Raw genomic sequence first — 72,089 nt, forward strand, 5'->3', positions numbered from 1 at the left:
TGTGTTTTATCAAGAATAAAAAAGATTAGCGTGGCACCACTTTAGATGTTTCATTAAATGACTTCCCGCAAATAGAGTCCGACTTTGAGTCTGCTGCAGCCACAGTCATCTTCAACCAGTATCAGGAGATACGTTCTACTATTTTGCGCGGATTTTTTCTCGTCTGTTGTTCTTGCGGTGGTGTTTGCGAATATGTATCAAAATGCGCTTAATTTTGGGTTAAAATGCATTGTAACGCGCCGTTACTGAAGTTTGTACCGAGTAAATATTACCCAATTTTTTTTTTTAATGCCTTACATTACCGCGTTACCGCAAACAGCAATATATTACAGTAATTACATTACTTTTGTAACGCATTACTCCCAACACTGGTCATAGTTGTCTAAGCCTCTATAGCGTAGCCTGTTAAAAACGTCGCAGAAGCCTACCCAAGGCTACAGATTAATTCTGAACAGTTATTTCTCTACTGGCTCAATTATCACACCACTGTTTTGATTTGCGTAGTTGCGTTAACCCAACACTGACAATAATGTAGACAGCAAATTTCGATTTCGATTTCCGTTACCACCGTGTAGTCAAGCCTTAAGCCATACCCAAGTAGCATAAATCGAGGTAAATCGAGCTTTTTCAGAAAGGGCGGCAGGCAGAGCGATGTACAGTGGCAGAGCGACGCACAGTGGCTGAAAGTGGTACTAAAGCTTCACGCAGCTTCACGCCTCGTAATGCGCGAATGAAGTGGTCATTTGAAAGCGATGCCCACTAGGGCTGTAACGATATACGATTCGAAACCGAAATCGCGACATTCATATCCACGATACTGTGTCGTGGTGTGAAAAGGCAGAATCGCGACACACCCTTTCTAGTGTTTCACGTAGTGCTTTGCAGCTTACACGGCCGCAAAAGCAACCCACATCTCCAGCTTTACTTATCGGTAGCCTACGTTGTCCAAAAACGTAGCATATACGTCATACCTCTCCTTGCTTGTCCGTTGTCCAAAAACGTCATACCTCTCCTTGCTTTCATTGTAGACTATGTGTGCAACTTTACCAAACGGTATAGAAGTAAACCCCCTCTCCTTGCCCCGCTCTCTCTCGCGCTCCCTCCCTCTCACTCTCCCTCCCTCTCCTGCTCAATGAACACACGCGACTTAAATAAAACATTCACAATCGTGACAGCAAGGACGCATAGGACTAGCTAAATTACTATTAAATCCGCTTAGCATCATTAGCATGCTGCACATATTTGTTTAAAACTCTTGCATTGAAGTTGACTGATCATCTCAATACCAACGTTTTCCAAAAGGGCCTGTCCCAAGGAGAACAAGTATTACCTTGAAACTTAAACACACATGGGGAAACTGAACCAGTTCAGTCCAATCAGTAGACTATGATAGGCTAAGCTAGCCAAGTATGCTACTTTATTTACAATATTTCCAGGCTTCAACCAGACAGCTGAATTAAAAAGGTAGAGTTGTAATAAAAAAAATAGTAGGCCTAGGCTATAGGCTAATCTGCATAAAGTGTGCTGTCATAAATATCAGTCATTCAGAAAAATATTTTTATATCAGGATATAAAATAATAGATATATTATATTTGTGATCCTCTGGTGTTCTAAGGGAGGCTATTAATATGTTATTTAATAAAATGTCTAGCCCCCAGAAAAATCGAGATTCGTATCGAACCGTGGGTCAAAAATTGTGATACAAACCGAATCGTGAGGTTGGTCGTTACAGCCCTAATGCCCACTGTATGTCTACGTGCGCACCTGCCAGGCTAAGAGCCAAAGAAATCCCCCTTTATATTCACTCCAAGTTGGCCTACCATAACTTACCAACTCTACACTGTAGACCATAAACTGGCTATTTATATGACCAATGTATTTGTTCAACTTTATGAAGCAGAATTACGCACTGCTACTTGGAACGTAACACATTTTTGTTGGCAGGAGAGAGAATGACAGCGATTAACAAATTGCACTTGTTGCTGGTTACCAATAAATAGGGCCTACTATATATTTTTTTGCAAACAACAAAAACAGAAAGGATGGAGACAGCAAAGCTAGAGATGGGCAGGAACAAGGTCAATTGGTAGAAATGCTTGTCAAAACGTTAGGAGCTGGATGTGTGGATGAATGAAGCACAAGTATGCTTAATGTTAAGCATGCACAATGTTTAAAGTTAGGCTATACGGTAAACTACAAGTAAACCAAAGTTAAATTTAGCTTTTTTGGGGCTGGATAAAGTTGACCAAATGGATATAGGCTGTTATAGGCGTGAATAAAGTAGGCTACTTTTTTGCTCCAACCCTTCCAACGTTAATGGGGACGAATGTTGACATTTTCCATATTTTGCGTGAGAAACCCGGGAAATCTCCCTTATTTTCACTGTTCAATGTTGACAGAGCTATGGAACGAAAGAGAACGTTATATGGCGACAGAAATCAACAATCAAACAAGCCACTTTGATTTTTTGCTGTTTTCATTAATACAAAAGATGGGTGACCCCCCCTCCTAGACAAAAAAAAGTTAGGTGACCCTCCCCTCAACAAAGAATAAAAAGACATGACCCTCCCCTATTTTCCTCCGGTGGCCCCGTTTATAAATAACGAACAGTCCCTAACTTCCTGTGACCAGTGACCTGAAATAACAAGATCAAAAATTCAATTGCGGCTTTCACATTATATGTTTACTGTTATTGGAACTTTTCTTTAAATAGCTTAGTAGATGCCTATACCGGTAGTTGCAATGTCAATATCAATATCTACTGTAAGGGGAAGGAATTCCTACAACTGTGGTGCATTGAGTTCTGAAAGAAACCATTCAGATTGCATGAAAATTCCTCTTTTACATACGGCAGTCTTTGCATCAGTTAAATCAGATCTAACTTGAACATTATGCTACTCCATTTAATTGGGAACGCTTTTGAGCACGCACAAGAGGTAGATAGAGAGTTGCAGGTTCCAGCTGGCTTGTCATTGTTGATAATTGATATCTCCTTTTTATAAGAATTTTTTAAAAGGCAACAGTAGTCCCCAATACTGACCATTTATAAACTGTAAGAGGGCACAGCCTTAGGCACAGCACTAGCCATAGAGCTGGCAAAAGATAATTGAGAACTAAACGTGTACACACAATGTTCTTAAAGTGACAGTGCACGATTTATAAATTAGTTAAACAGCATCAAATTAGCAGTATTTCTTAAGAAATTAATATTCTACAACAAAATGACTTTGTCATTATTACCATTATTACAAATTACTTTGTCATTATCATGACCGGACTACTTGCGGAGTGATATGAAAAACTTAAATCAGCAGCACAAAACCCGTTGCCATTGACAGCGGTAATTATATGTTTGCAGTGGTAATTACATGAAAATATTTTACCATAGAACGTTGGGAAATACCATTCAAGTAAATGGAGCATTCTACTAGCATTGTGAAGAGCCGTATAATAAATTGATTGATATTGATATATATATAACTTCACCGTGGTCTCATAGAAAACATAGCCTGAAAAAAAAGCAACACTTACCCCAATAATGTTAATAATAAATATAGCTGCAAGCAGCAATGCGGGGGCCTAGCAGAGCGCTATAGCAGAAATGGCATTGCCACGGCATGAGCAAGCACTTACAGCAAGAGGCCAAATTACACCAATGTCTTTGTGCGGTCTCACAATCAGCTACCATGTCCCTCTACCAAGTTTGGACTTCATACACCAAAGTGTTGCTGAGATGTGAACTCACTTTCATTATTACAGCACCCCTAGAGGCCAAATGAGAACACTTTCCTTCATGTCTTCACAATCAGCTAATATGTCCCTGTACCAAGTTTGGACTTCATACACCGAAGTGTTGCTGAGATACGAGCTCACTTCCTGTATTACAGCGCCCCCTATAGAGGCCAAATGATTCCAATTTCCTAGTGCATCATCATAAACAGGTAACAGGTCCTTATACTAAGTTTGGAGTTTGTACACCAAAGCGTTGCTGAGATACAAGCTCACTTCCTGTATTACAGCGCCCCCTATAGAGGCCAAATGATGCCAATTTCTTACCGTGTCCTCACAATCAGATACAAAGTCCCTGTACCAAGTTTGGACTTCATACATTAAAGCATAGCCGAGATGTTAGCCCACTTCCTGTTTGGTGGCTTCATCGCCATATTTGATTGTCTGTCACGGGCAAACAAAAATGAAATTAAAAAATCTGACAAGTATCGTTTGTGCGGCTCGGTCTGAAGATCATCTCTGCCAAGTTCTGTGAAAATCAAATGAAATTTGGGACCGCTGAAACTTTTCGTAGAGTTTAGACCAATTCCAATATGGCGGAGGTCCAATATGGCGGAAAGTGATGGGATAGGAGTCGATGAACTCGGGATGGTCCAAGGATTCAGATGCTACCTCAATTGTGAAAATCAGACAAAAGATTCAAGGATCACGCGCATGAACGCATGTGCAGCATTAAACTGGTGGTGGCGCTAGTGTGTTCAATGTATATGCATGAAAATTGGTGTGAGTGATTGGGACAGTGTCCTGACTAATGGTCTCGAGTTTTGTTATGTTAACTCAAAGCGTCACCTAGATGTTTGTCCACTTCCTGTTTGGTGTCCTCGTCACCATATTTGATTGGCTGTCACGGGCAAACAAAAATGAAATTGAAAAATCTGACCAGTATCGTTTGTGCGGCTCGGGCAGAAGATCATCTCCAACAAGTTTCGTGAAAATCTGAGGAAATTTGTAACCGCTGAAACTTTTCGTAGAGTTTGGACTAAATCCAATATGGCGGAGGTCCAGTATGGCCAAAAGTGACATAATAGGGGTCAATCAACTCACGTCAGTCCAGGGATTCCAACGGTGCTTAATTTGTGAAAATCGAACACACCGTTCAATTGTTACATGCGTAAATGTGAGTCCAGATTCGACCTATTGGTGGCGCTAGAGTGTTCGGCATAGAGCTTTGTAAATTCGTGAGAGTGATCATGGGACGGTCCTGAATCAGGGCGCTAAATTTCATAATAATAATGACTTGCAAATACCTTTCAACCCAGCTTTTCAACTTTCAGCCAAACTTTGACCTGTTGGTGGCGCTAGACGGCTGGGTTTAGAGGTCCGTAAATGAGTGTGAGTGGTCAGTGGAGTGTCCCGAAACTTTCGACGAAAAAATCTGAACTTTTTAGCCAGGCGTTCTATGGGCTGCCATAGACTCCAATGGCAGAAGTGTAATAATAATAATAATAATAATAATAGGAAAAACTACTAACTCAATGGGTGCCTTCGCAGCTTCGCTGCTAGGCCCCCAATAATAAATAAAATCCTAAGGATATTTATTCTGCAGACACGTTGCTAAGGGCTGCTTACATCTCGTGAGATCTTCAGCTGTGCTTTATATGCGCCTTTCGCTTCAGACCAGATTTTTCTTGGTCAGTGGCTTAATGATTTTTAGAAGGTGTGAGATATCGATTTTTGGATCATGTGCCTGACCACACCTATTTTTTTAATTGACATGCCCAGGGCTTTGAACCGGTTCAAGGAATGAAAACGAAAACCGGGAACTTTTTGTATTTTATAGGGAACAGAAACGAAACCGGAAACGTTATTATTTTTTATGTTCTGGAACAGGAACACTTATTTAAAAATAATGGTAACCGGTTAATACCGGTTTTATTTCGTTCCTCAAAGTTTTCGTTGCCTAATTAACTAAAAAAAAAAAAAAAGTAATTATTTTCCTGCACACGTTACCATGACGGCTGAGGTTCACTTCCTGTGTGACATCACATCAGACATTCGCTGACTGAAATGGAGAGAGAGCGGTGGATTACAAAGTCTCCACTCCACATCTTAAATAAGAGGTAAATTACGATCCATCGTTAATTAAAACGCTCATTCCAAACACAATATCAATAGCTATATTTGTCGACTCCACGTTAATGATGGACTAGCGAACATTAGGCCTACTGGATGGCCTTTCCCCCGACAGTTGGAATTTGTTGTTGCCCGAGTGGCATAACCACGTGTCTTTATAATGTCGTTACGTTTGTGTGGAAATTTTCTCTTTTAACAATAAACTACACATTTGAAATAATTGTAGGCCTATTTAATTATTATTATTATTATATATATATTATTATTATGTAACAATGGTTGTAATATTATTACATTTGGTTTAAGCTGGATGAGAAAGATGTGACATAATTCTATAGCATTAAACAGCTGACAGGAACGAAATTAACCTTTCCGGGAACAGTATTTTTTTGTTCTAACCGGTTCGGGAACGTCAATTTATTAATGGAACTCATAACCGGAAACGTTATAATTCCGTTTCTGTTCGGAACGAACCGATTGGAAAAAAAAATCGGTTCAAAGCCCTGGACATGCCTGTGAGTGCAATGTTCAATTGAAGTGGAGCGCATGATGAAAAATATACCTGGAAGTTAGAAAGTTATTATCTTTATATCCTCAACAGTGTTGAAGGTGTGGACTTTCAGTGTCCAGTCATTATTGTAATCTTGACAAAAACATATTTATTATGTAAGGGATAATGCCTGACGAGGTGTCCATTATCAGAAATAAATGGACGACGCAGAGTTTGCGTCGGACGGTTGCTTCCGCGAAGTCCATTTATTTCTGATAATGGACGCATCGAAGGGCATTATCCCGTTTATACCATGGTCACTTACGAAATAAATAAATATGAAATCAATTATTAATACTAAATGAGTTTTAGAGCTAAAATCGTTCAGCTGTTTATCGCAACGCTGTGGAATGTTAATAAGTCACATCTGAACAGACTAACTCAGGCGTTGTCAAGCAACGTCATAATAATTTTATAGGTGTAGTATATCACTTTTTAAACGACACCCTTTTCAACCTAGACCATGGTATTACAATCATTTATTATACGTCTCTTCACAATGCAAGTAGAACTCTCCATTGATTTGAATGGGATTTCCCAAAGTTCTACCGGTCATTATTTTCGTCTAAGGACCTCCAAATAATGACTGCTGTCAATGGCAACGGATTTTCATTCAAAAGTGAAGGCAGACGGTTGATCAGCTGTGTTCTAAAGAACATTTGGTTGAAGTTCAGCGTGTGTTGCGAACTATTTGTTTCTCAGCAAAAGCCACAATGAAACGTTAACAAATAAATGTAAAAGAGACATATTGTGGAGTGTAGTTTTTCCTTTTGGCAAGTAGCCATATAATAAGCGGGATAATGTATAGAACGCCGGTCATTATTGGGAAAATAAGTCCCTTCAGGGTGAAGCAAGTCCGGTTCGCCCTGTCGGGACTTATTTTCCCAATATTGACCGGTGTTCTATACATTATCCCTTACATAAGATTTACTATCAAACATATAAGATTGTTACTTGGTTTGTGGATAAATGACCACTTATAAAACAATGGGTTACACTTTACGATAGTATCGACATAAGAGTGACCTGACACTGTCATGAACGTGTCATAAACAAGTCATAAACGTTTATGACATAACGCTTCTGTTATTAAGTGACATTCGTTTTTTGTCATAACAAGTTAGGGTTAGGTTTAGGGTTAAAAATTAGGGTTAGGGTTCATGTGTCATGACAGTGTCATGTCACACTTATGTCGATACTGTCAAGTAAAGTGTAACTGTATAATGTTACAGTAGTAGTACAGTAATAATAAGTAAGTTCATGTTATGGTACATATATATTATATTTGTATACAACTGATGATTTGTGATATAAAGACAATAAATGCTTAAGATATATTGTTAATTTGTTAATATGCCTGCTTATCTCTGATTCAGTTCTTCTGGTCTGTTACCCTTTCTTTTTTCCCTCTCAATTTTCCTCTTCCTTTTCTTACCCTCTCAACTTTCTAAGTTGTCAAAACACAGTGGAATGTATGGATGCCACGGGATATCTCAGCCATGACCAACTCATGTGTAGTTATCCCCTGTTCATTTATGTACCCTTCGGGAGTCAGGCCTTATCGTGGGGTCCATGGAATATGGTATTTTGGTCAGCCATATCCACAGTTATTCCCTCCTGTGGTATTCAAATCTCGGACAGACATTGTGCACGAGAGTTACAAAGGCCGCACTAAACTACTTGGTGACCTGCACCAGAAGAACTGTACACTGAGGATCAGCAACATCGGTCCTGAGCACTCTGGAAGATACTACTTTCGTGCAGACCTTGGTGGAGCCAATATTTATACATACCCAGATTTTTCAGAAGTAAAGGTCCTGGGTGAGTCATTTGTGGTGGCTAATGATGATGCTCATGAATGAAAGCTTATGCCCTAATTACTAGGCTTGTGTCTTGTTAAATGTATAATTGTATTGCCTCTACTTAATTACATTTGATATGCTTCACTTACAAAATATATCTGTTTCCAGGGCAAGATGGTCAACGCTAGCCTGACGAGCCAGACCACATTAAAATGTAGGGTCTGGGCACTCACCGTTCGCAGTGCTCAGTCCGAGGGGCGGGATAATCAGTTGTCTTTCAAATTCCCTCTGCATGCAATAGGACAGCGGCAGTGCTATGAGTCCCATGCGTTTCCCACCAGCGGAGCTAGTTGGCTAGTTCAAACGTTTGCGAACTTACCAACAGCAACATCCATCTTATTTGTTTTCAAGTAGCAAGGAATTCAAGCCAAACCGTTGCAACTCTGCCATCAATCATTATGTTAAGCCCACCTAACGACTCTATACATGATTTCATTTGCCTGATTGAGTTTAAATTTCTGGAGCTCACAAGTCAACGGAGAGTTGCTAGACTAGCCCTGGCAGCAAATATAATTGACCTAGCTTTCTAGGCTAGGTCAATGCTTTCTAGGCTAGGTCAATGCTTTCATACCTAAATACATGAATGGTCTGACTAACAGAGACAGTCATTTCCAAAATAAAGGGTGTAGCTGCTCCCAAACTTATTCTTCTGGTCAGACTAAAATGTACGCTTCAACTGATGTTTGTCAATGTTTGTCAATTCGACACAACTTCAAGCACATTCAATTACCGTCAATACTATTTTGTAATTGAAACACTTGAAGCGAAAACTTGTCATTAACAAGTTGAATTATTTTCATTAACAAGTTAAATTAAATCATTAACTTGTTCAGAAAATTGAAATAGTCTGGCAAGGTGGGGCCACAGGTTGGCACATTCCCGGGATGGACCTGCTGCGTCTTCATCCATTATTTCGTCCATGGTTTTGTCTCTTATCTAAATCTGACCATGGAGTTGACTTTGGCGGAAAGCTGAAGGTGATTGCTGATAGGCTGTCCCAATCAGTGGCGCCTGCACAATCCAATCACGTTTGAGAGGGAAACAACAAATTGAGGGTTTCCGAGATTTTTCTTTTTTCCTTTTTTTTAGAAGAAGTAACAGGTACTCACGGTTATGGATAGAAATGTAGTGGAGTAAAGAATACAATATTTGCCTCTCAAATGTACTTGAGTATAGTCATGAGTACTCCCCAAAAATGATACTCGAGTAAAGTACAGATCCCTCAAAATTACTCAAGTACTGTACTCAAGTAAATGTACTCCGTTACTGTCCGGCTCTGCAAACCAACATACCGTGTGCGCCTTCCGACCAGAGTTGCTGTAACACTTAACTGTATTCCTTTCTTTAGCACACCCAACTCTGTGTACAGTGTAGCACCAATTTTGCACTGCTAGTTAGGCTGATCACACATTTTTAAATCAATCTCACATAGAAATAGAAAATGAAAATATCTGCAAGAAGCAAAGACTCGCTCTCAAGCTCATTCGCTTGCTGCCCCCTTCGAGCTTAGGCTGAAGCCTAGGCTACTACAATTGTTGCCGCGACTCAAGGCATTCCAGCCTACAAATTTAATAAAACGTAGGCCTAAATCATGCATAATTAAACAATAACTCAATGTAGGCTACTTGGCTACGCAAAAAGGTTTCCATTACAGCACAGCCCCTGTTCAATGAACGGCTGCCTTGTCTCGCAATAAACAGCGGTGTAAATCCTGGCATTTTTCCAACTGCATGAAACCCACATGCCCCATTACCCCCCTAACCCCATCACGCAACCCAGATGGATGGTCCAGCCAAACAAGGGGGTGTCTAAACCCTTTGCTTATTGCCTCCCTCGTCATGAGTATGAATTTAGACATACTGTATATAAACCACTAAATCAAAGTGTGAACAAAACAACGATCTGAACAATTTGTTGTAGGCCTACTACTAGTTTATCTCCCTCTGTGTTGGAAATGCACACACCCTCTGCTGTTTGCCATTCCCCCGTCCTTGTGGGAATGTAGCCAGAGCAGGGTCCAGAATATAATGCAGCAGCAAACAAGAAAACATTTTGAAAAATTGATCTTAGAGCACTGACACAGCCGTTCTCTCATCTCCTATGTGTCTCCCTCTCTGATGAATGTGTCTCCCTCTCTGATGAACTTCCTGTCCTCTTAAGAATCCTCCACTAATTGCAACAAGCTCCTCCCCCTGACAGGTGTTATAATTAATCATCAACCTGAAGGCCAATAGACCTCTGAAGTTCTCAGAAGCTACCATCTTTGCCCATATAAGGAGATCTGGTGTCTTGTGATTTTTCCTATGGGAAAATAACATGGGGATTTTGCCCCCCACACCTGTTCACTCTCAGAGGAATGGAGAAAACTGAAATGCAGACCCTTTGCACTACACACTTTTGTCCTCTGCCTGAGTGGGTATTGTGATTTACGGTGATTCTGTGATTTTTGCTACCCCAGAGCTAACTTGCAATGTAGTTAGCTTCAGTTAACACCCGGATCTCCTTATATGGGCAAAGATGGCAGCTTTGGTTCCTTTTGTAGGCAAACTTCAGATGTCTTATACCAGCCCAACCATCTAGCTATTCTGAACAAGCTTGAGGACGGACAAACAAGCAACCATAAAAAAATGTAAAGCCAAAATCTATTATTACATGGTTTAGATTAGATTAGATTCAACTTTAATGTCATATTGTGCAGAGTACAAGTACAAAGACAACGAAATGCAGTTTGCGTCTGCAAAAAAAGCAGTGCAAAAAAAGCAGAAAGTGCAATGTGATAATATATCACATTACACATATGTGACCAGGCATGGCAAAACCAGGCACATGTCTCCCCAGAGACTTTTTGAGTTATTCACATACATTCAAAGCTATCCAATGATGTCTCACTCATGGAGATCTGATAATATTTGAATAAGTTGTAGCCATTTTAAAGTAGGCTATACACATCTCAAAGCTACAAGCTGACAAGTCAGGGTTTTCAATTTGACTACTTTCTCCCTCAATCCATGGGAGGGGAACACAATGGTCCTCATTTACATGACATTAAGATCAACCCTCCTCCCTGTCACGGTCACTGATTTGTCAGCCTGCAGTGCTAATGACCCATCGAAACTATCTAATGGGTTACAGAACCAAGTAGTCTAAAACAAACATGAGATCACGTTTGCATACCATGTTATTTTGAATGAACACCCAGTGCCAGGCACCAAGTTGGCAATGGATTTAGCAGGTTTAGCAATGGATAAAATAGTCTAAAACGTGAACTAAACAAACATGAGATCACGTTTGCAAACCCTGTTAATTTGAATGCACACAAGATAAGGCACCCTGCCATCAGTCAAAACAAGACATTCTCGCATTATTCAAATTAATTGCCCACCGAAACTATCTGTAATAGAGTGTGCAAGTGACGGCACTTCCACTTGCCTCCATGGGACCTATCTTTCAAAAAAATTTGAACGCCAGTCTATGGCGAAAAATAAATTATTTTCTTGTCCCGGTTGACTTGTGCCTTGAATTACCCATATGATGTTTGTCAATTTTAAAGACAATTTTTCATGTAAAGACATTTGCAGTTTGTTTCGTAACTATTGAATTACAACATTGTGAAAGATCGTAATTCCAATGACTACAAACCCATCAGTCGCGCTAGTGACGTTAGCTCATTCACAGCCACACTAGATTGTACAAGCATACCAGCAACAGGTCTTAATTGGGCTTTCCTTGCCGATGAAAATACCATGAGTCAGAGGATTAAACACATCAGGTAAGTTGTATTCGTCCATAGACTGTACATTAGATACTGTTAAGTGACATAGCAGGCAGCAAGATGCAACCGTTAACTAGCATTTCCCAGAATTGGGGCCTATTTCTGTCCACAGGGTGTAATTCCATTAAAAACACATTATATCTAATAATGTTTAGCATCACTAATTAGTATAAAGAAAAACAAGCCTAGACTTTTTTAATGGTTGCTCCTACTCATGATTTAGACACATTTTATTGGTGTTTTATGGTACAATATCAGTGTTTTGGTGTCCGCAACCAGAGTTTTCACATATTGTGCCATATCTCAAACATTATTTATCAAAAAATAATTAAAAGAATCATGCATATGAATTAGATGTTATCTGAACTAATGAACTGCATGCACACATTATGCATATATATGCATTTCCTGCTTTATTTTGCTTAATGTATACCTGTCCCATGGTTTAGCCGTCATTACCAGCACACTTTGCTACTGTTTTTTCATCAAAAAAATATTTGGTAACCATGGTCACCTAATATCACAGTGGAATACATGGGTGTCAAGCAGAAAGATTGATGCCTTGATGTCCAGAAACATAAGAAAATCTACTCTTTATCCCTCGTTTTGGGCATGTACACTTATTATGTGTCATTACCATACGCATTGTATTTCTGTATTTTTGAATATTCCTGAAATGTTAAAATTATTTTAATAGTTTAAATGATGTACATTACATGTAGAAAGCTAGCTACACTTGCATGGTGATAATTTTTGCTTCTCAGGGTAGTTTTTCGGTATAAATGTCATCACCAGCACAGTCATTACCAGCACATTATTGCTTGAAATGTAGTGGTAATGACGACTGTGTTGGTGATGACATTTTTGCAGATACATTTAAAGTACTCTTTTTAAAATAAATAAGTTTTTTTTTTCACAAAGTCAGTTCAACTTGGGTTTCTAAATTATAAACATTTAATTGCAATAGATTACGATCAGTGATTTGTCATCACCGCAACAAATGTCATTACCAGAACTGCAATGTCATCACCATCACCATGCATATTTTTGCCAATAGATTATGTATAAATTACAATAAATTACATTAATTAGATATTTTTGACAATGTTGGACAGTCTAAATTGCCACTGGATGAAAACAGATATGATATATGGCATTTATTTCAAATAAATGAAATTCCAAGCCAGGGTCGAGTGAAAAAATCAAAAAATAAGATACTTAAACGACTATAATTCATGTTGTAAGTAAAATTCAACAATTCTAATAAGTTCAAGATAAAATAGACTTCATGTGAAACCATAATTGATCATTGATTGATCGATCATTGATTGACCATTTCATCTTTAAAATGTACATATTAGATGATGTGATGGTAATGACATTTACCTGAAAAATGACAAAAAATAATAAATTCCCTTATACTCTGGTCTCAACCAAGCTAACAAGGTTACTCCTATCAAAATGACTGATAACTTGATGCATACCAATTAGTAAAATTTTGAATTTTATTTTTCAAAATTTCAGTTACCCAAATAGGCCCGAAATCTGAGAAATGCCCAGTTACGAAACAAACTGCAAATGTCTTTACATGAAAAATTTTCTTTAAAATTGACAAACATCATATGGGTAATTCAAGGCACAAGTCAACCGGGACCAGAAAATAATTTCTTTTTCGCCATAGACTGCCGTTCAATTTTTTTTGAAAGATAGGTCCCATGGAGGCAAACGGAAGGGGCGGGACTTCGCCACTCTATTCAAACGCTGGTTTACTTCCTGAAACTTAACCATTTTCAAAGACAAAATATACACTTTTAAAGCAACCAATGCTGTTATCTGAAACATGGAATTGCTTCTTTAGGACTTCAACTTATTCTGCACAAAAATGAAAATAACTAATTTAAAAAAAAAAAAAAAAAAACCTTCAAAGTCGTTTTTCGCGACTGAGCCTGGTTTTGCCATGTCTGGTCACATATATGCAGTGTATTAGCAGTAACCATATACTATTTTGATCCTGTGAGGGAAATTTGGTCTCTGCATTTATCCCAATCTGTGATTTAGTGAAACACACTCAGCACACAGTGAGGTGAACCACACACTAACCCCGGTGCAGTGAGCTGCCTGCATCAACAGCGGTGCTCGGGGAGCAGTCGGGTTCGAATCAGCAACCCTCCGGTTACAAGTCCGAAGCGCTAACCAGTAGGCCACGGCTGCCCTATTAGAGCAAAATAAATATGGCTATGTAGTTTGAACAATGTATTAACAACATGTACAGATATATTCAGTGTAGTAGCAGTACAATTATAAGAGTCCATACTAAATTGGTCCATACTAAATTCCCTATTCCATATCTAAGAGAAATTATTACTCCATTAAATCACTATAGTGTGATGTGGGGGTTCCATAAACCCACATTGTTACACTTTTCATTTTACAATTCTGTTGTCTAATTTCTCGTTTCCTTTTTCCCTCAGACCAACCAAACATTGATGTACCTGAGGAAATTGTTAGTGATGACAGCCTTGATTTGACATGTTATGCTCCAGACAACTGTCCTGATATGAGCCCTGAAATACACTGGATGTACACAGATTATCTACCAGACCCACTCTTCACTGCAGACTACTTGGAAGACAGTAACACAGCTGTGATATCCAGCACTTTAACTTTTACCCCCAGACCAATGCACAATGGCCAACTGCTTGGCTGTCGAGTTCACTATCCAAACACCACCTTTGTGTATGAACATCTCATTTCATTGGATGTAAAGTGTAAGTTGTGCAAAATGGCTTCCGCTTCATTTAACATCAAGTCAAGTCAAGTTTATTTATATAGCACATTTCATACACAGGGGTAATTCAGTATGTTCCAGTCTGGTGCGCCCTGATGAGCACAAACTCGATGAGAGGGTGCTCGGTGGTAGTGGGGGAGGGGCATGAGAGTTGTAAACATTCAACATTTTGGCCCCTCAATCTGTCAGACTTGCTAACTGCAGCTTTAAGTAGTGGTCTACTGTCAAGTGCTTTTAACCGATGGCCACTTTGAATTGTCCCGCTACTGCTGCAGCCTGCACGCACTGCTCTTCTCAAGATTGGATCAGAGCCGTAGTCTACTACATTACCTGACTGGGCCAATGGTTGTAGATCAGTGAGTGTAGTGCAGTGAGGTTTAGTCCCTGCTTTGCAAAGTGTTGGAAAGTGAAGGGCAAGCTGCTGACACATTCTGAAAATGTATACAAGTGCCAAAACAGTCAGTTTCCTATCGAAAACAGCAGCAATCACTTTTTTTTTTACTGTTCACTCAACGGAGCTGGGGGAGGGGCAAGCAGGGTGGCCGGGCTTTGACCAGTGGTGACCGTGGCCACCCTTGGCCACCACGTAGCTCCGCCCCTGTTTTCAATGTCTTCCGAAAGTTGGCTCCAGAGCTGTATCGCAAGTTCTAATAGTTTACTAACAAGTGTTTCTCCTGAGACTCGAGAGATCTGGACGGTGTTTACTGATGAGGCATGTCTGATTTATTTATTTAGTGATTTATAAACAAGTAGTGCTTTAAAGGAGAATTCCGGTGTGATATTGACCTAAAGTGTGTTGAAACATGATACCGAGTGTGAACGTATGTCTCATAGCCCATCTCGGCTTGGATCAGATTCCAAAAATAATTCAGTGGAAATGCATGGATTCCAGTTTCTTTCAGTAGCAGCAACTGGAATCCATGCATTTCCACTGAATTATTTTTGGAATCTGATCCCTTATCATACCTGTTCATTCTTACTCGTCGCTCGACTTATCGTGACTAAATTCAAGATGGCTGCAAACGCTAAACTTCGTGAAGATACTGTCTGTATAAATCGTCTTGTAAGTAAACTACCAGTGCTTTTTCAAAGTTCTCAATGTCTCGTTTTAAATGTCAGGGCCCTCGGAAGTCTACCAATAAAGTGTGGAGATACATTGAGCCTCGTAAATGGTGTAAAACAGTGATTTATTTGCATGGCTAGCCCGATGCCGAAGCACCACCATTAAAAAAGCTGTTGGTAGCATCGGCTAACTAGCGCCAGATTTTGGAGTGCAGGGGACAAGCCGAGATGGGCTATGAGACATACGTTCACACTCGGTATCATGTTTCAACACACTTTAGGTCAATATCACACCGAAATTCTCCTTTAAAGTAAATTCTGTGACTTACTAGAAGCCTAGTGCCTTGACTTATGTATTGGAGTAATGTGGACAGTTCTTTTAGTTTTCTAAAAGCTGCTGCATTTTGTATCACCTACCCTTCATCGCCAACAAACCTCAAAACTAAGTACTAAGTACTTAGTAGCTTTATTTGTGTAACTTTTAATAATAAATGTGTATGATTATGGTGTGACAGCATCTGGTTAATTAGCCAGGCTAATACCCATCAGTTTCTATTTCAAAGAGGCGTAACCAGAGGTTACGCTGTACACCAGAACAAATGCAATAAGATCTAAGATTTGTCTGTTTGACAGTCAAGAAACTGTATAAGCGTTATAAAATTACAGGAGACATACAGTAGAGCCATTATACTGAAAAAATCATACTAAAATGGTTTGAAATACTTTATAAATGCAATTGTAAAAGGCAAGGCAAGGCAATCCAGCAACAATTAAGCATTTTATTTATAATCAGTCATTAAAATCCCTGACTTGACCTGCCAACCAATGGTCACTTAATGTGGTAATGATAGTATTTCATTTTGTAATAGACTTTGAAATAGTAAAATCTGTTATATCATGTTATATGTCATGTCATGCTCAATGTATAGAGACTATGAGTGTGAATCATTTTCATTGTCAATTGACAGATGCTCCCCAAACTGTGTGGGTAAATGTGTCCCAAGAGGTCATGGAAGGAAGTTCAGTGGTGCTTCACTGTGAAGTAGACAGTAACCCAGTGTCCCGCATCTCTTGGCACTTTGGTGATGAAGAGCTTCTGTCCGATACAGCTTCAAATGTCTCACTCTACCTAGAGGACGTGAATCCTACCCAGGAGGGTATCTACACCTGTGTTGGTGACAATGGCTATGGTGTTATGAACACCTCCATGTACCTGGCTGTCAAGTGTGAGTTTACACAATGTCTAAACGTCCTGGGTGTCCCTGAGTATGAACAAGCTTGTTGTTGGGGTAATTAATGATGTTTCAGGTGCTTGACTTGCCTTGATAATGCTTAGGCATCATGCTGCAGAAAACCACTTTTTTATGTTGACAAAGTCAACAAAGTCGATTTGACTGTTTCTTTCCCTGCCTGTAATGGCCATATGAAGGAAATGGTCATAGAGCATTGACAAGTTAAAAAAGCATGTCTTCATGACTCTCATTTACTATATTTCATTGCTAAAATGTACTGAAACATTCTGTCATGGCATGACATGGAGACAATCATGCATCTACTGTAAATATATGTTTTCTTTCTTTTATCATCTACCTCTCTCTGTCTCCCTCTCATCTCATGCAATTTCATGTTCCTCATGCTTTTGCAGATCCACCCCGTGATCCTTGGGTGAACAGTTCTCTGACAGTGCTGGAGGGTTCATCCATATACCTCCACTGCAACACACAAGGCAGCCCAGTGCCTACTCTTACTTGGCTAAAGGATGGGGAGCTGGTGGGCACCATTATAGCTGATGAGCTTTCTGTCTTGGAACTGGTGGATCTGACACCTCAAGGAGGTGGCCAGTATCGTTGCTTGGCTGAGAATGAGCATGGGCGTTCATCCAGCTCACTTAACATCACAGTGGAGTGTATGTAATTACCAGTCCTACCAATATATCATTAACTAAATGTAATTTCTGTAATATGGAATTAATATCTGTGTGTGTGTTTGTGGGGGGGGGGGGGTCTGATTATTTATTATAATCTTATTATTTATATGTATTTTTTGCATTATTATTACATGCTGTATCAAATTTAAATACAATTTAAAACATAGGAAAATCATTGTGGCAGTCAATGCTGATATTGTGGCGGGCCACCACAAATAAGTCAGTATAGGAGAAACACTGCATGTGGTCATGTAAAGGAGACTTAAACACATCAGTTATTTCAACTCAACTGATGATAAAACCCCTGCAATACACTCACCATCACAGATATGCATGATATAGACAGTTGTGCTTTTAACATTTACTGCAATTTCCTGCCTAACCAACGTTTATACATTGATTTTGCCAAACTTCTTCAGTTATGAGGTTACACAGGGGTGGGCTATACATGGGAAGGTTTTTCTTTATGATTAAAGCTTATGATTTAGGTTTATGGTTCAGTCCCTCTGGGATTTTAAAAATCAACAAAACTAATATGTTTTATTTATTTGTAAATGAAGAAATGCTTTGGCTGGGATAATTCACAAAGCAGTATACGTTTTCAAAACTCATACATACATACAGTGCACACATTGAAAACAAAACAAAACTGTCTAAAAATGATATAAAAGGGCATGATTGACAATTGGAAAGAGCTATCGAAAATATTAGTTGAATGACTGAAATTCTTGTGATGCCAGTGATGTTAAGAAAAGGTTACTGAAAAGAGAGAGGAGGGGATGTAAAGGTGCTGCCATCAAGGTCTTTAAGTCTCTAGAGGTGACGTGGGTTGGCTTTTACCCAATTTATTGTCCTCCTGGTGCATCTTGGACATACTTTTGATGGGCATCCATGTTGCTGTGATGTTGAATGCCATCCTTTTGCAAATAATTTGTCAGTGGTTAATGGAGCTGGAATCTTTTAGAGAGGGTATTGTAGCTTTCCCCAGACTGATGGGCTGTCACTACTCCCTCCCTACCACCATCTCCTTTCTTTTTGGCATTGTTGATCCCTTTGGGTATGCCTTGGCACTACAGTGGTTTGGTGGATTTCCTCTCTTTTTTAATCATGGCTGCTCAAACCCTTTCCAAATGAAGTCTGTTTGATTAGTATGCTTAATTGATTATGTCAGCACCCAGATATGTTTTACATTAATCAAACTAGAATCAACTGCATCTCCGAGGGGGCTTGATCAGGTGCAGTTTGCCAAAAGGATTGTAATAGTACCTCATTTTTGAAAATCAGGCACATGGATCAAAAGTTATCTGCATTAATGCAACATCCAAGAAGACAAAATGCATAAATAAAGTGTTTGCTATGCTGGTTGCTAGGGTAATCATGTTGGTTGCTATGGTGGTTGCTAGGGTCACATTATAGTGGTGGTTGCTAGGTTGTTGCTAAGGTAATTAAGATGGTTGCTTGGGCGTTGCTAGGGTATATATGGTGGTTGCTTTGCTAAATAATGTGGCTGCTATGCTGGTTGCTAGGGTTAAAGCCAAGCCATGTGTATACAGGTTCACACAGTCACATCTTTCGTGTATACAGGTCATGTGCATGGTCTACTGTGAATCTACAAATATTTGTTTGACATGGATTAGCTTTTACATGACCTGTTTAGTTGGCCAGTCAACAGCCTACCCGCAGCTGGTCAGTCAACCCACTATGTACCCAGCAACAAGTCTGTAGATAACAGACGAGACAGGATGGAAGAGGGAGAGATGGCAAACAACAGGCCAGATAGAGAAGCCAAGCAGCTGAAGTCCTCAATGTAGCGATGTAAGTAGCTGTACTGTTATTGTCCACTCAGTTCAGAAACAGTCCCAAAGCCAGCAGCCGTCCAGGCCTTTGCCTACTGATTTACTCTTTGCCACGGAACAAAATGCAATAAAACAATAATAACAAAACAATAACAAAAATATAGACCGAGGTAACAATACTACACATTGATCTGATGAATATTTACAATTAATCATGAAATTTGTTTCAAATTAAACAAAAACAAGCTAGACAGAGCGGCGTCAGTCTCTCCAGCGTCCCTGTAACCTAGCAATATAGTACACAACAAAAGGGTTATGGGATTTGGCAGACGCCTTTGTCCAAAGCGACATACAAATACAAAACAATATAATATTTTAATTTAACAGGGAACAGATTAAAATGTTGGTCAGACTATAATAAGGAGAATAGCAATAATAAACAACAATGTCAATTCAATCAATAGCCTAATGAAATAAAAACAATATTATACAAACCATAACGCATAAGAAGCGCTCAATGAACTAAGTGCATAAATAGTACTATATATATATATATATATATATATATATATATATATATATATATATTTTCTTATTGCTTAATCAAAGAAGTCGGAAAATGAATGTATTGTCTCGCACACGCACAGAACGTACGCTCGCCGTCGCTTCGGTGTGTTCCAAGGCACTTTTTTGGCCAACTTGGGGAGACGGGAGCCGACTGATCAGTCCGACTTTTCTGCCGACCGTTGGGTTGGTGTGTCCCGGCCTTTTGAACTCCATGTGATCACAATCAAGGCTTTAGCAGTTAGAGAGCTCTGATGTCATAATGGAAATTCAAATCCTGAGCATTCCGCCCATTCATTTGGGGGGCAACAAGGGGCAGTGATACGAAAAATATTAGCGCACTACACCGGTTCGGGGCGGAATTTTTAGCGTTGGAAACGTGTCGATAGCTCAAACGCTCTAGGAGCAGTAGACGGTACAAAAAGTAGGTGAACTGGAATAATATGTATACTTAAGAAGAACAATAGTGGGCTTGCTTGATCAAGCCCACTAATTACCTACTTGACTTTACCAATGCAGCTGGGGGTTCACTTACCTTTATACATACATTTTCTAAATAAGTCAATGCATTTGATAAATATATACATCTGACAGTTCATATTTAAAAACTGTGATGATAAATTTAAAAAATCATGATAAAATAACAGAAAACTCCAAATTGTTCAAGGGGCTTTGTGAGGGACCGAGGCGACCACCTCACGTTTAGGGAGGTGCGCCACTGGATTAGGTGGTGTCGAGGGAAGGCAGGAGACAGCAGTTCCATACAAAAATATTATTTATTTGTTTAGTCCACAAACCAAGAGGAAGCACAGCAGGAATCCAGACATAAAAATCCAGGGATCTTCAGTGTGTATCTTCAAGTGAACATTTGAACTCGCCATTAAACTAGGCAACAATTTTACAGACTTTCTAGGCTCCCGATCCAAACAAGGCGACTTTGCATAACTCTGGACCATACTTTCTACCCTTGCCTCACAGCAAGCAAGGTTAACATTATAAACTTCAATTAACTCTCTAAACTTCCCTGAGTCCCTGGATCTCCAGCTCTTCCCTCTGTCTTCCGTTGTCTCCCGTCTATTGTGTGTCTCTCCCGTGTGAAATAAGCCTGCCTTTAAATAGGCTAGGCAATTACCCAATTAGGTCTGGGCTAAACCATTATAGGGAATGCAGGGGTGATGGTGGTCTGTACCATTAACCCAATCACAGTTAAAATATCCCAGTATAAAGACATGCATACACCTACATACACAAGACATAAACAGCAATAAAACAAACTGAGTGCAGGTGAGTGTGTTTGGCTGCAGTCCATGCAGGTGTGGCACAAGGCAGTTTTTCAAATGTTTGTCGTAGGGGAAAAGGAGAGGACTCCTTTTTCACAGGCTTACATACTTTCAAGCAGCACTGTACATAGTTCAGGGTTTCCCAACCTTTTTTGCCAGGTGCCTCAAGTGTAAAAGCATTTTTACCTCTCTCATTTGTATTGTATCATTATTTTGTGTTCAGTTAAACTCTAACAATGCCCTTCCTCTTTCTTCTTTTCTAGTTGCTCCTATTCTTTTGGATGAATCAAAATGTACAGTAGTCCGTGAGGGTGTCCAGTGTGTCTGCATGGCAACAGGAAACCCTGAGCCAGCTATTGAGTTTTACCTTCCTGACCTCAACATCACCATAAATGAGACAGAGAATCGCTTCAACTACTACACACACACAGATGGCTACACATCAACTGGAATGATCAAGCTGCGAGACAAAGGTGAACAAATGGGCAATGGAGGAACTGGTATTCATGTCCATTGTAGCATCACCAACATTTATGGCACCGAAACCGTCCAACTGGAACTGCAGCAGGAGAGTAAGTAACACTTTCTTACATAAATCACAAAAAATAATCATATACATTTCCCTGATAACCTGCATTCACTGCATATGAATGATATGAATACAGAGAAAAATGTTGGCAAAATATTTGCTGTCTTGGATAAGAGTGTGTAGGTTGACTATTTTCTCTCTAAAAAAAACATGTATGGTGCTGATGGTCATTAACATGTACTATTTTGTAATGAAGTCACTTTGTATTTCAGAAAAGTATATGATGGCTGTGATAGTGGGAACTATAGGAGGAGTAGCAGTCATTGCCTTCATCATTGCTGCAGTGAGATATGTTGGCCATAACAACAAGAAGTAAGTGTTATGAGATGATCAAAAGTTACACAAGTTACATAGGCATAGCTGTCTCTTTTTAAATATAATTGGTCATGTTTTGCCATCATTCGGTCAAATATAAACAATGAATCACAGTTGTAAAACCAACATGAATCATTTGAATCATTACAATTTTCAATTGATATTTTCATAGGTACCACATCTTAATTAATAACGAAAGGGGACAAATAATCAGTATGTCACCCAACCCAAGTCTTTGCATATACAGTGCTTTTTATGAACTTTCAAAAAATATGCATACATTTGACTTTCAATTAGCAAAAAATGTGTATGACAAGTCAGTGATACTGAATATTAGGGATGAATATCAGGGACCAGTGCTAAGTTGTTACTGGTTAGTGACTTTCTCAGTATGTAAATGTCTTTAAGATCTGGGACAACCTGTGCTGTTATCAGTATCTACATAATGTTATTTCATTCTAACATTGCTGTAACTTTTCAGAGTGTTAATGGCTCAGACACTTTCAAATAGTTTGTGGAGGGAGGCTGGAGGGAAGAACACTGTTCCGTGTGACAATAGCGCTCGCATGCCTCTGATTGGCTGAATCTGATTTCAAATTAATTTTGGTATAAAAAAAAACTCCTGTGGTAGCAACAGATGTCAAACCTAGCTTTCAGTGTAATGAACACCCCACCACTCTGAGGGTAGCCCATTTTACGAGTCAGCTAATGTTACATTTAAAACCACATCAAGCAATCACATATTACAGCAGGAAACCCATTCATCTTGACCTATGCTGTAGGACAATAAAGTAAATCTTGTATAGCCAAATGTATGGCCCATATAAACAATATGTCCCTGTGTTTTTGCTGATGGGGATCAATACTTTGTCCATAAGATTATGGTCAATTTGTTATATTTTATTAGAATATTTGTCAGATACAGCCTCCAAAACGGGACATGGGCATGTTGTGCTTTTGTCTGGAATTTTCAACATCCACTGCTTAAATCAGGTATAGCCCAATGACCAAATATAAGTACTGTAGCATAAATTGATGATTTCAGGCACAGGCATGAACGTAGCACAACCAAACATCAAGTAACGTTTGACATGGGCACAGCATTTAACCAATTCAAGTGATAAAGCTTGTGGTCCACTAAATATTATATTCGTATCACACTGTTATGTTCATCTTCAGTAATGAATGTGTTTAGGCTGTGCTAGACATGACTAGAAACTAGTTAACCTTAGATAAAATTAGGCCAGAGTTGCTAGTGCCATTACAGACTTTGCAATGCTGTAATGGCTTATTAAGAACTCTGTTCATTTGGTATTTTGGCACATGATGTCATTTTAGAAATGCACACATTTGACAGCTAAATACATTGGGACAAAGTAATACCAACACATAAGGGTCCTGGGATGTACATGTAGCCTAATGAATTTTCTTGTTTTTGTATTGTTTGCTGATGAGATGCATTTGGATTTTGTGACTTATATTTGGTGGTGGGGGGATCCACCGACATTGGGGGTTGGATGGCTAGCAGGCTAACAATCAGATAGCCGGTTTCTTCGCCAGTGGGGTTAAATCATAATTTTGTGGCGTAATTGCAACAGCTCTTACATACAATGTTTATCAGATAAAAACAATGCATTCTCCATGGCCTTACGTAGCACTGTTTCTGCGCTCCGAACACAATGGTGAACAACAGTAGCCTATAGCTTGCACATGCGCACACAAACAGTTGCAGACACCAAGGATGCATTGTTTTTCTGCTTGGAGTCTGCTATTATGTAACATTATGTCTATAGCCTACTCTTTCATGTAAAGTATTCCCCCTTAAAAGCAATCAGTTATCATGAAATCTCTAACAAGCACTGGCATAAATTGCACTAAAGTGAAAACATTGTCACATTATAGAGTTACAAGTATATTAAGGGGTAACCTCTTTTTAGCCCCTTTGTCCTAACTTTTAGATAAAAGAGTCCTCCTTCACTTTTATGGAGAGAAGTAACAATAAGATTATCAATAAGAATCGGTATCGATAAGCATTATCAGTATCGCTATTGGTATCAATAAAATCGGTGTGCAAACTCAACCCGTGGTTCCTATCTCATTATTTATTTACATGTATCTATTTGTCTATTTTCTTTTATTCCTGGTGGAAGAATCAATATGATGGAGAAATTCCAAATATTACAGCAGGGCTCTCCATCCTTTTTTCTCCTCTGAGAGCTACTAAGAACTGAGAAGTCGAAGTTGCACCCATTTTTGATACAAGGCCTCATGTCAGAAACTTGTGGATAGTGTGAGTAGTCAAGTTGTAGGACCATACAACATCGGACCATATAGTGTGAGAATATAAATCTTGGTTTTGGTTTTATTATATCGCCTGTCAACTAGGTTTAAACATGTACAGTTATCACAACCAGCTAGTTAAGTGTTTTGTTGTTATAATGTGGGGAGAAAAAACAAGTGAAGTGTTTAGGTAGGTGGTACAATTTCACATTTTGTGAGAAAGAATGGGTCTTGGAGCTTAGAGAATTCATTAGCTGGATTTCCTTTACAGCTTTGTGTAAAACTTAACCATTATTTCAATAACTCACAATTGTGAATGGCCGGTGTTTTCAGTGATGCAATGCGATTACATTACAGTTTTATCTTGCAATAGTCATTTCAGATAAATGTGACAAAAGATCTCCAAAAATCTGAAAAATGTTGACAGTTTATCTTTAGTTGCATCCACCAAAAAACATAGTATAGTAGCCTAGTTAAGGGGGTCAGAATGGAAAAATATCAAAAACTAAACCCTTATACTTGGCAGCAACAACATATGACAATTCTGGGTGGGCATAGTCCACATTTAACATTATTAAATGCTTGCATTTTGTTATTGCTTGGAGTAATGTCTTGCACCAATGTCCTCACTACCAACTATAAAAATAATGCTGTGTCTTCATTAGACCACATGACACACACACACATGTCCAACACACCACATTTTTTAATGTGTTTAGTGTCATGTGACTCCATTTCACTTTTGCAAAATAGTGCTATTCCGATAAGTCTGAAAAACATTCCCATGTGAGTGTAAAAACGTTTTTGCATGCACAGTTTAGATTTACACATTTTCAGGATAAATGAAAACCCGCCTATTGTTGAAGCTATCCATTGCATCTATAGAATAATCTTGCTGGTAAGCTTAGGTTGTGGTGCTTAACGTTTGGGCTTTGGTCAGGCATCAGATGGCCTTTGCTGTTTCTGGGGTAGAGAAATTTGTGAGAATTGCTAATAATGCAGTTAGGAAATGGCCTTGGGTGCCTTGTTTCTAAATACTATAGCACTGTATTGTAAAGGAATGTTGGAGTTACTAATGACCAGCTTGGTAGAGGAGTTTAAAGACTGTAGATGACCCTGCACAGTTTGAGGAACATTGCCCCTGTAGTGAAAACAGGGAGAAAGTGGGAAGTGGAATCCACGGGAAGCTGTTAAGCATGCTCAAGGCACACTGCAGTATAGGAAAATTGTTGGGCAGGTGCATAATGGAAGAGCAGAGTTTGGTCTGAGTACCAGATGGAAAGCATGGGGCAAGTCGACAACACAGGAGAATAGACAGATGGTAAACAAGCATTGTCATCAAACAAGAAGAACAAGTTAAACAATCAACAGTGGATGCTAACCATATAATATTCATTGTAGGGGCCACCAGTCAATGAGTTAGTGAAGATGGAGGTTGTTAACTATGTATAGGTCATGGTTCTTTAAGGCATATTTTGTCTGGTTGTAAAACTAGCCTATTCCAGGGTCGCTACAATACAGGATAACAGGATACAATAATGCAATACAGGAAGATGGGGCAAAACATGGGATTGGAAATTCATGATAGATGTCAGAAGGCAACTGTAATAGTATATTGCTTTGAGACTAGACTTTAAATTGTGAGTGTGAGTGTATTATCTACTTCATTTAGCAAACTACTCTTATAGGAATAGGAATAGGTTCAAGGATGCAGAACTGATAGCAGAATAAAGGGAATGCGACTGGCAATCAAACATAAGGCCAGCGAAGGTAGAATTTAGAGCAGGCATGTATGAAAGTATATTTGGCGGAAAACTCCTGAGCACATGTCAAGTCAAGTCAAGTCAGTTTTATTTTTAAAGCGCATTTAACATGCACAGAGTGCAACCCAAAGCGCTCCACAAACAAGACGCATAACAAAAAGACAAAAGATGCCGGATGGAGCGGTGTAGTCACCAGCGTGCCCATGACATCAACACATGACAAATACATTTAAAAAATAACAAACACAAAAAATGCCGGACGGAGCGGCGTAGTCACCAGCGTACCCGTGACACCAAGACATACAAGACAGACAACAAAACAAATAAACTAGGGCTGTCAAAATAACTGATTAATTTAGATGAATTAATTTGAGAAAAAATAACTGATTAAAAAAAATAATGGCCTGATGGTGTTGATAAAAATAAAGTATTGATTAAAATAGTGCAATGTTTGCAAGGAATTTGCATATCACCGGAGTTCATCAACTCTAAAGTCGCACATCAATGCAAAGAAATAGTGTTGACATTGAGGGAAGTGTTAATTTATTTTCATTGTGTCCCCTAGGTTATATCTGTGGCCTGAAATACCTTGTATGTGAAAAACAACTTCTTCCCGAAGCACTTTTGAATTTATCTCCTCAGCATATTAGGTCATATCATAGATTATTATGACCATTATTAAAATAATAATAAGAGTTTTTGAACTCTAATGTCACTAATGCTGATTATTCAATGGTTTATTTGAATTTAAAAATGTAAAATACTTTCACAGCAAAAATGATATATGCGATTAATTTAGATTAATTAATCACAGAGTATGTAATTAATTCGATTATTTTTCTTAATTGATTGACAGCCCTAAAATAAACAAATAAAAAGTAAAAAAAAAGAACAATAGATTTTGTACTTGTAGCCAAAAGACACAAAATTTGAAGTCACAGATATATTTTTCTAACCTGACCCTAGCCAGATGAATGTCGTTCCGCTTAGCTCCGCCTAGCTTCACTCACATCCATCTGGGACCTCTTCCATTGAGAGTGATTTCTGCAACCGACTTTATGGTTCAGCCAATCAGGACGCAGGGCGGGAGTTTCATAGATGTGACATAGCGTAGAAGCGACTGTGAGACTGTTATCAGCGTCACGGGTTGGCTTCGATGTGAGTGGTTGAAGTAGCACGTCAATAGATGACGGACAAGTGGCTTATTCAATCATATGCAAGCATTTTTTGATTAGGCCCAGCCCTCTGAAGCAACACTTCAATGGATCGGTTCCAGATGGATGAGTGGAGCTAGGCAGAGCGAAATTCATCTGGCTAGGGTCAGGTTAATATTTTTCTATTCTGCAGACACAACACAGCAGTTGCAACTTCACAAATCCTTAAGTATAGGTGAGCAAATGTGTTTTGCACCAAATATACTGTGGTGATTGTAGCCAAATTGTGAGCATAGGATGTTTTTAATTTGTAATCTGTGCCATGGGGTTTGTGCACCAGTACTGAAGGATTTGTGAAGTTGGACCTACTTTATTGTGTCTGCAGGATTTGTACCTAATATACCTCCATAGTTTGTGGAGGCGGGCTAAAAAACAGCCCCACACCATGATGCTTCCACCTCCAAACTTCGCTGTTGGTATACAAGTATTTTAAGTGTGATGTACAATGCTATTTCTCCTCCAAACATGGCGTGTTGTATGACAGCCAAAATGTTAAATTTTGCTCTTGTCTGACCAGACTACATTCTCTGATTCTCTGATTATTTCATAGGCTTGTCCAGATAGTGTGTAGCAAACTTTAAACATGCTTTGACATGCCTTTTATTTAGTAATGGAGTCTTGCAGGGTGAGCATGCATAGAGGTTGTGGCAGTGGAGTGCATTGCCTATTATTTTCTCTGTAACAATTGCTTCCAAGTCTTTCTGAGACTTGGTCTTTGGCTCTTGGGCTACTCTTCCTTCTGACTCCCTGGTCAGAAATCTTGCAAGGTGTTCCTGGGCGTGGCTGTTTGCTGATGGAATGATGTTCCTTCCACTTGCAGATAATGGCCCTAATGGTGCTTATTGGAAAATTCTCAAGTTTTGAAATACATCTGTATCCAATTCCATTGATATGTTTTGCAACAATAAGGTTGCGGAAATCTTGGGAGAGCTCTTTGCTTTTACCCGTCATGGGATGTTTCTTCTCATCTCTCTCAATCTATAATTACTATACAGATTTCAGCTGGTTCCTTGCCTTTCCTTGCCTTAGTGTTCTGCTTTTTCTAAGTGTCTTCAATGTTTTTTTCGTGTCTCATTTCACTTAATTATACATAACTTGCTTATGGACTTTAATGTTGTGAATTCTTTATATTTGTGGATTTGCAGAGTTTATACTAATGTCTTGTCGCCTGATGTAGCCATACTGAATTCTATTTAGAATTTGCGTGTGATAATGAATGATTGGGGTGTGAATAAGGGGTGCTTTTCAACTGATACAGGGGGAAAAATGCCTCTGCACTCAGTTGGATAGACCTTACCAGTGACGGACTGGGATTAAAAAACGGCCCTGGCATTTTCACCAGCCAGCGGCCCACACGGGGACGCGCATGTACGCGCGTGCATGTGCCCGCAACACACAGATATAACTTCACATGCACGGACATAACACGTTTGTAGCCCCATTGGTGATGAACTCTAACGTTAATATGCATAAAGACTGAACCAAGAACATGGATATATCAATGCACAACTCCAAAAAAATGAATGCAATATGAAATATGAAAATGAAAAAAGAAAAGCCTAGAATACATGGATTTCTATGCAACGTCACGAAAACATGCGTGCGCAAGAGCAGAAAGCACCATAGAACAGCATAGAGCAGTGCTCTCCATGAAAATAACAAAATTAGTTTTTGTGCTGAAAACTGCACCAATTCGAAATCACGATGGTTAGAGAATGTTCAATATGTTCAATATCCCTAAAGGAATGCATGTCTTCGCCAAAAAGGACAAAATACGATGTTAATGCAAATGAACGGCAAACTCTGAAATATAGCCTGAAATGAGATGTTATTATCATTGAGACAACAGGGGACCAGGGGTATATAAAACATTCCGATTGTAGCCTACAGCAGCCGACTATTTAAGTCAAGTTTATAACGTTGTGGCACCAAGCGTCTTCTGCCCCACGGCTGCAGCGCGAATGTAGTTTTGTTGGTAAACGGTAAACCCATCAGAGCAGCCGCTCCACAAACGTGTCTTAATTAACGTCATGCAGTTAACAAGGTGCGAAGGAGCTTGCTCTTCTCCGCAACCCTGTCTATCACGTCATCAGCATCCAAGTTCATTATAGGACCTCTTTCTCCGTCGCCATCAGCATAAAGACCTCCAAATTATCCTGTGACAATCGTGTCCTTAGGCGATTCTTGATGAATTTAAGAGTGTACTTTGGAGTAGGTAAGACTGTCTTTAGTGGCAGGCTAGCACATACCGTTGACTTGCGCTAGCCTAGCACCTGCGAACTCTGCAATTAGAAGGACTGGATGAAACGTGTTGAAAACGGTCTCCACTGATAAATATCACACTTGCTTACTTGGAAATGAGGTCTTATGTCCAAAATCCTGAACCACCCCTTTAAGGGACAGTGAGCGAGAGAGGTTTCCTGTCCTCGCTGCATGTGCACTAAAAGTGAGTGCCTTTTTTGGATCCACTTACCCCTGTGATGACGTTTTCAGCTTTATGAAAATAATCAAATTACAGTAAAGGAGCCACCTAGATAGATAGATAGATAGATAGATAGATAGATAGATACTTTATTGATCCCCAAGGGGAAATTCAAGAACCTTACTGACAGATCTCATAGACTGCCTCCAGGCTGGCTGTCTATAGCTTTGAAATGAGAGAGTTATCACCAAAGCCACTGATACAATTGGTTGTGACCTCCCTCCAGTCCACACTCTGTACTCTAAGTGCACCCTAAACTTCGCTTCCAAAATAATTAAAAGTCCATCTCATCCAAACCACCAGCCTCCAGCCTCTCCCTTCTGAAAGATGCTACAGAAGACCACACATTTCCATGATAGCTTTTCCCCTTCAGCAATAAGGCAGCAATTTTGTTTTTAATTAATGAATTAATTCATTCATTCATTCATTCATTTTTAAAAAAAAAATTGTATTACTTTCTTTTCTTCGTCACTGGATTGCGCTTAATCTTTCTATAACAAAAAAATACCACCAACATTGTTGTGTGACAATAAAGTATCTATTTATCTATCCATCTATCTATCTATCTATCTATCTATCTATCTATCTACATATCTATCTATATATCTATCTATCCATCTATGTGCCAATCTACAAAGCACTCACTGACAGTATTCAGTCATAACCATCACACTGACTTATGTGAACATTACTGCAAAGGTTTGACTTTTGTTGGTATTGTAAATGTGATGCTGAATAAGATGGGACATACAACTGCAATACAACTTAACTAGTTTCAGGACATATTGGCACACATTACAGTTCTGCTTTATTAAAAAGTAAATGTAGTAACTTACATGAAGCAAGTTGATAAGCATCATAGTTAACTATCACAGTGACAGTATACTGTATATGATCTGCTCATTTGTAAAATGTGTTGATTTATTTTGTCTCTGGGTGTGCTCTGCCCACACCAGCCCCAAATAGACACACCCCAATTAGCAAGCACTGTGATCCTATGTAGAGAAAAAGGCGTGAATTCTGTTAAAATAACATTCCTGCTAGTTAAATCAAGATAGAGCACTTCAGAACATGACTGTCCCCAACAACAGTTGGACATCACGAACATAAAACCATAGAAGTGCATGGCTAGTAATCTCTACATGTAAATTCCAATGTAATTTTTTGATTGGCCATTTTTCCTAAACTGACAATTCAATATCAAATGTGTTCCTTTTTGACATAATATTTAATTGATTTCAGGTAAGAACATGACTGTGATGGATAACTAAAAGCTCTGCTTTTTACAGTGTATTTCATGTGTACACTGCAATGTCTAGAATTAATACTTGAATAATCTCTCAAAATTCTTGAGGTTATTACTGAAATGTAAATAGTTACGTTTATAATTAAATTGATGTTACAAATTTACAGTAATGATTAAGGCTGTACATATAGACTGTATTAATGTATTTCAGGTATTATTAATCTAGCAGTATTGGAAGCCACATATACTAGACATAAAGATAAAAACATTCTGAACAAATTATATGGCTTCTAAAGTGAACTGGCAGTTAACACTGAGTGCATTAAACACTCTCCTTGTAATTTGTTTTCCTGAAGAAAATCGATTATGCTTTCTCTATATTCAAAAACAATATCCATTAATAATAAGGGGCCCAGTAGTAAGACTGGTGATATAATATATTGTTTTAAAGTGACAAATGATCAAGCTAATTGTGGTTCCTAGACATAGAGAGAGTCACAAAGAAACAGTGTCTGACCATATGGCACATGTCCCCCAGAGAGAATGGCAACCCTGGGCAGGACCTGGTTTCTAAACTGGAGAATCCATCAATGTTCTACAGCGCAGTCAAGAAGGACAAACACAGTCTCAGGAAGAAAGTGGTGAGAAATATTATAACTATGATGATGCATATGGAATGAGTACAAGTAATAACAGTCATTTGTGTTAAATATTGACTTTTTCTTCACTTATGTGGTGTTCATGCATTCCATTTTCACCTCTCTACTGCCAACTGGAGTCATTTTTTTATTCACTGGCAGTTAATTGATTTTCTTCATGTGATAAATAACTGGGCCACATCATGTGTACACAGTACATTATACTATTCCTAATCCCATAAGTATCGATAACAAATGAAAAATGTGCAGGAAAAAGGTATACTAAAACATGCTAGGAACAGCAACATAGATAGAGAAAATAACAATATAATGAATTACAATGGAAACCCCATCAAAATATTTATTAATCATTTTATTGCCTACATGGATGTCATTGTCGCCTACTGGTTCCTTCTGTTCCCTTCAGGACTTTTGGGCTTTATTAGTAGCATACCTTGGGGTTTTACAGCATCCCTGTAAGACTATGATTAAATAATCTCAATCATTACTGTGCATCATTGTGCAGAAAGGGTACAGTATTCACGTTCAATTTGATTCTGAAAATATGTGAAAACAATGGTCGCTCATTTAATTCACTGATTCCTTTTAGTTGCTGTAATGTCCTTCAGTGTGAGTCTGTGTATAGGCTTCAGAATAGATGTGTAAACGCCTCCCGGAAGGCAGAAGAGACCTGTAACGCCTCCCGGAGGGGAATGGGGTGAACAGTCTGTGGTTGGGGTGAGAACAGTCTTTGATGATGTTGGGGGCCTTACGCAAGCAGCGCTTGCCCTGGATGGCCTCGGTGGAGAGGAGTAAGGAACCGGTGATGAGATGGGGAGTTTTCACCACCCTCTGCAGTGCTTTTCGGTCGTATTCTGGTGTAACCTCCATGTTTCAATCTCTAGTGTTTGAGCAGCTGACCACTGACTTCACATCCAAACAAACACAACTTACATGTCCAGTCCATTGCTCTGCATTTTCAGTTTTCCAACTGCAAAAAGAGAAAGAGGGCAAAATTGTTATCAATATGCATCTATTGGCCATGTTTAACTAAAACAGCTGTTATCAGTGAATTCGAGAGGCAATGTTGAATACGTTTGTCACATTACATGATAATTTAACTTATTCCTCCAGAGACTTAATTATAACTAAAAATATCATGATTTGGCAAAGTTGCACGTGTGCATTACATTTGTACTTAACGGTTATGCAAATGTAAGGCTAATGATGTGAGCGAGGCACCAAAGCTACTGAGAAAAGACATACATAAGATGGACATTTTACAGAATTAATAGGCCTATGCAGACATCAAAAATGCTCTAGACTTGAAATGTTAACGCTAAAAACAATCGCCTTTAAGTAAGGTGCACCATTTAAGTTACGTTGGAATTATATGAGCCATTTTGCACCTCAATAATGGCATGTTTGTAGAATTGAAAGCGTTCAAATTCCACTGCAGCCTTTTGCTAAATCACAACGAAAATTTTTAGATAAAAGACAATGGCGGTAACACTCCATAATAAGGTGCCATAATAAATAGCAAACTAGTAATTACCTAACCCTTTGTTAATATTTGTTAATTGTTACTAAAATATCTATTTGGCACAAGTTAATAGTTTTTTCATCATTAATTAAATATTAGTTGTTTGCATAAAATCTGTAAGTTAATGTTTTAGCAAATCTATTAACTAATATTGTATTAATATTATGTTAACTACATATATTTTTTGGCACTAATTAACAGTTATTTCTTACATCATTTAAATATTAAATGTTTATTTACAAACTATATGCTAATATAAAATTGAATGACATATTATTATTTATCTAGCTTTTCTGATTAGCTTTGTGGAGAATTTATGGAATTTATGGTTTATGGCTTTATGGTCTTGTGGGGTGTATAAGGCACCCTACTGCCAGTCGTTGGTTGTGTGAGAGTTTGCGCTCCTCTTCTTCCACTTCATCCTTATTGGATACCTTTGTGGTTTGCTGTCCTGTAATTGGTGACTCTCTGTCTAGTCTGTGAAAATAGTGTACTCTTTGCCTTTGGAAGTACTATTTGGTTGTTGCTTGAATTTGGTGAAATTCAGGGGAGGGGGGTGTAACAGAGTTAGAAATGTAGTTTAGTGTTTGTATGTGATTTTCGCCGTAATTAAGCAGCTTTATTGAGATTGGTGTTTTGAAGCCCCCTTTGGAGAAACGCTATACTGCAGCTCTGCTGCGTTTTGTCCTTGTATTGTTGCCATAGCCGATCAGAAGCGGTATGCCTTGCATTGCGTAGGTTGACTGTATAAAGCACTCCCCACTTTGTTTTAATTTTGTAACTGTAAAATGTTGTTTGAGTTGAAAACTTTGATATACCACCTGTATTATGTTACTTTACATGTATTGTTAAGATTTGGGTGCAATTCTAGCAACTTAGAGAACGTTTATTAATGTTTTCATTATGACCACGAGTTCATACACATTGAGTCTAACGTGACTACCTGTAAACTCCGCTAGCAACTTTCCATGCATTCAGTGTAGTTTAGCTTACTGTGCATGGAAAGTGCAATTCAGTCTAGCAGGAAATGAATGTACATTTAGTGTAGCATTATGTTTATGCATTACCTCCGTATGGTCTACGTCTGTGAGTGTTTAGTGAGTCTCAGAATATTAATAAACTCGTTCTGTGCACCTGAACATTCCATGTCTCCCTTGGGCTGACAGTGATGGTGTAGGAATGATGCATGTAATATAACCCATTCAACTACTTGTTGTTTTGTTTTAACTTTTCCTAAAGGAATAAATGTGATAAGCCAGTTTTGATCTCAGTCCCTTCACCGTGTGACTAGTTATATATTACTAATTAAGCTTAACCAACTTTATTATAATGGTCCCCCATACTGATAGTTATATATTACTAATATATTAATTAAGCTCAACCAACTTTATTATAAGGGGCCCCACGCTTATAGCTGTATACTACTAATATATTAATTAAGCTTAACCAACTTTATTGCAAGCGGTTCCGGCGCTGACAAGAGTGGCAGCATGTCAAGGTAGCTTCGTGTTTTTTTCTTGAATTTTCCCTTGGGAATCAATAAAGTATCTATCTATCCATCTATTGTAAGGGTCCTATGGAGAGCGGTTCATATTGGGATAGGCAGAAGCACAGTTTAATAACAATTAGTTAAATAATAATAAGTCATTAACTTTTCTATTAACATATAATTTGCAAATAAACATTTAACATTTAAATGATGTAAGAAATAACTGTTAATTAGTGCCAAAAAGACATTTAGTTAACTATTAACACATATTAATACAATATTAGTTAATAGATTTGCTAAAACATTAACATACAGATTTTATGCAAACAACTAATATTTAATTAATGATGAAAAAACTATTAACTTGTGCCAAATAGATATGTTAGTAACAATTTAACAAAGGGTTAGGTAATTACTAGTTTGCTATTTATTATGGCACCTTATTATGGAGTGTTACCGAAAATGGCTAATTTTCTCAGTCAGTAACGTTATAAATTATCCAAATTGTTTTAGCAATACAGTAGGAATATCGATGTAAACCATACATGGTTTAATCTTTAACTTTGCATGCTAGCAAGGGCTTTCTCTTGGCTAACGTTACAACTAAACGTCATTAAGGCAGCTCACGAAGATAACTGCTATTGGCAAATTTATACAGCCTAGACACCAGATGCCACCACTTCCTCATAACTTCGATAACAAAAAAATACCAAAGGGCTTAAATGCCTAGAATATTTATTTTCTGCTCTGCATGGTCTGCTCGAATATCAGTTAGCTGCTAACTGTTAGCTCATATGTCGGTTACTTAGCAAGTTGATGAAATGAAACTGAATGGGCAGTTTTGCACAAATGCTGTTAGTTCAACCTATACTATAAACATTTTACACATTAATACATACTGTAAACTTACCGGACAGAGCAAGTCACTGGTGAAGCCAAGTTACACTTCCGTCCCAAAAGTCAGCTAGCATCTACACACCGTTGTGAAAGGTGAACACTGCTGACCTTTAGCCTGACGAGCCAGACCCACATAAAATGTAGGGTCTGGGCACTCACCGTTCGCAGTGCTCAGTCCGAGGGGCGGAATAATCAGTTGTCTTTCAAATTCCCTCTGCACGCAATAGGACAGTGGCAGCACTATGAGTCCCATGCGTTTCCCACCAGCGGAGCTAGTTGGCTAGTTCAAACGTTTGCCAACTTAATAAAAGCTTAACTCGTGTCACACTGTTTGCCAACAGCAACATCCATCTTATTTGTTTTCAAGTAACAGGGAATTCAAGCCAAACCGTTGCAACTCTGCCATCAATCATTATGTTAAGCCCACCTAATGACTCTATACACGATTTCATTGGCCTGATTGAGTTTCGATTTCTGGAGCTCACAAGCCAACGGAGAGTTGCTAGACTAGCCCTGGCAGCAAATGTAATTTGCTGCCGCTAGGGGCGCGTCCAGATTTCTAGGCTAGCTGACCTTGGTTGTGGAATGCAGAATGCTCCCTCTGCTGACTGTATCGCACTTGTGCACTTGAGTTGTGCTTACTCGTGTATCTCAAGTTTTAGACCCCATCGATGCAAGTTCGGCACATTACTAATGTTACTCTGTCATGTCTTGACCCTAAGTCAGGGCTTGAAAGCTTGCATGTACATATGCAGTCAATGCACACAGTCTGTACAGATTTAAAATTTTGATGCTGTACAGTCCATTCGGACTTAAAGTGTGGTGTGTTGCACTGGTGTCTTACACAGAGGAATCACAGATGATCTTAATGGTAATATAACTGAAGTCATCAAAAAGAAGAAAAAGATTCCGATTCCTTTATTCCGATGACTAAAAATCATCGACATTTGTGTCAGACTGCTTCCACAAAAGTATACTTCCAGCGTTACACTGTGCGTAACAAAGCTCCATCAACACCTCTCACATCTGGAAACACTCCAGTCCCCCTCGACATCCCCCACTCACAAGTCTATTTCTAACAGTCAGCTGAAGGTGCAGCTAGAGAGCTAGAGCTCCAGAGCAAAGCTGCAGGTCTTTGATTGCATCAATGACAGGGTCCTGGTTGCTTGCCGGATTCCACAGCATCTTTTTAACCTTTAACCTGAGCCAGAAGATGGTTCAAGTAAGTCCTGCGGACATCTTTACTTGGTCCTGTGTCAAAAAATTCTCCATCTGCTCTCGATGACCATAGACTGGTTGCCTGGTTGCTCTTATGTGACTAACTGCGGGTTACTGCATCAAATTTTGGGGAGTCAGTTAGTTTACTGATCCAATGTTGTTAAACTAGATGTACCGCAGAGCGGTACAATATATGACCGCCGCCCAGTCCAGCACATTTTTTCCACGAAAAGAAATCACGCTGAAAGGCCTATATGATTCTAACTGTCTCACTAAATTGCATTATCCACACTCAATTCTCACTGGTATCTGCTAGACAACAAGTACCAAAACATGATTAGTTCATAGATTTCACATGTAAAATTCATTTTATACAACCCCACCTCCATCTTGCCTGTTCATAATTCTGAGAAATTCTTGATTGTTTTTGTTATGTTTATGTTATGTGTGTGGGTGTGTGTGTGTGTGTGTGTGTGTGTGTGTGTGTGCGTGCTTGTGTGTGTGCCTGTGCATGCAAGCGTACATATGTCTACTGTGTGAGTATGTGTCATACGTATGATTACTGTGAATGTATGTGTGTGTGTGTGTATATCTGTTTGTGCACATGTGTGCACATGAAATGGGTTAACATGACCCCTGGAGGCAAACATACGGAAAAAAATGGTCATCCTAGGCCCTACAGTTCTCAAGATATTCACAGAGAACTGTGTCTGCCCTACCCTCCTTTCGGGGGGTCCAGTCCAGCGGGGGGGCTACAGATCAAAACGAAAAATGACGGTTCCATGCTATCCATGTGGGGGTACATGCCCACCAAGTTTTGTGTACCCCGGTCTTTCAGTGTCCCACCAATCCTTGTTGGTGTACGTCACTAAATGTACACATAAATTATTTTATTGTAAGGCCCCCCATGAACGAAAGTACACAAAACTTGGCATGCATTTGGAGGGTGTCATAATGATCCTACACTTTTAATTTCGTGCAGTTTTAACCTTGTCAGCCAGAGATATTGTGATGAAAACACCTAATTTTTTGCTTTTTAATTTTTAACTAGGTTAACTATACATGAAATAACTGGTAATGGGATGGGTTGACATGCCCCCTTAAGACCAACATACATAAAAAAGGTGGACCTCCTAGGCCCTACGGTTCTCGAGATATTCACAGAAAACTGTCTCCGGCCACCTACAGGCCAGTTGGTGTATAGTAACATAAATTAATTTATTGTGTGGCCCCCCATGAACAGAATTCCACAAAACTTGGCGTGCATACAGATGGTGTCATAATGATCCTACACTTCAAATTTCGTGCAGTTTGGTCATGTTAGGTCACAGATACCTTCAATTACAACACCTCATTTTTACTTTTTTGTGTTTAACTAGGTGGCGCTATACATGAAATGAGTGGTTATATAAAAAAGGTGGACCTCCTAGACCCTACGGTTTTTGAGATATTCACAGAAAACTGTGTCTGCCCTACCCTCCTTTCGGGGGGTCCAGTCCAGCGGGGGGGCCACAGATCAAAACGAAAAACGATGGTTCCATGCTATCCATGTGGGGTTACATGTCCACCAAGTTTCGTGCACCCCGGTCTTTCAGTGTCCCGGGAATCATTGACAGAAATTTGGGCATGCGAAAAAGAAAAAAAAAAAAAAAATATCTGACTAAACCTATATGACCGCCGCTTTGCTGCGCGGCGGTCATAATAACTATGTCCACGCGTACGGGGGTTTGAAACGGAGATTGTTCCTTCGTATTGCAAAATAATCAACAAATAAACATCAAATATGTTCTTAATATCCCTTGTAGGACTAGGCCATCATGCTAACCAATTGATGATAACGTGTTAACCATATGCCGTTATGGGTCCGTGTATGATTCACTCATTTGAGAATCAAAAATCAAAAAATTACTTGTTATTTCATTATTTGTGATACAAACAAACAAATAATGCTTTATTTTTCAAACTTTTGATTTCATGGTCAGAAACAGATTTTGATATTTATTTTTTCTGATTGCTGTGACCTGGAAATAATTTATGGACTTCCATTGCCAGCTGCTGCTTCTGTTTTGTAGTGTTAAATTAGACTACCAGTCCGATTGTAATTTTACCATACACACAATTTAACCTTAAGACAATGGCAATATTTAAATGTCCACTCGGACAGGGTTGCATTTCCCAAAACCATAATTCAAGAAAGATTCTTGAAAGATTGGAGTCTTTTAACTAATGCCCCCCATTCATGATTTAATCAAAAGACTACAATCTTTCAAGAATCTTTCCCAAATCTCATCAAAGTTGTTTGGTGTAAGGAGGCCATTAGTTGGTTGGCAATGGGAAATAGGAATGGGAAAGTAGTAGAGTTTTAAGTCACAGACTATGATTTTGCAATGACTAGGGATCTTGCAGGGTCACTATTTACAAGACTGCAACAAGATTCCTTTAAATTATCACCCATCGTGCAATAGATAAACAAGAACTGAAAATTATAGCCTACTAAACTCAAAGTCATATTTTCGTGTTTCTGCAGCATTGTTTCATGCGTGACATCCCTAACCGATATAGAGTTGTTCTGTCACGTGGAAGAGCCGACTAAATATGTATTAGAAATTACAAATATTATAAGAATAACAAATAATTATAGGCTACAGCTGTTGCCTATACTTTGCCTCTTCCTGTTTGGTGTTGGAGAGAGGTCACTATTGGTTTTTAAAGTTCACATCACTATTTGCCAGAGGCGGATAGAGTACACAGCTTCATTACTTGAGTAAAAGTACAGATACCCTTTGCTAAATTTTACTCAAGTACAAGTAAAAGTACAACAGTCAGATGTCTACTTAAGTAAAAGTACTGAAGTACTTGTTTTTAAAAGTACTTGAGTATCAAGAGTACAAGAGTAGCCTACATTTTCTAAATATTGCATTACTACTGCCACAGTTTACATTTACAGAAACGTCCTACATGGAGTTATGAAAAATGTTAATGTTAATACCTTGGAGAATGTAAAAGGAATTGAAAGTAAAATCAAGTAAATTTCATCTTTTTACCATGTTGCCAGGGATGGGCAGTATTTCTAATACATGTATTTAAAATACGTATTTCAAATACAAAATACTATTTTGTAATTGAAACACTTGAAGTGAAAACTATCATTAACTTGTTCAGAAACAGGTTGGCACATTCCCACGATGGACCTGCTGCGTCTTCATCCATTGTTTCGTCCATGGTTTCATCTCATATCTAAATCTGACCATGGAGTTGACTTTGGCGGAAAGCTGAAAGGTGATTGCTGATAGGCTGTCCCAATCAGTGGCGCCTGCACAATCCAATCACGTTTGAGAGGGAAACAACAAATTGGCAGTGAGGACTGGCAGTGTCTCTTCAGTCTCTCAACCCAGAGACAAACAAAGTTCAGGGTGGTATATTTGTCCCCTTCCAGTTCTCTCTGGGCGTTGTAAAAGGGCTCCAAAAAGGTGACCATGAAGCTCAGAATGTCAGGCTCAATGATGTGCTCTCTCTCACCGCGGGTCTCCAGCTTCTCTTGCAGCTTTGATAGGTCCTGCACTGACTTGAGTGTCAGGTAAACTGTGCTGAATCTGGTCTCCACCATCTGTAGAACTGTCTTCGATAGCTGTGCAGCCAGTCCTGATTGTTTAACATATCTCACCAGCCCCTTAGCTGCAGAGATGACCTCTCCGATATCGGGAGCGTTTTCGGCCAATACGTCTAGATGCAGACCAGTATAAGTATACTCTTTTGATCCCGTGAGGGAAAGCCTCTGCATTTATCCCAATGCGTGAATTAGTGAAACACACTCAGCACACAGTGAACACATAGTGAGCTAAAGCACACACTAATCCCGGCGCAGTGAGCTGTCTGCTACAACAGCGGCGCTCGGGGAGCAGTGAGGGGTTAGGTGCCTTGCTCAAGGGCACTTCAGCCGTTCCTACTGGTCGGGGTTCGAACCGGCAACCCTCCGGTTACATGTCCGAAACGCTAACCAGTAGGCCACGGCTGCCCATGGCGAAGTACGGCCTCTTGTAAGACTCCAGGGCTTTGATTATGTTGCTGCCTTCATCTGTCACCCATACTATACGGTTCAGGGAGCTGAGGTCAAGGCCGAATTTTGCTGACTAGCAGGCGCACTATCTCGCGTCTTTTCCATATTTTTTCCAGTTTTAGCTTCCTCCACCGGAAAGACCGCAGTGGTGAGAGTTTTGCCAATTAATGTGAAGTCAGCGTCTGTGTAATGGCACGTAATGGCTATGTAGCTGAGCTTTCTGTAATCGTCAGTCCACATGTCCGTGCTCATCCCAACATCTCCACTTTTTAAAGCATCTTTGAGATTCTCAATAAAAGCTGCACCAACACTGATAAGTTCTTGAGCTAGGCCTTGAAAGCCCAACATGACAACATGAAATGCCCTAATGTCTCTGCAGCAAAACTCTACACATTTTTCTGTAACAGCTTGCTTCGTTCTCAGCGGTATGTTTTTGGTAGTAGTGAATAAGGACATTAAAGGCTGACTCTCATCTTTCTTACAGACAGGCCTTCTTCATATGCCTATTCAGTGATGAGGTCCCCGTTTTTTTGCTGTCGTATGCTAGGAGCAAGCTGCACTTAGAACACTCCACAAAGCCGACACGCATTTTGTCACTGTCGACAACTAATTTGAAGTAGCTCCATACTTTGTATTTCCCTTTACATTTGGCCAAACTTACCTCACCCAATATAATTTTTTTCCTCACGTCAGAAGGCTCCATTTTGCAGGCCTATTACATTGGTAAACTACACAGCGCTGCAGGTCAAGTGCAAGCGGACGAGTGGGGGAGATCACTTTGCCAACTGTTTCCCAAAACCATTGTAGCTTAAGAGCGTCGTGAAAACATTTGTAGATGTATGAGTGATCCAGATTTCTCGTAACTAGCTAAGAGCGTCTTAACAGGTACTTCTCACAGAGGTCACCAGCAGGACATACACGGAAATTACAACTTAGAAAATAATTATCCAACTAATGTTTCCATTCTTTATTGTATTTACTTGATGAATCCTATTTTAGCTTGCAAAAGAGCATAGCCTACATTTAATGGTCATAATAATGTGATTAAAGTCAACAATGCAATTAAGTTATATAAAAAAAAAAAAAAAAAAAAAATATATATATATATATATATATATATAGGTATGCCTATATGAGCGATGTCCGCCGTGTTACTCTAGGCCTACTGTTTTCTCCCTTTCATTTCAAACTGTGACCAACGCCAGTCTCCCTTTTCTGCAGAACACATACAAAATAATAATAAAAAACGTGCCCTGAATTGGAAGTTTTTACAATCTTTAAATGCCGTAAATCCTCAAATTATGGCCGGGTTCTATTATTTACTTCGGCTGCACAAAGCACAGGGCTTTATTTGGGGCAGGCTTAATCGAGGCAGGCCTTTATTTCTTCGTTTTATTGTGAGGCATGCGTTTCGTTTGGAGCGGCATACCAGCGGTAGGCTATCAAAAGCATACGATTTTCGGTTTGGTTTGGGATTTCATTTATTTTTGGACTGTTTGATTATATTGCTAAATGTTGTGACTGATAGGCACTGAAATCTGGGGGGTATTTGATGGTTCACTATTGCGTTTCATGTAGTTCAAGGAGTGTCGGGATTTCCACCCGCTGTGTTTATTGCGAGACAGGTAGTTGCTTTAATTCATTAATTGAACGTGCGCTGTGCTATAATGGAAACCTTAATGCATATAGCCAAGTAGGCCTCGCCTGTGCCTATGGTAGCCTACATTTTTGATTGAAACCTTTATTTTAATTCTCGGAAAGTACATTGAGGGCAGTCCTCTTTTACAATAAAATAAATGTAAAAAACATGACTAACCACATAGTTCAACCAGTAAGCATATACATATAATATATAATCAATATCAATATACATTTATATACATACACAAACATACATACATAAAAAAATATGTATATATACACATATACATATACACACATACATACATACACATACACACACATATAAACAACAAACAAAACATTTATGTTTAAAAAATATAAATATCCATACATAAATACACATTAAAATATCAAGAGAAACAATTACAGGACGGGGTAGGGAGAATTAAAGTCTTGAATTGATCATAAGAAATTAGAGATTCAAGCTTAATCCTTGGACACATCCTTGGACTAGATTCCAGGATGAAGGGGCATATAAGCAGAAAGCTAGCTTCCCCAGCTCAGTACGAACAATAGGAGCTGTGAGTTGAAGATAACTGTTAGAGCGAGTGTGATGGAGACCCAATAGGAGCTGTGAGTTGAAGATAACTGTTAGAGCGAGTGTGATGGAGACCTGATTGCCAGTTTAACAGAGAGGATAAGTATGATGGGAGTTTACCTATGATAGCTTTATAGATGAACAGAACCCAGTGTCTAAAGCGCCTCTCAGAGAGAGATGGCCGCCCAATTTTATTATACAGGATGCAATGGTGGGTATCATAGGTTGCACCAGTTACAAACCTGATTGCAGTATGGTATACTGTGTCAAGGCTTTTAAGAGCAGAGATGGGGGCATTCTTGTACAGTATATCACCGTAATTTAGCACAGGCATAAAAACAGCTTCATATACTGTACAGTATCGTCGGCATAGAGATTAACATGACAGTTATTGAGGAAAGATGTGATGTCATTAATGTAGATGGTAAAAAGGACAGGTCCTAAGACAGAGCCCTGTGGGACACCCTTTGTTAGAAGCAGGAAGACTGCTCCTGACTTTACACATTGGAATCTCTTGTTAAGGTAACTGTGAAACCAGTTGCAGGCATTAGAGTCAAACACAATGGCATTTCATTTTTGTAAGAGTAAATTGTGATCCACAGTATCAAAAGCTTTGGAAAGATCAACAAAAAGTGCAGCACAGTGCCTCCTACTATCCAGAGCAGATATAATTTCATTGATGATCAGGGTCGCAGCTGTGATTGTACTATGTTGCACTCTGAAACCGGATTGATGTGGCTCTAATAAACTGTATTTTGAAAGGAATGATTTCAATTGGTTGTTAACTAGTGACTCTATAATTTTGATAAGCAGGGTAATTTGGAGATTGGACGGTAATTATTTAGATCATCCTTGACCCCACTTTTATGTAGAGGTGTTATATGGGCCATTTTCCAAACTGAGGGAAATGTACTAGTAGAAATAGAAAGGTTAAAGATATGAGTTAGCTGCTCAGTGATGAGGGGAGCAGATAGCTTTAATAGAAAAGGATCTAAATTATTCTCACCAGTGGAGCTCCTAGGGTTCAAAGCATTGAGTGCCCTAAGTACTTCAACAGAGGTCAGGGCCGGAGTGGGGCCACTTTTCAGCCCGGGAGTTTCAGGCCCAAGACCGGCCCATGTTTTCCATTATTTTCAGTGGTCGACTGGTTGATCTGCTGCTCAGAGGCTACAATTTTTATTGCATAGGCCTACACAGATCATGCTTCAGTTTTGTTATCAATATTTGCATACTGCAAAGTCTATGAATCGGATACAAAAGGCTAATTTTAAAGTAATTTAATATGTTATGGTTATGGTTATGGTTATGGATTTAGCAGACGCCTTTGTCCAAAGCGACACATAAATACAAAACAACATAATAATATTTAAAATTGAACAGGGAACAGATGTAGGTCAATGTAGGTCAAATATAGTAAGGAGAATAGTTGTAGTACACAATAATATCAATTCAATCAATAGCCTAATAAAAAAGCAATGTAAAAAAGGGGAAAGGCAATAATAAAACAATAATGTCAATTCAATCAATAATATAAAAACAATGACATGCTAAGACTACATTAAGGAGAATATCAATAATAAACAATAATGTCAAATGAATTAACAGCCCAATTAAAATAAAACAACATTATATAAACCACAACACATAAGCGCTTAAACAACTAAGTATATGTTGAATAGGAATGTCTTTAGACCCCTCTTAAACGACCCAAAACTACCACAGGAACGGAGAGCACTGGGCAGTTCATTCCACCAACATGGAACTTCACTATTAGCTGGCTTACCCGCTTGTGTAACAAGATCATTACAGCTGATTCAAAATGCTGGAGCGGAACCACTGAAGAAAAGAGTCTGGAATTAGACCCAGTTTTCATGACTGGTCGACACAACATACGCTCACCAGAAGACCGCAGTGGGCGGTGGGGGATGTAAAGCTTGATTATTGAATTAAAATAACTAGGAGCAGATCTAGTTAGTGTCCTATAGGCCAAAGTGAGAGATTTAAATTTAATTCTGGCTACTATAGGGAGCCAATGGAGAGTAACTAGGAGAGGAGTTACATGTGTCCTCTTTGGCTGATTGAAGACCAGGCGTGCTCCAGCATTTTGAATCAGCTGTAATGATCTTGTTACACAAGCGGGTAAGCCAGCTAATAGTGAATTACAATAGTCCAGCTTAGAGATGACCATGGTCTGAACAAGAAGTTGTGTGGAATCTTGTGTCAGATAAGGTCTGATCTTCCTAATGTTGTAAAGCATAAACCGACATGATTTTGCAATAGAAGCTATATGCTCAGAGAAGTTAAGTCGGTCATCAATTACAACGCCCAAGTTTCGTGCCGATCTAGTTGGGGTCAGTGAAGTTGAGTCAAGATGGATGTTAATCTGTTGGGGAATAGCTGTTTTAGCTGGAAACACCAAAAACTCTGTTTTTGAGAGATTAAGCTGAAGGTGCCGATCTTTCATCCAGGCTGAAATATCCTTAAGGCATGCAGAAATCCGGTGGGAAACACTAGAGTCATCAGGTGGGATGAGTGTCGTCTGCATAACAGTGATAGTCAAATCCATGGGAGCGAATGGTATCACCTAAGGAAGTGGTGTAAATAGAGAAAAGCAAGGGTCCTAATACTGATCCCTGAGGCACACCTGTGGTGAGGTCATGAGACTTAGATACCTGTCCCTGCCAAGACACGTTGAAAGAACGCCCTTTAAGGTAAGATTCAAACCAGTCAAGAGCTTTTCCAGAAATTCCCAGTTCAGATAGTATAGATAGGAGAATGTCATGGTTAACAGTATCAAAGGCTGCAGATAAATCTAGTAGAATTAATACTGATGACTGAGCAGAGGACTTAGCTACTCTCAATGCTTCAGTCACAGACAGAAGAGCAGTTTCAGTAGAATGGCCACTCTTGAAACCAGACTGCATAGGGTCTAGTAGATTATTCTGATGAAGAAAGTCACAAACTTGCTTGAAGACCACTTTCTCCAAAACCTTTGACAAGAAAGGAAAAAGGGAGACAGGTCTGTAGTTCTTCACCTCAGTTGGATTAAGTTTACTTTTCTTTAGCAGAGGTGTAACCCTAGCCTGTTTAAAAGAATAAGGAACTATTCCAGAACTGAGTTGTTGCTTGCGAATAGCTTGACAACGCTACAAACGTCCAATATTAGCCCAATAATTACATTGTCAATAGGCTAATCATTGCCTAGGCTATCTCTCTTTACTAGTTGCCACTTTTGTCTGTAATCTGGAAGCTTGGCACATTTAGCAGTATTCTACCTGGCCGTTTCTACCTGGCCGTTTTATCCCTCCTGGCCTCTTTCTACATCCATCCTTCCTGACGCTTCTGGCTACTATAGGGCCGGCCCGGCTATCCGGAGGCTATCTGAGAAAACTTTTTGGAAAAGACGGGTGATATGGACCCAACCAACTCTTTTTGGGAGGGGAGAACTCCCTCACATGGTAGGCTACAACCCATACAGAGGCAACGGTGTCATGTACAGAATGCGGAACGTGTATAGCCTACTTTAAGAGAAGATAGACTAACTTGACAAATGTCAATATTTTTTTCCCTCGACCGGCCCAAAAGTGAAGCGGCCCACCGGGAATTCTCCCGATTCTCCCGATTACCCACCCGGGCCGGACAGAGGTAAAGGGTGTTAAGGAGAAAAAAGAAGGGGGGGGGGGTGGAGTGCCTGTATGGCCTGTACTAAAAGGGGTGGCGTTGTCAGGATTATGGTTTAAATTGTAAGACTTGCTTACATTCTCCTCAAAGATGTGGCCGGCTACAGCGAAGTGTTTGTTAAAGGCGGGACAAATTTCTAATGGGTCTTGAAAGCTACAGGAGTCAGACATTACAGAGGTTGGTAATGAAGCATTTGAGTTACCACCAATAGATTTGAAAGCTTTCCAGAAGAGTGTAGGGTTTGAGTAAGAGCTGGAGAGCAAGTTGAGGTGATAGTTGGACTTAGCTTGCCTCACCATTGCTGTACATTTATTTATAATTTTTCTGAAGAAGGCCCAATCAGTGTCAGAGTTGGTATGTCTGGCCAGAGCCCTTATTTCTGGATAAAAGGCTGGCAGTTCTGATGAGAACCAGGCATTCGATCTGTTCTTTACTTTAAACTTTTTAATTGGGGCATGAGTATTACCAACCGAAAGAAAGACATCAGTGAAAAAGTTTAGGGCTAGCTCAACATCTGCAAATTCGCTTGTACGGCTGCCATACAAGTCACTCAAAAAGGCTTGGTTTTTGAAATGTTTCAGGTTCATCTTCGGGAGGGAGGGGGGGGGGGTGCTTTCTTTTGGATAGAGATTGGACTGGCTGTAAATTACCACAATGAGGTCAGAAATCTAGGTGTTTTCCTAGATTCCTCTTTGAATTTCAATAAGCAAGTCAGTAGTGTGGTTGTCTTTCAACTAAAACAAATAGCTAAATTAAAGCCCTGGCTCTCATATAATGACTTAGAAACTGTAATCCACGCTTTTGTTACATCTAGGCTGGACTATTGTAACTCTCTGTATTTAGGTCTGAACCAATCTACTCTTGCTACACTTCAATTAGTCCAAAATGCAGCAGCTAGGCTTCTTACTGGAAAAAAGAAACATATGCACATAAGTCCTGTGCTGGCCCAACTCCATTGGTTACCTGTCAAATACAGAATTCATTTTAAAGTTTTACTTTTTGTTTTCAAAGCCCTAAATGGAATGGCACCACAGCATATCTGTGACCTTTTAAGTCCCTACTGTCCTTCTAGGCCACTGAGGTCTTCCTCACAACATCTTCTATCAGTCCCAAATGCAACCCTAAAAACTAAAGGTGATAGGGCTTTTTCTGTTGCTGTTCATTTAAATAAAGTAATTTAGTGGAATTTCTTGGTTAAATAAAGAAGCAGGAGACTAATAAATGTGTGTGGGCAATAGTTATAAAGGTTAATTACATAACACTTTCCCATAATTCCTACATTGCATGATCATTTAATGGTTTTTGATGTTGATGTTGTTGATATCAGTAGTAACAGTAGTAGTAGTAGTAGTAGTATTTGTGACTGCAGAACTGCATCTAATCTCAGTCTAGTTGTGATCAAACTTTTTAATCACTTGATGGTCACACAAAATGTTGTGCCACTGATTTCCCATTTATCCTGTATATAAAAAAGGGACACCCTTATATTTGTTTACACAGTTGTGGTCATATGTGCTTGCTTGCTTATTACTTTGCTAATGAGCCACTTATTAAAATGTTTTTTTGTGATACTTAAGCAGCTGATTACCTCTCAGTTGTAGACCTGCTGTTAGTTGTGGTTTTACTGGAATCCCATTTTTACCATTAGTTGGAGTATCTTTTATCCACTGTTTTCTAAAACATCATGGCTTCTATGCCTCTCTCTGTTTACTTTCCTTTAACTAAACAGCTTAAGACTGAGCTGCTGGGCTCAAAGTTTAACTCCATCCTAGAAGAGAATACCACGGTAAGGTCCACACATCAAAGCATTTCTGCATAACTCATTCACTGGCATTTAATTTAGGTGTCATCTTTAATTAGGGGTCGAAGCATAACAGCTTTGACAAAATGTTACAGGGAAATAAAACCATAATGTGAAATTCTGAACGTATTTCCCAATTAGGGGCCCCACTCTTACAATTATCTTGTACATTCACTTGCCTGAAGGGGCACTATTAAAAGTACAGTGTGTCCCACAGAATTGAATTCTATTTGTGGTGGTAGGTTTGCAGAATTAACTTGAATGCAACAGTTTTTAACAAATTAGCGCAGTGTGGTTATGATGCTAACCAGATTTAAGCACAATTTAGAACAACCTGGAAAATCATTGTGTAGCGGTCAATGTTGATATTGTGGTGGGCCGCCACAAATAAGTCAATGTATGGGAAACACTGAAGTAGCTTTGTATCTTCTGTTATTTAGTATTTTGCCCCTAACTAATGATACAGTGAAACCTCAGACATTACCCATAGGTGACCCATTCCCATGCACCAATTAATCCAATCTTCACAAAATGTTTATATATCAACATCTAAAGACAATAAACAGTACATTTGTTTGGGGATTTTTGATTTGTCAAACCAGTTTTAAGCTTCAAACATACATGATGGTGTGACCCATGACACTTTGGCAAGTATGTTGTGATGTAAAAGCCAAAACTTAACAAAACTTGATACACACAATCACTACCACTTTCTTTGGACATTACATTTAGTGAAAATTCAACAATGTAATATCACATTAAATCTTACATTTTAAGATATTTTCTTAATCCATTGGCAGATAAATTTGCTTGTTTTTTGTCTTAAAATAAGCCAAAATCTTCTTAAATTAAGTCAAATAATCTTACAAGAAAGCTTAAAGTAAGTATATCCTTATACTAAAAACAATACCAACTAGATGTTTTATCTTAATATAACACTTAGTAAGATATCACTTTTTGCAGTGATTGACCCTGATGATTGCTTCTCCTAACATGTAATCACACACAAATATGTATTTTTGTTTGTTACGGTAAAATGCAAGGCTCTTACAAAAAGTAAGACATACGTGATGCCATGAAAAAGTTGTTTCAAAAGCTCAAGAGAAAACTTTGAGTACTTTGGTGTTTGTGGTTCAGCTTTTAGTTTGCAATGAAAATGAAAATATAATGCTGCCTCTCATTTATGTCGTAAGTTGTATGCTGACTTGTCACTTGCTTCATCCCTCTTGCAGGGAGAAGAGGGGGATTATCAGTCTGTGGGCTCTGTGGCAGGCTTACACAGGCCAGAGCTGAACTACGCTGCCTTGGAGTTCATGAGAGGAAGGCCTAGGGAAGGGAAAGCAGGAACAGGGGATGACACCAGTGACTACACTGAAATCAAATCCAAGTGAAGCGCAGTGCTTCTCTGACACATTTGCTGCATTGGACACAGTATCTGGATACCATCTTCTCCCCTCACACTACTCAATACCACTTCACCTCCAAGCTACCACCATGGCATTGATCATATTTTATCAAGTAATATTTGCTAAGGTTTGGGGCAAATCAGTATGTCAAACAACAACTGCAAACAACGGCAAAAAGTGGTTTCTCTCCACAACATTATTCCCAGACCATATGTTCCTACTCAGTCTTTCAGTAACCATCATGTAAAAAGAAAAATATGCTACCAAAAAGTAAACTTTCAACCTTCAGGGCTCTAATTTGTGTGATGTGAAACAAGGTAGGCAGTGCGCTTAGTTTGTCATGCTTGAACTAAAGCTAATTCAATTACAGGCAAAACCATTTAGCTAATTTAATACCATGTGCACAATACTTCACGCAAACATGGGTGGGGTAATTGAGTTTCTTCAATACCCTGCACAATTTTCATGAAACTTCTAAAAATCAAGGAGGACCAGACCAATGTCAACCTGTGTCATGTAGATGTTAAAAAGCTCTACTAATTACTCAACCCATTTATTCTTGATTGTACCCAGCAATGTCTCAATAAATTAGCACATGTATGCACAGTGAAATTTCAAATTAGAGTCCTTTTTACCCTTGCCATGCTCTATCTCACTCTATGCAGTGACTGCCAAAGTGACAGGGAAGAGTTGCCTCTGTGTTGGGAACCCTGAAATAATATAATCCGCAAACTTTGCCATCGGTGATTGCATATTATTTAGCTATTATTCCAAATTTCATAAAATTCATTGTTTTAAGTCTCCTTTCATTTGTCAAGATTGATTTGATTGATATACTGTATGACTACACTGACATAAAACAGTAGTTCATCTGTCTCTGTACCAATATCACATCCAGGGCCGAATTTATTCAATCGTCGTGTGCAACTTCTCACTGAATCATATATTCACATATTCTCACAATTTTGTACAGAGGGTTTTTTGTTAGATTATCACCATGTTCTCTTCATATGAACCTGAGGCAATTGTGTTGTCAATGTCCACTCTCACAGTTATCTTTAAATGAGTTGTGACACAGATTAAATTGGTTAAATTAGTATGTAGCATTTTCCCAATAAACCTTGTCATGCCTATGGATGGACTTGAATTGCTCTAGCTGTGGGGTCATTAGGGGAATCAGCTGCCATGTAGTTCTAATTTGTGTTCAAAGTTATATATTCTGTTCTTAAAGATAATGCATGTCTCCATTTTGCAATTTGCGACATACTACTTTAGCAGAGAATGAATAATCCAGGGGTTTGTTTCTAGAAAGGGCCGTTGGCTAACTTGCTTGGTAGTTATAACTGTCGTTCATGGATGAAGTGTTTCAAGAAAGGATAGTTCCAACCAACAATCACAAATTTGGTCGGAAATTTGTTGTGCTTGGCAGCTTTAAAGGGGTTGTTGAAGCATCATTCATAGATATTTGCAGTTGTCTACGTTTTAATTGCAGTTTGACAAGACTGAACTTCTACATACTAAGGTACCTGAACAACCTCCAACTGAGCATTTCACTTATCATAACATTTTAAAATTATATTTATTCATCTTGAGTGCAAGGGTGTGTAACAAAGGAGATTACGATGGTGGTTAGACACAACTGTGCCCAACAAAATCCACACATGCGTGTGAGCAGAGGCTGTAATTAAGAAAATATTGGGACATGACAAACTATTTCTTACATTCGTTATTAGTTGGTTGTGCAATCTCAATAATTGTTATGTATAATGTAGCCCTATAGATGCTCTAGTAAATGTGTAGGACTAATTTTTAACCCTCAACTTGTAGCATGACGTCATTAACACTGGTCTGTGTTTTGCACGACGGAACTTGCCATTTTCGACCAAACAGAGCTTTCTAGACACATTTCTAAGTAGGCCATTATTTGAGTGAGAGTTGTGTCATACCATGGTGGTTTAGCAAAGGATAAGGTAGCTTTTCTAGAAATGAACCCCAGGCCATTGCACTACAACATGTCTAATTCACATGCAAGTCCTTAGTGTCAAATCATTTGGGTATTGGTTTAATAGAAGTTTTTCCTTCATTTATAAAACTGGTCATCCTCCCTTAGTGCCTGTGTTCAACATGACCTAACATTGCAGTAAACAAATTTGAATATTGCAATCTCTAGTATTTAATATACCTTTAAGTTGACTGGGTGATTCCTTCCCGGAATGATGTCTGCTCAGTTACTGCGGCAACAGGCCAACACAATATGTGTGTGAGGATTACTGACAGCAATGACTGATAGACAGACCGTTTAACCTCTTTCATCACGGTTTGTTCCTCTGTCATCATTATTATCATATCCCATCTCATACTATGTACAGCCATTTGCATTTTTCCCTGTCAGGTATCTTTTACTGTTTGCATTGAAGAGTGCTTAGAACATTTTTTGTGTGTACACAGGGTATATATGCCCCCTCAGTAAAGGAGGATTCTGCTACTTCAAAGGAACATGATGAGTTAAGATACTGACAGTGTGCTGGAGTCCTTCATATGACGCAGACCTATTAAGACAATGTGATAGAGAGATCACTGATAATGAAAAACAGAAAGATGCAATGGTGGTAGTCTTGCACCTGTGAATTATTAATGAGTTATTGACGGCTATTGATCTTACTGTAATTAGTTCTGAATGTTTGTGTATTAATGTATTGCATATTTATGTAAACCATGGCAACACAGTAAAATAATGGATTAAATTACTAAAAAGTTTAACTTTTATGAGAGCTGACAAGGTTCAGCAGGGAAGGATATGAAGTTAAGTGAAGATCCAGAGCATGACATACCAAATAATCAAATTATCAACAAATAATCAGGCTTCATTTCAAGGATGTCAGAAATCCATTGTGACCACTCCTGTTGTGAAAACTGGTAAAACTTGGGGATACATTTTGTTATTTTGCACGTATGATATACAGCACACATTTGACATTACATTGATTTTATCAATGATCAGTGTAAACTTTTTGTACAGTTACTTGATCATTTCAAACTCAACTCTGTAATGTAAAAGCTGTTGCTATTAAATATTGACAATATAATATGAATGCTGTTGTGAGCTTGCATCATTTTATTTACCCCAGTAACTACGCTTTGCATAATTTAGTTAAATATATTCTTCAACCAGCTAATAACGACAATGGCTTAGTGGCTATACAATGCAGGGGTACCAAGTTTAGTCAAGTATAAAGATATTTTAGGATAGGCCTAAAGTAACAAATAGCTCATCGAACAAGAACCTATAGAGTGGGGAAGTCAAGCCTTTTAACTCTTCCTGGTTCCCAATGTAGCAGGGTGGAGGTAAATGTTCGAATGGAGCTAGTCGACTACGCCACCTGCGAGGGTTAGGCCCTCCCAGGAACTAATTTAGAAACCTTGTTGGTCAGTTTAGACCCCTTTGGGCACACAGGTTCGCAACACTGAGACTAGAGACATGGTTCTATAAAAATAAAATGACAATTTATTGACACATAACAATAACAGGTCCATTATGGACTGTACAGAGACAACACAAACAGGAATACAACCACAAGAGACTAATCATATACAAGATACACCCACATACAAACAGGTTGCACACAGATATTGCACAAGGTCCAATAGGCCGGGAACAGGGCAGTGGGCTCACCAGGGCTAGCAAGAGGCTAACAAGGGGTAGGATCCAGGCACAGCACAACACAGGTGAACACGGCACACACTTGATGCACAGCAATTACAAAGGACAGTGAAGGGAAACCACCACCTGGGAATCAGCTTGCCACCCATTTTGGCCCAACAGCTCCTGGAGGTCAGGCTGCATGAGCGCAACCACCTGGTCAGCTTTAAGGTCACAACCTGCACGTACAGAGAGGGGGTTGCATTCACTCACAAACATTCAAGACGAGGACAAACACGGTACAAACATAAAACATAAGCAGCAGTAGAAGACAGGGCGACAGCATCAGGTGGCGTGGGAGCAGCAAGCTTGAAGATGGTCAACCACCAGTTCCGGGTTCGCTGAAGTACCGTTGTCCCCTGGATGTGGAGGAGGGGCACGGCCACAGTTCTACACTGACAAACGAGCAGGGAATTAGGGACGCTAGCAGACAATGGGGCACAAACAAAACATTAACAAACACTCGGGGTGAGGTTGCCTACCTGAATTGGATACGAGGCTGCCTTAAGCAGAAGCTCGAATCAGAGCAAATGACTCACCGCTGAACCACGAGACAAACATACTACAACGCAAAAGAGGGAGAGTAGATGTAGCGCAAATAATGTGCTGAAGTCACATCATGCAGATTTCATTAATCCGCAACAGGTGGATAATTGGGAGACATGCAGTCAGCTGCCTAGATATAAGGTGGCAGGTGCCACCTGGTAATTAGCAAGATGGTCTTCAGCTAAATCAGCAATTAAGATGAAAAAGGGGCGGAGACCTATCCTGCTACACCAATAAAAAAAAAACTCTTTGGAAAAGAATAGGGTTTGGCAAACTGAAAATAAGGTGTGAACGAAAGGACAGCAGCAGCTGCCTGAAGTGAGCGGCACTGTAGATTGACGTGGAAGTTCAGGTTTACGACTGTATACGGCAATTTGAGGCAACACCGAAAACTGCCGTGAATTGTCAGAAATTGGCGCGGGCCTTGGCAGTCGTCCCCCCATGACCCCCCTCCTCCTAATTCTAGGGGAGCTATACAAATGCAAATCAGGGTAGTAGGGGGAGTGCACTGTGCATGGTGGCATGACTGTGGCCTTTTCTTTGGTCTTGCTTAAACAGTGGATGTGTTAACCACACAACTCCCAGCAATGCGCTCAACAGGCAGAAATTATGCTGGGTATGACATGTCTGCCCTACAAAGCCAAAGAGCAGTATCTGCAAAAATGCCAAACTGAGAAAAACAGCTTTTTGTGTTTTTCTTACACCAAGTATAAGCATCAAATTATATTCAACAGCAAGGGGTATCATTAGATAGATGAAAGTGAGGTGAATATTAAATATTTAGTTTTTTGACATTTGGGCAAAATTTGGTAGTTTTGTAGGCTATACTGAGCTTTGCCTTTGCATTGCTGCATATACTTACATGGCCATACAATAACATTTTGCAGTAAGTGTAGCAAGTGATCATAATCACTCATTTTTTATATTAATTGAGGAGGTACTTATTACATTTTTAGTGAAGATATGCTGCTTGATGCCTTAACAATGGCAACTCTGTCATTTATAAACATTTATATAAAAATGGAACAAAATCAATCGGGTATTCTTGTAGACTTTCATGTCAAGCAATATTGCATTGCTGCACACCAAAATCTAACCTTTGACACCTTTGCACACTGCTGCTTATATTTGTCAAAGTATATGTTAATTACTTTGTAAAATCTGATTGACTATTTTGAATGAATATGATACTTTTACTGATAAACACCTAATGTGTGTGTGAGTGTGAATGGTAGTGTGCCTTTTTAGAAGAAAGTCCAGGGCCTTTTTTAGTCCCAGTCTGTCCCTGTGCACACACACACACACACACACACACAGACACACACACACACACACACACACACACACACACACACACACACACACACCCTATTAGAGTAAGGGCAAGTGAAACAAATGCAGAATGCAGTAATGGCAAGTGAAATCAAGGCAGTAAGGGCAGATACTGCACTCTGCCTTGGTTTCACTCTACTTTTCTATACAAACTGCAAACTAAAAATGTAAATTTAGCTAAGAAATGTATTAAGTAGCCATATGAAATTTTAACAGATTGAAGTGCAGACCATGTACTTCTTATTTAAAAAAAAGCAGATACTGCTCTTAGCCTTTGTAGGGCAGATGTCTGTTCCCTGCAAGCTCCAATAATGTAAGCCGACTTAAAACAGTCGATAGACTCAAGTTTAGATTCGGATTTTCCCTTCACACCAACACAATGAGAATTTCAGAGGCAAATATATAAATGATTGTCTTTATCACTATTTTCATTCAACAAAAATATATGCAGTTCAATTGACGTCACTTCAATAAGTCCAACCGTTACGCCCCCATGCCAGCAGGGGAGATTCCTCTAGTGAGCAGTGGAAGACCCACCCGTCGCGCTTCCGTCAGTAGAACAGCTGATAGGATAAACAACAGTCAGTGTGCGGCTTGCCCAGCACCGGTGGCAAATTCAGAAAAAACAGAAACGGCTCCCACACACAATTGCGCTCCGTCAACACATGCCAGTGGGTGTTTCCGACGGTAGCTATGCAAATGACTTGAAGTATAACCGTAATTTAATTGGCTGGTGCCGTCTGTTGTTCGTAGGTGCAGCAAAAGTCGAACTTCTCGACGCGAGCGACGGGAGCAACGTAACGCAACAGACCCACAATTCAGTTCGGCAATGGATGACATAAGCCTATGTAAAGTAGACGGGATGCGTCTCCACTGTGTGTGGGAGCCGAAAGGCTAGCCTACAGTTTGGTTAGGCTACTTCACATTACTTGGATGTAAGAATGTGGTTCATAAACAACGCGCCTGCGATCGTCGGCGCTGATTCCTTCTAGAAGAAGGGACCTTGAAACGAGCACTTCCCTTTGCTTGGAGGAATGGTGAGCGTTGGATCATAGTGCCAGACGAGTGGTTGCTTGTCACACCAGGAGAATGGACACCATCAGCACCATACTGCTCCAAGGCGGCGAACAGCCACTTCACGGTGCTGCAGGATTTTGGGCTTCTCGTGAGCTTCCCATTTGTTGTGAGGGCAGATTTCACTTTGTATTTGTGTATCTGTGCTTTGAATAAACATGTTCCTGGCATGTTTCCTCAATAAATTCATTTGTGTCCTTGATGGTAGGCCCTAATAATAGTAGCCTAGTAGCCTACGTAGGATAATAATAGGCTACAACATAATATCATAGGATATGTATGTGTGTGTGTGTAGCTTAGCTAGGCCGCCAAACGGAGCTCATGATGCAGCTGAAGATTTGGACAAGCCTACTTTATATCTTTCACTTAGACTGAAATGTCTTTAAAATTATAATCATCAGCATTAGGGCTTTGGTGACAACAGCTGCTGCTGCTGAATAATCATACCTTGCATTTGTTGCAGGGTATTCTTTTAAAGTCGCCTAAACTGTGTGCATTCAACTTGTTTGCATTCAACAGGAAAATATGTTGAAAAGGAAAACACATATTTGCTTTTCTGGTCTGTAGCCTATACAATACAATATATTTGTGTTTTATTTTGCCCCTATGCTTTATTCTCCACCTTTCCCCCATTAAGAATGTTGGCTATTTTGCTAGCTGAGGGCTCTATCTGATATATATATCATAACATACGTTATACATTTGCTAAATATTAAATTATGTTAGAAGATTACTAAACTGTTCTGACCCTAGATACTCTGTTCCATTTTGAGATATGTTTCTTCCCTTCAGACACTGGAAGCCCAGATGTCAGAAATTGTGAGTTGTGTCAAGGTTTTCAGGTTTTTGATATTCTGCACAAATGTAGAATACATTAGATTAAAAAGATCAAAATAAGCAATACAGTGCAGGAAGAGGTGGAAAGCCCAACAAGCTTATTTGGAGCCTCCACCATTAATAACAAAATGACATTTTTGAAATGAACATATTTAAAATAGCATAACTAGACTCCATGGGAGTAATAGCAAATCATCAGTGACTAAATCACAATATTCACACAAAACTGAACATGCATGAATATAAATACATAGACAACAATGCTTTAAAAATACTGGTTACAAAGCATTAGTTAAATGGTCTTTTATAAAATAGCTCTTAAACTGCTCAGGAATATTCCTTTTGCTTGAAAAATCTTAATGTCATGAATAGTAAGAACCTGCAGTTTTCTAAACAAAGGAATAGATGGGGCATCTGACTCTGATTGGGTCGTGACTCTGACAAAACGTTTCTGGAGGACCATAGAGGTAGTAGGTAAAGTACTTCCCCGTATTACAATATGAAAGATAAGGATACATTATTAAACTGTAGTAAAGAGTAAGGAGGTAATTTATGGTAACAAGATTATTATACCAATCAATTTATTAACTTTTCTACAAACACAGTCAGTTTGTTCTCTCCAACCCAATTTTTTCATTAATAATAATTCCCAGTAGTGGTATCTCAGGACAGAATTATGATTTTAGATACATCTTTTGGGAAGTTTTGGCCAGTTAAGATTATAAAAGTATAAATACCATCTGTTTTAATATTAAACAATATTTTGAAATTTGAATGAGACAGCATTAGGGTTGTGTCATCTGTAAACACAATGTTATCACAATTATTTCTCATTATTGATAAATACAACTTCATTTGGACATAGACACATTCAGTGCAGTCATATTTCATTAGAATGGCTTTAGTTCCAAGTCTACTCACTTTTTCTGCCAGCTGGGGGTGCACTTGCATCTCTCATTTAGCCTCGTAGTCTTACATAAATGGGTAGAATGCTCACATGACGTACATTTCATGTGTATCAAATCATCTACAAATAAAAATCTACTAAAAGCACAGACTTTACAACTACATAATGGAGTAGAAAAGCATTGGGTTATAAAATATAATGTCTCAGTAGTAACACATCCATATATGTATACATGTACATACAAAGTTGTATAAACAATGTTGTATATTCAACACACGCAGAGACATATAAACACATACTGACACATTTAAACCTGGCATAGAACAAGGTAGGACATTTTAGTATTTTTTTCACTAAACATGGCTTAGATGCAGTTTGTCTGTGAGGTGCTGGTAGCAGCCTGGTTGATATGCATGCTCACAGATGCACAATGTGCTGCCACACTCTGAGAGCAGCGTGATTAATTAACATCCCGTTCATAACCCTCTAAATTAGCACTGGAGCACAAGGGCTAATGAGATGACTGTGAGATGTTAGGTTACAATAACTGCTGTTCTCCACCTATCAGGACTAAGTGTGAGCATGTGTGTGTGTGTTCATATAATGTCTGCCTGTCCTATGTGTAAGAAAGAAAAGACTATGTTCTGCAAGATGCATGGCTTTTGTTTTAGGGTAAGGTTGGGGATACATTTTTGTGACATACACAATTATATGAGATTTAATAGATTGAACATGAAAATTGTCATTTGTGTTATTTAGGGTATCAATATTTTCAAAGACAGTCTCCCACATGCAGTACGGCTCTACTATAATGAATCAAACCAAGAACAACAGTTAAATGTATGACTTAAATAAAAAATCTTGCAAGTTACGCAACTTTCCTAATTATGTTTTTTATATTTATGGTTTTATTAATATAAAACTCCAAACTGATATTTGGTATTGTTACAGATTGTTATAGATTTATGTTATAATATTGTTATTATAACTTTTAGGCTTAATGTAGGCTTTCAAATGGATTTTTACATAATGTCTGTATTCCGTAAGTCGCTTTGGACAAAAGTGTGTGCAAAATACTACAACTATAACTATGACCTAATTATCACCAGTTGCTCTGTCCTGCTCTGTTGTTCCATCAGGTAGTATAAGATATTGTGACGGTCCTGCTTCACTGTAAAATAAACTGTTTTCACCCCAGTCTTAAATTATTGTCATGAATGCAGACAGCGATACAAAAATATATTTCATAATGAATTCACACTCCAGAAAACTGGCATTTGATTATTTTGTTCAGTTTCAAGAGCCAGCTTCAGATTTATATTTATGTGTATTATTTCAAGTACACAATATATTTTGCCATTCAGAGTAAGGCCTTACAAGTATGTTACCTTTTATGTTGCTGTTTGCTCTCCATCCCTAGCAGTTACATACTAAATGTCACAACTTTGAGATTATTTCACTGAAGAAACTCACAGATCATCATCTACAATTATTATTATTATTATTACTATTTTTCATTCACCATCATAAGAACTGTTTTTAAAAACATACATTTGTGTGTCTGATTGGAATCTAACTCTCTGAATATATGCTTCTCCTAAAGAAAAAAACATAGTTCTAACAACAACTGGAGTAGCATTAGAATATGCAGTCTATTGATTTTGACAATGCCTTTAGCCCCCTAGCTGGAATGCAAATGATGAAACAGAAATTGTCTAATGCCACAAGGCATATGTAAATACTTTAAGTTGTTTAGATGGGTATTTTCACATTTCTGCTGTATAGTAAATGGATAGAGAAATAGTGTGTAAAAATAGTTTAGGCCCTCCTTTTACAAGTGTAATGCTATATTTACAAGATAGTATTTATAAACACATTTGCATATATCAAGATGAAAAACTTGTTTGAATTGGTGGTAATTTGCATTTGGAGAAGCATATGGCTTATCCATGGAAGCCACAGGCCTTGCCTTCATTAGCTTTGCCGGGTTTCATCAGCCCTGCGCACTCCTGCTGTGACATCCCGCCATGCTGCCTTCTGTCCCTGAGGTTTTGGTGACAGGGGACAATATGTCCCCAAGGTGAGGTGCTGGGGTGGGGGTGTGGTAGCATATATGATAGTGTGTGTGTGTGTGTGTGTGTGTGTGTGGGTCTGTGTGTGCGTGTGTGCGTTTGCATGTGTGTGTGTTAGAAAGGAGGTGTGCACATCCTGGCACAAATGATTATTTCATCAGACATTTCATGGTCTCAGAAAATGAGTGGTGTAGTTTGCAGATGAGGCCAATGGGTGGTACAAAGCACAAGTACAAAGCAGTAAAAACTGTGAGAGGTGAAAACATTTTGAAATCAAAATCTAATTTGCTAGTTGGGTAGATAGCATGTCCCTTGCCAGTTCTCTTTCTCTATTGTTTCTTTACTGTGTTTTCAATCCCAACTTTTTCTTGATCTCTCCTTAGCAGGATACCTTAACCCATGCCATCAATAACATATAGGTTTACATGCTGGGACTCAAAAGTGACTTGTTGACAAGGAGGTTTTTCATGGCAGAATGGTATTTTTTAAATGCAGAATAGCGTGAAAATGAAATAAGATTTATAGATGATTATTGTAGGAAAAAGGTTCAAGCAGAAAGTTGTTGCAAACCCCTTGAATTGGTTTGAACTTGGTATATGATTTTTTTGTATGTGTAATTCCATCTATCTACCATTATGGGGTGCTATAATAATCATATTTACATTGTAGGCTATAACTAAACCATGTGGTTTAGAGCCAAAATTATTCTTTCATTCCATCCATTGAGAGGCCATAGATCACATATTTTCCATTTTCTGAAAAGTCCAGATTTTTTTTAATACCCTCAAAGCTTGTTTATTATATGGGATTGAAGATTAGCATGTAAACAAAATGTAAGGAATTTCTAAGTCTAATTGTTTCTATGTGTGTAGCCAGATTTCATATGTATGTAAGGTACAAAAAAAATCTGTGTGGCACTGTCACTGAACATGATAATATCACAGTTTGAATAACAAAAGTGGTAGCTTTTTCTTGTCTATATTTGCAAAAATATCTGTGGATAGCAATTGGCCCACTGGTCAACAGAAATGGCAAACAATCAATTTCATTTCAGTGTATTACATTGTATTTGTCATAGTAAATGGTCAGTGATCATACAAATATATTTATAGTCTCAGCATTTTCATTTGCAATTTCAGAATGGTTTGATCTAACATACAAATGTGTATTTTGGAATGCTTTATTTACTGATCATGTTAATTTTTATTTTTTAGCAAATGATCCACAATTTCAACATTTCTGAAAATACAACTTCACAAGTATTCCAAGTATAAAATGAATCTTGGCAAACACAAAAAGGGGGCTGCATTAGAGCACACCAGTTTTGTGTAGTTCCTACTGTACATTGGGGTTTAAAAACATATTAGTAAAATTAGTGAAAAGATAGCCTACAACTTGGCAGTTTCTCCAAAGTAATGTGATATGTGCTGTATGTGACATGAACATATGAGGTAAATGGCTGTCATTGAAAAGACTATAGAAAACAGATTAGTATGTCTAACTTAACTATTTGTCTAACTGAGTGCTAGAGTTTATTCCAAGACTCATATGGTTTTAAATATCTTATTACCTTATTTTCCTTACCCTTCTTACAGTATGTTTAACTGAGATTGCTTAGATACTCCTGCAGCAACTAAGTTTCTTGCTGGACTCAAATTATGGCATTTACATATATCATTTTGACTTCTCTAAATTGCATTGTATGCCATCCATTCAATTAAAAATGTACATTTGTATCATTCTGTGTTATACTTTAGTGAACCTCTGTTATTTAAAGTGTATTATCATTAAAAGCTTAGTTTAACTTAACAAGTTATAACATACTATATAATAATATTAGATTCAATTGGATTATTACAGAACATATTTAATTGAATTCATTAATTGGTCTTGTTTTTAAAATGAATGCATTTTCAGAATATATATTTGAATATATTGGTCATGTTTAGCCTGAACCCTTGAGAAAAAACAGCAATTAAAGATGTGGTCCAAGAAAATTTGCTACTCAGATAAATAAACAGTTAAGTTAACATACTAGTTTAAGTAATTGGCTTATTTGGTAATTGGATTCCAACCAGCCATTAAATAGTTTTTGTTATTCTTACATTGAGCAGGGAAAAGTTCAAGCATAACTGGTTTATCTCTTGCCGCCAATCTTATTCAGTGTTTTAATAAGTAATGATTGCCAAAGATCAGAGGAACTGTACAATACAGCAAAACAAGTTAGGCAGATGCTTTGATAATGACAATTAATAATTTAATATGTGTAATTATCCCCTCACATAAAATCATAGCAGTGGCAGGAAGCTGCAGGGATGTTGGCAATTAGTGTGAATTGGGGTCATCATATCACACAGAAATGGCACAAATGTTGAGTCAGCGTCATTGACCGTTTTGTCAGGGAGGGATATTGTTGTTACAACTTAAGTGAAGTAATAACAGTTTACCTGAAATACAGTATCAGGGAAGAGGTTTGCTATATAAGATACTGTAATGTGTTTTATGACATAGAAAACATTTATTTATTTTTCAATTTTTGAAATAAAATAACATGACGTGACCTTTGTATTGTGTCATACATTTTATTGGTATCACACATCAGTGCCAATAATACCAAATTTGAATAATACTTTGGTATTGTAACGATAAATGAAAAAGCCATGTGAATCAATGTATTGGTTTTATTTGTATTTATTTATTTATTTTCCACAAAACCACCATCCATACACAATTCATAATTTTGAGGTTTTGTCTGGTATTACCTTAGAATGCTATGATAAACTGTACACCCTTCAAATTATGCAGGACTTTTTTGTGAAGCGATGCAGCACCATGTTGAAGTGCTAAATAGCTAATCTGATTCAAGATCTAATGCAGTATGGCTGGGCTAATGGCCAGCTGTGTGAATACATCATCTCTACTGATAGAGGAATCAGATCATAATCAATCCCAGTCATCAATGTCTTTAAACCCCTATTTGCCAGATGGTAGTGGATATTGGCCTCTCCACAAATGCCCTGGCACAACCATTCTTTTTTTCAAAGTGGGACCATAATTGCAGCACTGCATGTTTTTTGAACTGTACTGAGAAGTGTCGTTGAAGCCCTCTGACCCTGATTAAAAGCTACTACACTGATCTCCCAACATATTTGAAATGGCTATGTAAGGGAGAGGAGAGGTTGTATATTCACCAATTTTTTTTTTTATCTACTCCACCTGGGCTTTGACAGCACAAATGTTTTAGGAGATTGAAGGTGTGTGGGATGTCAACACTTTGAGAGAGAGTGGAGTGCTGATGGGGGACATCCATTCACACACCTCTAACCTCCTTGCCTCCCCCTTTTACCCATCCTCGTTTACTTGTCTTCCAGAGATGTAATTGAATTAAATAAAGCCTCTTGCTACTGGAGGGCAGCTGCCGCAGCTGCTGTTTGTGGCACAGGGAGAAGGGGCGCCATTCTTGAGTGCTGTTACATATGCTTCTAATTAGCAGGTCAGGGAGGCGGTGCAGCCCGGTGACAGGGGCCGCTGCTGCCAGCACAACAAGGGGCCTGCAGCTGTGGGCAATTCAAGCAGAAGAGGCTTGATCACCGCCTCATTATTTCCCTGCTTGAAACTGTGTGTGTGTGTGTGTGTGTTTGTGTGCGTCCGTGTGTGTGTGTGTGTGTGTGTGTGTGCGCACGCTTAGTTCTGAGGTTTGGGTCTAATACCCAGGGGGAACTCAAATAAATTAACAGTTCTATTAGTCCCAAATAAATGAAGGTTGTAGGGTGACATGACAAGTGCATAAGAGTAAATGCCTTCAGTGGAGGTAGAGGCAAATGTCAGTAGAGCTGCCCTGTGCAAAAGTGTACACATTGGAATCATCTTTGTGCTGTATGCTGTTATTTCCTATAGCAGCATTGTTTATAAATGTTTTGAGAGGGTGTTAAATCACCTGTATTACACACAATATTCATTGTTTCTTAACATAATACATTTATTTTGTATTGTGTTGACATTACCTTTTATCTTGAGTCCACCTAGCTTGAGTTTTCGAAAGTATTTTTGTTGAACTGCCATTAAAACAATGTCATAAACTAATCAACTGCTGTGAAGAAATACCAAATGACATGTCTGTCAAAGCTTGTTTTGGTAATTCTCTAATTTCCACAAGGAATTAGATGGTGTTTATGAGATTACGTAATTGCTATAACTGCTCTCTTAGGTGCAGTGTTTGATTAGCCTTTCCTGATTGGGAGCATTAAAAAACTGATTTCGAGGTGCAAATGTATTAACACAGAAGGAAAAAACAGCTAATGATCCAACAGTATCAATTTTTGTTTTGTTTTGCTCAACATGACAGTCTGAGACTACAACCTGTGATTTTTTTCAGAAAAAAACATTCTACAAGATGAATGGCAGAATGTGTCAACATCATGGAGACCTGAAGAGAGTTGTGGATTGGCGTACCCATTTCTCTCCAATTATGTCGAGAACTATTTCAAGAACTATTAAATATAAAAAAAACACCCTTGTTAGCAAGGCTGGGCCAGCTCAGTCTATTTATCATTTTATAACCACCTATACTAAAATGCATCAAAATAAGGTCATTTCAATAGAAATAGAAAGATATTGAATTCTTTGTGCTTGTGACACAAGCAGTGTTGGGCAAGTTACTTCAAAATTGTAATGTACTATGCATTACTTATTACTGTCATTTCAAAGTAATTTGTTACATTATAATATTACTGTCTCTGAATTGTAAGGCATTACACTACTATTGCATTACTTTTAAGTTACTTTCACCAAAATATCTAGAAATATGGATTTGCCATTCTAAATGCAGTTTATTACGCTCAATGCAGCTTGCTCTTCCAATGGAGGGAGATGTGGTATAGCATAATGACTGAGCTAGGCTTAAGGCAACAGTAGAATGCAATAGGCGCAGTGCTCATAATGCAATACAAGGAACAATCATAGTCAGAATTTTGTTAAAAACCGACAAAAGGTAAAAGTCTGGTAAATTGTGATAGAAATACTGTAACTTTAAGGCCTAGGCCTACTCATTAAAATCAACAGAGAGCCTACTATATTGTAAATCAAAGCTTAAAGGAACCGTATGTAAGATTGTGGCCAAAACGGGTACTACAATCACTTTCAAATTACTGTAGAGCGGTGTATCCCCTTCCTCTCCCCTCTGACAGGCAGAGTTGGCAACCGGATGACAAAACACTACTGACTGTGATTAGTAGATAGGTGGAGGGTGGCGCATTAGGCCAAAACACAACATGACAACATCAAGTATTTGAAATGAACATGATTTCTTAATGTCTAGTGACATATCAGGGCAATTTTATGATTAATTGAAATACAATTTTTACATACAGTTCCTTTAATAAAGACATGTCAAGATGGTGGCCTGCTGGCCATTTCGGTGCCCTAAGTGAGTGGCTTTGAGTGAGTGACATTTAAATGATAACTCAAACACCTAAAGTAAAATAAAAGGCCTATTATTTACAGACCATTACTGTGTATTTTTAAACATTAATTTCTGAAGAAATGCTGTTTTACTTATAAATGGTGCACTGTCACTTTAAGAGCATTGATCTTTACGTTGTCATAATGCCCTTTTGCCAGCTCTTGTTTACAAGCCTTATTTGTTTGAGTTACATTGATAGCACAATATTAACAATAATATGCACAATGTTAAGTTGTTTTAAGCAACCTTCATTGCTTTGGAAATGGAAGTATGCAATGACATGTTGCTTCACATTTCGTTTTGCTAATACAAGTGAATTATGAGCCTGGTATCCACCTAGCTATCTGAATGGAATGCGTTTCAGTCGACTCAGCATATCATGTGCTTCGTGTAACCTAAATGCATGGAAAACGAATGATTGAAGACCCACCAATTCTAGTACTACGTGGTGATTGAGAGAACCCAAAAGGTATCAAACTTGCATGTAACATCGTGTTAGTGCATTTTGACATTGTAAACGTTATTGATGAAGAGTGAAACGCAGTTTGCAGTAAAGCTACTATTCATTGGTTACATTTGGGTGCCCCCTCTGTCCTTTGGTGCCCAACGCAAAGTGCGTGATGCGCGTGGTGGGAGCGGTGGCACTGCCAGGCTACACAATCTTTTTCTGCATTTCTATCCCTTTATTCTCTTCAATTTAAGTTCACAGCACAAAGCTGACATGCACAACAGCATAGTTTGTGTTTTATCAAGAATCAAAAAGATTAGCGTGGCACTACTTTAGATGTTTAATTAATTTACTTGTGCTATTTCGCGAGCTGAGAGATCTTTCGGTTTGTGTGCGAAACCGAAAGATCTCTCAGCTCGCACTAACTATTATGTTCTTCATAGCCTTGTCTCGTAGGCTTATGTCCATCCCGCAAATAGAGTCCACCTGCGAGTCTGCTGCAGCCACAGTCATATTCAACCAGTATCAGGAGATAACGTTCTACTATTTTGCTTTCTCCTCTGTTGTTCTCGCGTGGTGTTTGCGAATATGTATCAAAACAAAACAAGCGCTTAATTTTGGGTTAAACTGCATTGTAACGTGCGTTACTGAAGTTTGTACCGAGTAAATATTACCCAAACAGCAATATATTACAGTAATTACATTACTTTTGTAACGCATTACTCCCAACACTGGACACAAGATGACAAGAACACTCCAGGCCACATGTTTGTCTTTATATTTATCCAGCTAGCCTGTAATCAGAGGTCCATTGGACTATTGGTCTAGCCTGATGAGCCAGAAACCACATCAAGATGTAGGGTCTGGGAACTCACCATTTGCAGTGCTCAATCCGAGGGGCGGGATAAACAGTTGTCTTTCAAATTCCCTCTGCACGCTATAGGACAGCGCTACAACCAGTGGCGTAACTATAGTAGGTGCAGCAAGTGCAGTCGCACCAGGGCCCGTGACCTCCCGGGGCCCGTCGCTACCCCCGCCCTGCCTCCTTTTTTAAAAATTTTTTTTAGAACTTTAGAATGTTAGAGCACGGAGAGTGAAGCGTCACTTTGACGATCTATCGGAAGATGAGCGCTTAACCGATGCAGATAGATACTTCAAAGTGCAGGTATTTAATGCAACTCTTGACATCATAATCAGTCAGCTCTCCCAAAGATTTGCAAGTATGTGGGAAACTTGTCATGTGTTTGAGTCTTTACGTCCTATGACCCTTCAACTCGCAGGTGATGATGAACTGCTTGAAAACTGTTTGTCAGACCATTATAGCAGGGACATTGCACCGACATTCCCAACACAACTCCTCTCATTCAGGTCTTGATTTAAAGCAGAGATTTCACAGAAGTCATCTATTTTTCAACTTGCCAAAATGCTGGTGGTAGATTATGACAGTGTAACATCCACATTCGGGGAAGTGTGTACTCATGTTGTTTCTGACATTGCCTGTGACTGTGGCAACAGCTAAGCGATCTTTTTCCAAACTCAAACTTATTAAGACCTATACCTAAGGAGCAGCATGGGTCAGGAGAGGCTCTGTGGGTTAGCTATCCTGTCCATTGAAAATACGAAAGCCAGAGCATTAAATATTGGGAACTTCGTTGACGATTTTGCACAACGAAAGGCTCGTAAGATGGCCTTCTTTTAATGGCCTAATTCACGCATGTTGGGGATTATGCATATGAATGATTTTATTTGGTTTCTGGACGGTTAAATAAGTTCGGCTACATTAAGTTTTGTTTCTGCGCAGTGCGAGTTTATAAGCAAGCAATCTACGCTTGCAAAGTAAACTTCATTAGTGGTTACATTTGTTTTTAGTAGGCTATTAATGAGTGTTTTTCATTTAAAGGTTCAACTTCATGTTTATTCAGTGTTCTCCACAATCCCAGACTTTCAAATTGCATGCTTGTTTACATGGAAAGCAAAACAGGCTATAATGGCATCTATATCTGGACAAGTGTTTCAATCATCCCGACCAGGCTGTAACAGGCTGTGTATTTTAAGTAAATGCACAAATATCTGTGTTTATACAATAATTTATGGAGGCGATACATGGAAAAGCAGTGAAAATATATTTGGGCCTACCAGGTAGGGGGTCAAGTTTTCCCATGTTATTCTATGGAGACTGATGGGCTGTGGGTCGTTAAGGGCACTTATTTGGATGTGCAGTGGCCTAACCCATGTGAAAACCTAGTGAAACGACATTTTCCACAATAGAAATATGATATAAATGGGAAAACTTACTCTTCTAGCTATAAAAATGGCAGAATTATCCACAGTGCATGATATTTCAATAACCGCGAATACACGCTTCACGATGACGGCAATGAGTTGTTAACAGACATTCCCAGCAGCAATCTATCTAAAATAACAACTTTTGTACCATTCATGATATGTAGTAAAATATTGAAGTTGTGGGAAGTTTATATGGCTGAAACTTGTATGTTTTACTCGTCCCTCATTCTGTTTCAATCGTCATGACCAGGAGGGACAAATGAAACATTACGCACGTTCCACTTTTGCTTTAAATTGGGCAGCCGTGGCCTACTGGTCGGGGTTTGAACCGGCAACCCTCCGGTTACAAGTCCGAAGCACTAACCAGTTGAACGTGCAAAAGTGGAATGTGCGTAATGTTTCATTTGTCCCTCCTGGTCAGGACAATAGTAACGGCTGAAGTGCCCTCGAGCAAGGCACCTAACCCCTCACTGCTCCCCGAGCGCTGCTGTAGCAGGCAGCTCACTGCGTTGGGATTAGTGTGTGCTTCACCTCACAGTGTGTTTACTGTGTGCTCAGTGTGTTTCACTTATTCACGGATTGGGATAAATGCAGAGACCAAATTTCCCTCACGGGATCAAATGAGTGTATATACTTATATATGAGTGTATATGAGTGTATATTACATTACATTACATTTGGCTGACGAATTTTTAGCCAAAGCGACTTACAACATGGTAACAATTTTAAGTTTTAAAGCGAATTCTCAACAATTTTAGGACAATTTAAAGAACAGTTTAAAAACAGTAGAGTACAGTAAGAATAAGTGCATCGGTGAGTGCTGTTACGTCTCAGTTCAAGACGGCTGGTGAGTGCTAGGATCAGCAAGACTTGTTGTGAGTGGTGCTATGAGAGGAGATGTTCTCTAAAGAGCTGGGTCTTCAGGAGTTTTTTGAAAATGGAGAAGGATGTCCCTGCCCTTGTAGGAACTGGCAGTGTGTTCCACCAGCGAGGAACAACAGATGAGAAAAGTTTGGTTTGGCCTGAGCGTACCGGTGGTAGAGCTAGATGTCGTTCGTCTGAGGAGCGCAGCTGTCTGGTGGTAGTGTATGTCTGTATGAGGACATTCAAGTAGGTGGGAGCAGAACCGGAGACTACTTTGTAGGCAAGGGTTAGAGCCTTGAATTTGATGCGGGCCGCCATAGGTAGCCAGTGTAGCTGGATGAGCAGCGGGGTAACATGTGCCCTCTTGGGTTGGTTGTAGACCAGGCGCGCCGCCGCGTTCTGGATCATCTGAAGGGGTTTCACTGCGCAGGCTGGGAGACCTGTCAGGAGGGCGTTGCAGTAGTCGAGTCGTGAGATGACTATCGCCTGAACCAGGAGTTGGGTAGCATCTTGAGTCAAGTAAGTCCTGATTTTCCGTATGTTGTAGAGTGCAAAACGTCATGACCGGGCGACTGAGGCAACATGATCTGAGAAGTTCAGTTGGTTGTCGAGAACAACTCCTAGATTTCTTGCAGTCCTGGTAGGTGAAACAGACAGGGAGTCAAATTTGATGTTGATGTCGTGGTGTATGGTAGGTTTAGCCGGGAGGACCAGCAGTTCAGTCTTTGAGAGGTTCAGCTGGAGGTGGTGTGCCTTCATCCATGTAGCTATGTCTGAGAGGCAGTCCGAGATCCGTGCTGAAACCAAGGGGTCATCAGGTGGAAAGGACAGATAGAGCTGTGTGTCGTCTGCATAGCAGTGGTATGAGAAGCCATGTGAACGGATAATCTGTCCCAAGGAGGTAGTGTAGATAGCAAAGAGAAGGGGGCCCAGCACTGAGCCCTGGGGGACCCCTGTGGTGAGATGATGAGATGCAGATAGTTGACCAAGCCATGATACGTTAAACGAGCGTCCTGTGAGGTAGGATTCAAACCAGGAGAGAGCAGAACCGGAGATTCCCATGTTAGCGAGTATAGAGAGAAGGATGCAGTGATTAACCGTGTCAAAGGCAGCCAATAAGTCAAGCAGAATGAGTACTGATGACCGAGCGGTCGCCCTGGCTTCTTTTAAGGCTTCTGTTACAGACAGCAGAGCCGTTTCGGTAGAGTGGCCGCTTTTGAATCCAGACTGATTTGGATCCAGAAGGTTGTTCTGTGAAAGGAAGTCAGAGACCTGTTTGGAGACTGCTCGTTCAATGCCTTTGGATAGGAAAGGCAGGAGTGAGACAGGGCGGTAGTTCTCGACTTGAGCAGGGTTGAGAGAAGGTTTCTTAAGTAATGGTGTTACCCGGGCCATTTTGAACGCTGTTGGAAATGTGCCGGAGGTTAGCGAGGCATTGATCACATGTGTGATAGCTGGGGCGATGGTCGGGCTGATGGACTGAAGTAGGCTCGTAGGTATAGGGTCCAGCGAGCATGTGGTAGGACGGCTGCATGTCAGGAGTCTAGATACTTCACTCTCGGAGAGAGGCGCGAATGCTGAAAAAGATGTTTCAGCAGCCCCTAGAGGTTGTAGGAGTGCGGTATCCGAGTCGGATGCGTTGTGTGGGCATGTAGAGAATTGACTGCTGATTGCCGCCACTTTGTTCGTAAAAAATGAGGCGAGGGTGTCCGCAGTAAGGCTGGATGGAGGAGGAGGCAGCTGAGGGTTGAGTAGCGATTTGAAGGTTGAGAAAAGCTTTCGAGTGTCTGTAGCGCTGTTGATTTTGTCATTGTAGAAAGCCGTCTTAGCAGCAGTGATGCTGGCTGAGAAGGAGGTCAGGAGTGTCTGGTAGTTTTTGAGGTCATCAGTTAGTTTGGATTTGTGCCATTTCCTCTCCGCGGCTCTGAGTTTGGTGCGCTGCGACCGGAGGGTATCATTTAGCCATGGATGAGAGTGTTTGGATCGAGCTGGCCTTGTGGTAAGAGGGCACAGCTCGTCTAGACACGAGCTCAGTGTGGAGCAGAGCAAGTCTGTGGCCTCATTAACCTCCAGAGAGGAGAAGGTGTTGAGTGGAGGTAGACCAGAGGCAACCACAGAGGAAAAGTGCGTTGGAGACAGGTTCCGGATGTTGCGGCGGAACGTGACCATCGGCTGAGGAGCCGGAGGCTGTTCTGTCAGGCTGACGTTGAACTGGATGAAGAAGTGGTCAGAAAGATGGAGAGGCATCACCATGAGGG

The 72,089-nt window shown here is 39.2% G+C and overlaps 1 protein-coding gene across 2 annotated transcripts; it reads left to right on the forward strand.

The window, feature by feature from the left end:
* The first annotated feature begins 7,882 nt into the window (after positions 1-7,882).
* mag (myelin associated glycoprotein) lies at positions 7,883-53,335 on the forward strand. Of its 2 annotated transcripts, XM_076281232.1 has the most exons (9): positions 7,883-8,234; positions 14,519-14,815; positions 16,866-17,123; positions 17,543-17,803; positions 21,728-22,036; positions 22,266-22,365; positions 31,892-31,994; positions 48,827-48,883; positions 50,131-53,335. In XM_076281232.1, exons 1-9 carry the CDS (start codon positions 7,892-7,894, stop codon positions 50,287-50,289), a joined length of 1,887 nt encoding a protein of 628 aa, XP_076137347.1. In that variant the 5' UTR covers positions 7,883-7,891; the 3' UTR covers positions 50,290-53,335. The 2 variants fall into 2 exon arrangements, with proteins under 2 accessions (XP_076137347.1, XP_076137349.1); XM_076281234.1 differs by lacking the exon at positions 48,827-48,883.
* The last annotated feature ends 18,754 nt before the right edge of the window (positions 53,336-72,089 follow it).

Source organism: Alosa pseudoharengus, unplaced genomic scaffold (assembly GCF_046254945.1).
Source record: "Alosa pseudoharengus isolate Yale_2024_CS ecotype anadromous, Long Island Sound unplaced genomic scaffold, YU_APseudo_1.1 YU_APseudo_1.1_scf_12, whole genome shotgun sequence".
Classification (NCBI taxonomy): Eukaryota; Metazoa; Chordata; class Actinopteri; order Clupeiformes; family Clupeidae; genus Alosa; species Alosa pseudoharengus.

What these genes read in the sequence shown, in the direction of transcription:
- mag (XM_076281232.1), top strand. Translation starts at nt 7,892, where the DNA reads ATGCCACGGGATATCTCAGCCATGACCAACTCATGTGTAGTTATCCCC. An exon ending in ACTTAACATCACAGTGGAGT is followed by an intron (nt 17,804 to 21,727) that starts GTATGTAATTAC and finishes CTTCTTTTCTAG; the next exon opens with TTGCTCCTATTCTTTTGGAT. An exon ending in GTTGGCCATAACAACAAGAA is followed by an intron (nt 22,366 to 31,891) that starts GTAAGTGTTATG and finishes CATGTCCCCCAG; the next exon opens with AGAGAATGGCAACCCTGGGC.